Below are 72,089 nucleotides of genomic sequence, written 5' to 3' on the forward strand. Positions count from 1 at the left end.
GGTTGGTTTGGAGTGAATCTAGCTAATGATTCTTCTCCTGTTGTGAAGATGATGAGGAGTTTGTGTCATGACTTAACAAGGCCTTTTTATTTTGATACTTTCACAGTGCACTGAGAGTTTGGTTTGATAATCTCTGTTATTTTTTATTTTTCATTTTTGAACAAGCACTGATTTTGCTTGTGAATTTCTTTTCTTTGAGCAGATCTGCAAGTCGGGAATTAAAAGCGTTACACATCGTCAAGAAAATTGTTGCAAGTGAGTTTCTCCACATTTAAAATGGGTTCAGGAGAAAGCCACTTATTTGGGACAATTAGGAAATGAGAGTCCCCCCCAAAAAGGATTCAACGAGGAAATCCAGTCTAAATTATTTTTCTTTTTGAAATAACGTTGTTTTGCTGAGCGTGGAAACGAATGCGATGATAATTTCCACAATTAGCAAAAGAAGGAACCACTGACTGAATGAGTAAGAATTTTAAAATAACTGACTGACTGACTGACTGAACATGATTGTGTGAAGTTAACCCCCACCTGACAAAGGTGCAGATGAACCCATGTGTTTCCTTTTACAGGAGCAGAAAGATGACAGCAACACTCGAGGTTGCATGATGATTTAACCTTTTAAATGCCATTTTCTGTGTCTGTGCATTTATCAGGTGTGTTATTCATAGGCTTGTGTTGCTCACAGAGGGAGCTGTGACAAAGTATGCATACGCCTGCGCAAGCGCTAATATTTGCATTTTCTTTTCTTACAGCATGCCAGTTCTTCATTTGAATTGATGATGCGATTTATACCAGGACAACTGGTTGATGTTTTTTCCTACTACAGGATTTCTGGGTTTATGTGTGAGGAAAACTGTGTTTACCGGTTATGAGTGGTGATGCTGTTACATTGTGTTTTTGGGAAAATGTGACGGTTACTTTGATGATATGAATAACATATTTTCCACAGCAATGGATGGTTGATTTTATGGTGTTTTTATGGCACCTCTGGAATGTGGTTGGCCGACGCCTGCCCACCAGGATAATCAATGTGTGTTGCTAATGTTTGTTTTTTGAGACTGCATGTACAAGATTCAGCAGAAGCGGACAAGTGACATGAGACAAACAAATAAGAGATGCGGTGTTATGTTCTTTTTTTTTAAACAGAATTTGATTTTTTGGGCGTGTAATATGTGGGACAGAGATTTTGCACTATAAAAGACAAATCAATACAATGTAGACAACTTTTTGGTATCTGTATATAAAGTAAGAGGGATAATACATATCTGGAGACTAAAGCATAGTGGAAGGTGGAAGCAGGTAAAACGTTGTGTAATCCACATTTTGAACACAATAGAGTTTCCTGTCTACAAACATGTAGAGATAATTCAGATGCAAAACAGAAGTAATGTTGCATTTCACAGAGCATTGAGTTTTCCATGTGCAAGCTACTGTCTATTGAAATTAGAAAATAAAATACATTGTGTGTGTTTAATGCAAAAGTGTGTCCATGATGTAAGATATGATGGGCTCATATCTACAGACTTAATTTAAGATGTTGGACAGTTCTGAACAAAAACGGCAGATTTGAGCCAGGCGTGAATAATGTACAGTGCCAACGGTACAATATATCCACAATCATTCTTTAAAAACCTCTTAGCCTCTAACCTCTAAAAAATAGTTAAGGAATTTTTCACATAGGGCTTGAGAGGTCTCAGTCTGAATGATGGAGAGTGGACTTATCAACGAGTTAAAAATCCTAAATAGAACCTGTGGCTTATGACTATTAGTCGCAATGATCTCCGATAGAAAAGAGGCTTTTGCGGTTTTAACAGCCTTCTGGTATTTCTTCAGGCAATTATGAAGAATGTCCAAGGAGATCTGAAGTTTGTCTTTCTTCCATCTCCTCTCAGCTTGGCGACATTCACGTCTGAGAGTACGGGTGCAGTCATTCAGCCATGGTTGACGGGACGGTTCAAGGCGTTTAGTCTTTAAGGGGGCCACAGTGTCTAAGATAAAAGTACAAGTGGCGATAAAAGAGTTAACGAGTTCGTTAACCGGTGTAGCTGTATTACAGTTAGCATCGTAGAAGGCAGAGTTGGTCAGGGCCATAGAGAACTGGGCAATAGTCTCCGAATTGATCATACGCACATTTTGCACAGGACTAGGGCTGCCACGATTAGTCGACTAGTCACGATTATGTCGACTATTAAAATCGTCGACGACTAATTTAATAGTCGACACGTCGTTTGAAGCTTTGTAAGATCCCAAGACACAAGAATAAGTAGTAGTGTTTAAGAGTGTAATAACGGACTGAAACAGAAGATGGCAGCACTGCATGTACAAGGATGCCAGCTGCCGTTAAACCCTGAAAAAGAAGAAGCTGTGTCCCAGAATTCATAGCACGGCCCAGCTCAGTTGTCAACAATGGCGGCAGCTAGTTAGTTTTAATATTACTCTTATTATTCTTTTTGGGTCACAAAATAAACGTTTAACATATTTTCAGGCGAGAATGTAGCTGTGTAAACCTCAAATATCTGCTCAGTTTATCAAGACACCACATATTCTCAAAAGCGCTCCGAAGTTTTCGGAGATGTCTGTTACCCACCAGCTCGATAGTTAGCCGGGTTCAAGGCTCATTAGAGCCGGTGAGAACACCGGTCTCCCGGCAAATCGTTTTCAAAGCCACCACTTTTTTTCGCTACTCAGGTTAAACATGTAATATAAGTCACGTAGATAAAAATGTTATTATTTTGCTTTTTTTTTAGTATTTTATTTGTTCCTGAGTAAATCGGTTTGCCTGAGAAATAAATTTATAGTTTTTACACAGCTGAATAAACGTCAAGCAGACAACTGATTATCAGAAGTGTGAGATACTCGAGAATATACTCCGGTGTCCTGTTATATTTTAGATAGCAAGGAGCAGATGAGACTGAGTTTATTAAACTCCACCGAAACAATCTGCAGATTTCATTAAACTTTAATAAACTATCATCTTGTCCTTATTTTTAGTTAGCACATACCTTAAACACTTCAAGCTGTAAGCTAATGATAGTTATATAAGAGCAGATGCTGCTGGTGCAATAACCTGTACGTTTTACATTCAATGGATGCATGATCTGATTAGTCGACTAATCGCAAAAATAATCGGTGACTAGTCGATTATCAAAATAATCGTTTGTGGCAGCCCTACACAGGACCCGCACATTTCAGCTCCATATTACACGTTTTGACATTGAACGAAACTGGGAAATGGTCAGAAATCCCAGGGTTGTAAATGTCCGTGATGCAAATGTCAAGGCCGTAGGACAGTACCAAGTCAAGTGTGTGGCCCTAAATATGAGTTGGTTTGCTGACCCACTGAGTAAGGTTAAAAGAGTCTATAAAGGCAAGAAAGTCCTTGACCAGCGGGTCCAACTCACAACAAACATGGATATTAAAATCACCAGTGATGAGAATACAGTCACAACTTACAAAGAGGTTTCCTAGACAGTCAGCGAACTCACAGATCCTTATTGAATTTCGGTGGATGATACACCAGGACGAAGGACTTGTTCGCCAGCGATCTGATATTAAGCACAGCCATCTGGATCGTAGTCATCTCATTGTTGTTCAAGGTTCAAGGTTCAAGGTACTTTATTTGTCACATGCATAGTTATACAAGTATAACACACAGTGAAATGTAACCTGACACACTCCTCGACATGTGCAAAAATGGGGGGGGGGGCTGTAGAGGAAGAACATTATATATATATATATATATAGTATGTACATTGGGTGAATGTGCAGTAGTAGCAGCAAGCAGGTGAATTCTGTACATTAATATGAATAAACATCTGACTATTTTACAGGATAGACAATATAAACATATTTAAAATTAAAGGAATTTGAAATGAACATTGTGCCTGGGTTTAGAGTGTTTGGAAGAGAGTCCTGTCTCAGTCAATTATAGATGATGTGAGATGATGTGAGAGGGCAGGTGTGTGTGTTTAGGGCACGGATGGCTTGGGGATAGAAGCTCCTCTTGAGTCTCTCTGTCCTTGCCCGGATGATGCGGAACCTTCTGCTCGCAGCAGCCCTTGAAATGGCGACTCTCATAGAGGAGCACTGGCTGAACATGATCCTCAGCCTGCCTCAGCTACTACACTGCTGTCAGACAGGAAACCTGATGTTGCTGATATCTGACTTTTTTAGGAGAACTGATTGATCTAGATTAGATTAGATTAGATTAGATTAGATTAGATTAGATTAGATTAGATTAGATTAGATTAGATTAGATTAAAGTTTATTAATCCCTTTAGTGGGTTCCTCTGGGAAATTCAGTTTCCAGTAGCACAGCACCGACAGAAGTTGCATGTTACAGATACAATAAGGGGAATGAGGGTAAGGATATAAGCATAAATACACCATATATACACATATACACATATATAAATACAGAATATATAATATGGATAAATAGGATTTCACATTTGAGTGAGTAGGAAGGAACTGCAGGAAAAGTTACTTTGGCAATATCCCAGTTAAGAAGTGATCAAAACTTCACAGCGTAGAAAAGCCAGATTAATCCTGAATTCATCTGGATAACATGAAGTCCTGCATCATTACGACACCTGGTCAGAATCCTTTAACACTGACATTCTATGGATGGTAAACATGGTGTAAAACCCTTTATTTATTTGCAGTCTGAGTCTCTGTGCTCTATGTTTCTTTGTGTTTGCTATAGGGCAGAAAATATGAAGAACTTTTCTATCGTCAGGGCCTCAAAAATCACTTCACTTTCAGGGGGAGAGGAGTTAAATGATTCACACAAATGTAAACTACACACTGCACAAGTATATGACACACAATTTACTGCATACTGTATGAAATCTGAACCTGAAGAAGTCAGTCTTCTTCCTGTTGTGGTCGTGATAGAAAGAGGAACAGAAAAACTGATTATGGCCTCACTTCTCGTTTCAGCACCAACACAGACATTTGTCATGGTCCTGGGTCATGGGACCCAGTATTTCTGAGTTCACGTTATCCTGTTATTTCATCTATATTCTAGTTTTTTCTTCAATCTAGATAAATTTGGTCATGCCTAGTTTACAGTTTTAGTTCATGGTTTATCAGGTTCACCTTGTGTGATCACGCCTGTGTCAAAGTTCCCCTGGTTGTTACGTGTGTCTTATCTGTCATGTTTTAGGTCTGTGTGTTCTCATTGTCAAGTTTGTGTCATGTCTACATCTCCATGTTTCCTGTTTTATTTTGAAAGAGTCCGGTGTTTTTTGGTTCATCATATTTAGTTTCATTTTCCCTATCCTGTCATTATGTTCATTGTTGTCAGGTGTTTTCCCATGTGATTGCACTTCCCTTGATCACTCCTTATGTGTATTTAGTCTGTGTGTTTCCGTTCAGTTAGTGTCAGGTTATCATCATCATTGTTACAGTCATTGTGTTTCACAGTTTACTCTGTGTTCACAGTTTCTTCGTGGTGTTTTCACTAAGTGTCGTAGTCTTTTACTCAGTCTGAGTGTTTTCAGTCTTCTTCGTTTTCTTAGGTTCATTTTTGCTATTGCTTACAGCCAAATAAAGGTTCACCTTTTGTTAACACCTGCAAGCCCTCTGCGTCTGCTTCTGGGTCATATAAACGAACACACTTGCGCACCCCGCCGTGACAACATTTACACTTGGTTTGTCTGGAAAGGGAAACTCACTGCGCCTTGTGTTTTATCTATATGCAACTTTTAAAGTGGAATATTTTCTCCATGTTACATAGCGAACAATTTAAATGTCAGTGTGACCATCAGTGTATTTTCACTGGCTTAAAAAACTGCTTGAGTTTTCCTGATATTCAACAAAGTGAACTCATTTAAGATTTGAGAACAACAGTGCAGCGAAAGCAAGTCAAACTACATCAAATGCCTCTAACATTTTATAGATATTTCTAAAGATAAAATAGAAAATACTCTCCTAATCGACCAGTTCCCGATTAGCTGATTCTGAACTTTCTCAAAAACATGTCTGGGAGTGTTTCACTTCTCTTTCCTGAAATCGGTGTCAGATGATCGTCTCCGTGTGAAGCTGCATGTGAAGGTAATGTTTTTCAGTCTGTAATATTTTCATGGTTAACATCAGCTGTGTGCAACGTAGTTCGAGCACAAACAGCATAAATCTTCCCTTCTGTAGTTCACGCTAACAGACTCACAGCTGTACCAACGAGAGTTAAACCTTCTTCCATCTGTTAGTGTGTGAGTATAATTCTGGAATCAGCAGAGCTGTTTTTGAATTCATGTTTTCATGAAATGTTAGAAACAGGTTGTTTTGAAAGGTTTGACCTGCTTTTGTAACTTAAAGCACTAAAAGTTGATTTTCTTCTCTGCTCTCTTGAAGCACGTCTGCTTTATTGAAATATTTCCCCTTTTCCTTACACAATCGAAGTATTGCATCACATATTTATGTGCTGAACATGACAGTAAACCAGAAACAGCTGACGTTATTAATGAAGAGCATTTTTATTTTTATATTTTATTAATATTTTATTAATTAATGAGATGATCACATGCTCTATTGTTTTGTGTTGTTTTCTATATGTACTCTCATGAAACAGTGATTGCTAAGATGTTAGTATCTGAAGAGGAACTTAATCAAGGGACTTCCTGGTCATCTGATATCCATAACACTGTTTATTACATATTTACTTTTTCTTCTTCTTTTTTTTTTTACACCAGTTTGTATATTTGTACATTTTATATATTGTTCTCTGTTAATGCTGTTCATATGTATATTGTGCTGCAGAACTGAGAGTCAGGGGAGGATGGTTGGAAATTTGTGATCATTGTTTGGTCATGCCTCCCCTGTTTAAGCAGCACAGGATTCTTTTTATAGCAGAGGGACATATAACTGTGTGTCATCTAACTGTGAAGGAATTATGTAAATCAAAAATAAAAGACGCATTGGCTGCCAGAGAAGTAAGCATTCAGCCACAGAGAAAGTTTTGTTTGTTTGATGAATCAAAGAGATGAAAACAAGATCATGAATCCTAATAAAAGGTCTGTAGACAGTGTAGGAGCATTCTGGCTGCATTCTTAAATACTTTTAAAAAATTTAAACACACAGAACTGAGCAGTCATATCAGCTGTTAGTCATGATGACCTTGATGAGGACACTTTCTGTGTTATGGCGAGCTCTAACACCTGGGTGAAAACTATCAAATATATTATTCACACAATAGTTTAACTGAAATGACAGTTTAGAAATGTTTAAGGCTTTTTCTTTCATAATTCACTGATTGAGTCGGTGCAACATTTAAAGGAAAAAAAGGAACTTCATCTTAACCAGTTTGGAAACTGAAACCTAATTACTGACTAAATGCAACTCCTGACTCTTGGTGGCACTGTCACTTGGTGTTTGCTATCACGTCCTGTTCCTGCTCAAACACAGTGGTGTTTTTGAGTAGCTTATCTGCTTAGCAATTTAATTAAAAACTGTTTTCATAAACAGTTCAAAACTTTTTTCATAGTACAGGGCTCTAGACTAACCTTTTACCATGGGCGTACCGGTATGCCCAACTTTAAAGAGTTAGGCGTACCGGCACAAAAGTTAGGCGCACACAAATTATATAATAATTTATATAACATGTGTTTTTCTGGATACACTGTGCTTTTTCAGCATTCAAAGATTGATGACACCGTGTCAGCCCTCTGGCTATGAATTTCAGAAGGATCAGGCCTTAACTTAACAGAAAAGTTAGCAATAGTTCTTTTCCTATTACAGCTACATCCACTTCTGTCGTGCCTAGGCTGCTCACAAGGGCTGGGTATCATCACTGATTTCTATAATCCATTTGATTCCGGTTTTCAAAGTCCCGATTCGATTCAACTTAGCCTCAGACAGTCAGAAATATTATAATTCTGATCATTTATCAGTACTGACTTCATCAGAATTGTGAACATCACAGCAGATGCCTTTGTGTGAAAGTAACTGAGAATAAAACACAGAAAAACATGAAGGAGATTTTCCTGGTCTGGCTTTTTATAGCAGATAACCTTAAAAATATTCTACAATGTTCTGCATATAAAGTTTAAATTTCTTCAGTATTGAACAACAGAAAAAATAGGCTTTCTTGTCCGAAGTCATTTAAGTGAAAAAAAGAAAAGAAAAAGACAGCAGCCACAGCGCTGTAAACAACGGTAGACTGGTGGGTAATAAGCGAATGAATAATACAGAAAACAGAGATTGGAGACGGGAAGCTGTTCTTGAAGTACAGAGAGAGATAGAGAGAGAGCTAGCTGTGCATGAAGTGTGATTTTAATAGTCGTGGAAGCAAAACAGCAAAATTCATGACGACATTGATCAAATGTGAAGCGCAGTTTGCTGCTTGTTTTGCTGCTGGCTCAGTGAATTTTGGTTGGAGAGACAAAACCTGCAGCTCAGAATCAACGCAAAAAGACGTAATCACAGCGCAGACCGGACGCATCAGAACCGCTAAGCTCCAACAGCGTGTCCGTCTGCGGGCCGTCGGGTGAGAAAGTCGAGAAAGACAAAGTTGAATCTGATGCGTCGGGTCCGTTCTGTGTTTACGTCTTTGTGTGGAATCCGTGTACCTGCTCTCATTTGCTGTTTGGTTGTTGTTGAAATGGTTTTGTGAGCTTTAATCTGGCAAAACACAGTTATATTTAAAAGTTGATTCAGGATTTAATGAATTGATATCGCTTTATTCAACCTACTCACCTCCCACTTCCACCTGCACTTTCAACTGGACTACGGCCAATCAGAGAGGTCCCGCCCCTGACTATCTCTGATTGGTTTAGTCCACGATAAGGGCAAAATGTGTGTCTGTTGTTGACCACAGGGAAGGTTGCAGATTTCTCTTCACCTGTCCCTCCTGCACTTTCCTGCTCATTGTGTCAGATGTTTAGCTACTCCTTGGCCTCCTTTAGCAGTAATGATACCTGTAACACATGTAGCATATTTGCAGCTCTGGAGGCCAGGATTACTGAATTAAAGACTCGGCTTCGCACCCTTGATTTATCCGTAGCTAGCCAGGCCCCTGTAGCTGGTGCAGCCGAAGATAGTGTAGCCCAAGCAGCTGAGGAAAGAGGGCGGCTGGCTGATGATGAGGAGGAAGCATAGTCCTAAACAGAAGCCCCAGGTACACCACCAACCTGTTCATGTGTCTAACCGTTTTTCCCCACTCTGCGATACACCCGACCACTCTGTGACACTCTGGTAATTGGTGATTCTGTTCTCAGACATGTGAAGCTAGAGACACCGGCAACCATAGTCAATTGTCTTCCAGGGGCCAGAGCAGGCGACATTGAGGGAAATTTAAAACTGCTGGCTAAGGGTAAACGTAGATTCAGTAAAATCATAATTCACGTCGCAGTAATGACACCTGGTTACACCAATCAGAGGTCACTAAAATCAATATTGAATCCGTGTGTAACTTTGCCAAAACAATGTCGGACTCTGTAGTTTTCTCTGGTCCCCACCCCAAGCAGACCAGGAGTGACATGTTTAGCCGCATGTTCTCCTTAAATTGCTGGCTGTCTGAGTGGTATCCAAAAAACAGTGTGGGCTTCAAAGATAATTGGCAAACCTTCTGGAGGAAACCTGGTCTTGTTAGGAGAGACGGCATCCATCCCACTTTGGATGGAGCAGCTCTCATTATTGTACGATCTGCTGTACCATATAAAGCACCTTGAGGCAACTGCTGTTGTGATTTGGCGCTATATAAATAAAATTGAATTGAATTTAAAAGAATATTTTACTTGTTTTTTAAATGAAAATATTTTGTGTAATATTCTCATCTTTATTTTGGTCTTAAGTATGGGCTGTAAAATAATCAAATTCAACTCAATTTTATTTATATAGCATCAAATCACAGCAAGAGTCGCCTCAAGGTGCTTTATATTGTAAGGTAGACCCTACAACAATACATACAGAGAAAAACCCAACAATCAAATGACCCCCTATGAGCAAACACTTCGGTGACAGTAGGAAGGAAAAACTCCCTTTTAACAGGAAGAAACCTCTGGCAGAACCAGGCTCAGGGAGGGACAGCCATCTGCTGCGACAGGTTGGGGTGAGATAAGGAAGACGGGATAAAGACATGCTGTGGAAGAGAGACAGAGATTAATAACAGGTATGATCCAATGCAATGTCTATTAATACATAGTGAGTGAGAAAAGGGACTGGAAAGGAAAAACTCAATGCATCATGGGAATCCCCCGGCAGCCTACGCCTATTGCAACATAACTAAGGGAGGATTCAGGGTCACCTGATCCAGTCCTAACTATATGCTTTAGCAAATGCAACATTTTCAATTTTGTCCACATGATGGACAGAATGTAACTGTGTGCTTTTTGCAGATGTACTTCTTGCATTTCTTACAAAAAGTGCTTGTTTTAATGTCTTCTCGTGAGGGACAGACCTGGCATCTTTTCCATTTCTTTACACCCGTATCCACTGGATCCACTACAGATTGGTTGGATGGTGCACACTTAACCTTTTCAATGACAGCTGATGCTGCTGGGGATTGAGCTGGTCTGACTCGCATCTGGATCTTGGGAGTGACAAGACTTTTTCCCAGTTCTTCCAGGAAAAGCCGACGTCAGAACAATTTACCCGCATTCCAATATTGGTGGATTTCACTCCACAGGACATAGGCATTGTAAGCAGACACATCCAAAATGTGGAAAATTTCCAAGGGCCAAAGACCTGTCTTGCACTGGCAGCTGTATGTTGCTGTGACTTTGTCAAGATTGTCTACTCCTCCTTTGGTGGAGTTGTAGTCTAGGATCATTTGTGGTTTTTTGTCTTCTCTTGTGCTCAGACATGCATCTGTGTGCATTGTGCTCATGACAAGAACATTGTTATTTATCTTTGGGCAGTATGAAACAACTGTTGCTTTCTCAGTGAAAAGAAATATTGAGTAATGCAGAGATCTTCCCTGCATCTTCAAAATTTCACTGGGAAGTTCTGGCTTTTTTCTTCTGATTTTTCCCAACATAGTCAGCTTTCTCTTCAGAAGTTCCTCTCCAAGCCAGTAGGATGTAAAGAAATTGTCACAGGTGATGTTATCCCCTTGCAGCCCTTCACTCATCTGCAGCACCACACACATCCCCTGATTCTTCTCAGATGCTCCTCCAGGTAGCTTTCCAGTGTACACTTTCATATTCCATGCATAGCTAGATTTTGCATCACAAGGCTACCCATATTTTGATGCAATACTTGGCTGGCTTGTTGGGCATATACTGTCAGAAAGGACAGCGACCCCTGAATGGGACAAGGCGCTCATCAACAGTAACGTGGGAACCAGGGTTGTACAACAAAGGTAGAATTTCCACCCATTTATCCCATTTATTTATCATCTGTGATTGCAGCAAGTTTGTCTCTTACACATCAACCAGCTCTGGTTTCGTGGTTGTCAAATCTGATCACATGAGATATCTTGAGAAATGACATTTGTTGCTTGAAAGATTGGCCTTCCATTCTCTTCATTCCATAGACTTGCAGTTGCTTCTCCCTTGGACCTGTATACTCCAGCTAATATCAGATATTCCAATATAAGCATGCAAGTCAGTCTGATCCAGTGGCTTCCATTTCTCTTGAAATACACGCCTCCCCTCCAAGTTAGTCATGTCCAGTATAATTCTTTCTATTGGAGGGGATGTGAAGAGTTGAAATGCTGATTGAATATCATCAACTCGTGTGATGGCAAATCTTGTAGGACCAGGAGTCATTTTGATGATATTAGAAGATGACAGCCTACCTTGACTTCGGTGTGGTGATAATGACCATTTTATATTACTATCTTTAGATGTCCATGTCTCCTCTGTGGATGATGATTGCTGCATTCCTTGGTTTTCATTTGATGTGGAGATAGCGGTACAGTCCCTCTCAGAATCATCCTCCTCGTCTGAAAACTGGCAGTCTGGACCATCAATAACATTGTCCTCGGCCTCTGAAAGATCCTCAGTCTCTGAAACATCTTCTTCTTCATCACTATCCCAGTTGAAGAGCAATGATAAAGCTTCTTCAGCCTTCAACCTTCTGGAGCTCATTTTTAGTCTGTTGAAATGACATGAGAACAGTGACAGGAATAGGCGAGAAAGGGCAGGAATTTCTTGCATACACACCTGCGTCTGAATGTATATTCAGTGGCAGTCAAAACAAAGTACTTCAAAGAGAAATGTTTATTTTTGATCTAAACAACTTTTCACTTACATAAAAGTGTGTGTGTCAAATTGACCCACAACATCATCTTTGTATACAAACATTGCAGAGACATTCCGGGACACATCAAAGTGTCCATATTTTACACACCAGTTCATGACCCCAGATGAGAAAAGGTCATAAACTTTCATGAAGAAAAAGAAAGGAGGACCAGTACTTTGGTCAACACAAAAACTGGAATGGGTCAAATTGACCCTTAACATAATAAAACATCATTTCTCACGTTTTTACTGAAAAATTGCTTATTTACTCCTGACTGAAAGTCATTTGTTCCTCTAATCACTCCATCAGTTTTTTGTTAATCTTCAATATTTCCTGATGAGTGTTGTCACATTATCAGGAGTCAACAGTCTCAGGCTGCAGTCGCACACACTAAACCCAGTCCTAATAAGGACTCACTGACTGCTCTTGACTGGACTTGTTGGTATGACGCTGAAGTTCAGTGAGGAGCTCAGACTTGTGAGAACAAGAGGACTCACTTGTAGAACTTTACTTCTCAATGCACTCTGGGTAGTGACGTCACACGGTCGCACCGCATCGAGTTCACAGTTAGCAGCAGCTTCTGTTCAACCTTTCCAGTTTGAACCACAGCAATCCGAGAGAGAGAATGAAAATAGTCAACCAGTACTTAGTTTAGATGAAGATGAAAGCAATCCATCACACGAGGACACGAGAGTGAGGGAAAACTACTGGTCTCCATGCGGCTACTGCTTGCCAGTGGCGTGCCAGATTATGTCTCCCCGACAGAATTTGTTTACCCTGCGTTGGGACCTTGGTAAAACATCGGATGGGATCATTTAAATAAACCAATGACATTTTGACTGATCATTATTTGTATCCTTCTGTAACTGTACAGAACTGTACTGAGATAAAACCTCCAAAATTTCAGGAGCAATACGTCTTTGGACAGGGGGAGCAAATTGTGGTAGAATCACCCTGATATTATTTGCATCCCACTGTAACTTTACTGTATAAAGAGCTAACATCTCCAAAATTTCTGAAGTAGTTAGTAAGAAGTGTTTATGAACTACAAATCACGAACGTGGGATACTGTTAGTCCATGATTTCGAAAGGCCAGTGTTTGCACCCGACGCAGGGGAAACAAATTCTGTCGGGGATACCTAGTTTGGCACGATGGCTTCAAAGTTTTGGTGCACTGGTGTTGCATGGAGAATCTGTAAAAATAACGATATCATAATTTCACTGTATAATAAAAATTTGAATTCTATTAATGTTTTTATCTTGCGGTTATGTAATACCATGGATAGCTACTGCCATAAAACTGAGTTCTTTACAACAAACACTCTCAGTCGCCGCTGCCATTGGCAAGCAGTAGCCACATAGACACCAGTAGTTTTCCCTCACTCTCGCATCCTGGTGTGACGGATTGTTTTCATCTTCATCTAAACTAAGTACTGGTTGACTGTTTTCATTCTCTCTCCCGGATTGTTCTTGTTCAAACTGGAAAGGTTGAACAGAAACCATTTCTAGTGCTGAGCAGCATCTGCTGGGTCCATTTTGTGTCAAGTCGTTCACCGGGGTTCACCAGTGTGCAATTATTTCAGGACCCAGATGCAGATGCTGACACAGGAGTGCAGTTTGAACAAAAAGCGATCCTTTATTTGCATGATTTCAGGAGTTAAACATAAAACACTAAGCAAACTAAGAAACACTGTGAAACTATGACAAGGACTATGACTTTGACTAAGACTACGGTGGAAACAACAGAAGACCTGACAATGACATACAGAAAACAGAGGTCTTAAATACACCAGAGGTAATCAGGTGAAGTGGAAACACAAGGGGAAACAGCTGACACACATGAAACCAATGACAGGACAGGGGAAGTGAAACTAATTACAAAGACAGAGAACAAAAGACTCCTTCAAAATAAAACAGGAAACATGGAGAAAAAGTACAACAATCAGTGAAATAAAACTAAAATGCACACAACACTGGGTCGCAGACCCAGTACCATGACAGGTGTTCCTGCTGCTCCAGCACGGTATAGGTGACGGCGCTAAACGGTGTTAAAAAAGTTAAAAAAAATTTAAAAAACAGCTGCCATGTCTCTCTGCTCGCTCAGGAGTCACCAACAAACAAAGAGCCCCACACCCAAACAATAAAATCTTGTTATGTGGGATAAACCAGACACTTAGGTGATTAGTCCAAACAGTTTAGGGTGGCTCATGTTTATTCTGTAACTTTCTGGGCTTCTCCTATTTGGAGATGATCCTTCTGCTGGCAATGCTCCCATTACCATGACAACCATTTTCTGCATTATTCGCTTCTACCGTTGTTTACAGCTCTGTCGGCCGCTGTTTTTTTCCCTTTTACTTACTTCCGAAAAGAAAACCTAATTTCTGCTGTTCAATAGGCTTCTGAACAAATTTAAACTTTTTAAAATTGTGCAAAATGCAAAACGCTTAGCTGTGTCTCTAATAAAACCGTTGTAACGTCAGAGGTAATGTTCATATGTTGATTAATGGTTTTCTTTAGTTTTTGATGTACTGCAGAATATTTTTATAAAATCCCAGGCCAGGAAAACCACCTTCATGTTTTTTTCACTTTATCACTTTATCTTCAGCTACTTTGACACAAAGGCATCTGCTGTGATGCTCACACCTTTGATAAAGTCTGGAAAGTGTCAGCTTCCTTTTTATAGATACAAAAATATGTAAATGTACTGATCTGAATTATAATATTTCTGACTGTCTGAGGCAAAATTTCCCAGATTTAAATCGAATCGAATTTAATCGAATCGTGGATTGAATCGATTCGGGACCTTGTGAATCGGCATCGAATCGATTCTAGAAATCAGTGACGATACCCAGCCCTAGTTAAAAAGGGGGTATAGTGCATAGTATGAATGAGGCCACATTGCTGTGAAGGGCCTTCCCCAAACCACAGCTCAGTTCATGTCCAAGCACTCACCATTAGCTACTAAAACTCCTTCAATGCTAAGATGACGATGTGGGCCCACTTAGTGAATAACATATTAGCCGTACAGATAAACATAAATAGAAAAACAACATAAACAGTTGTCAGGTGAGAGTAGCAGATAATAAGGATTGAATATAATGCTGAATAACTAAATGCTGCTAATCTGTGACGTACCTCCAAGCAGCATCACATCATTTCTTTACTTTGAAATTTAACACTAGTTAGCTTAGCTAGCAGAGCAGCTAGCAGTTAAAGTTGAACTCTATAAGCAGTCAGCTTGGTCCTAGTAGTTAACTGGATTTTATGTTAATTGGTCTAGATTTGTTTACATATCCCAGTCTCTGAGTTCCAGATGTTGCGGATTCATTAATTTATGTGAGACTCTGACATAATTTGATCAGATGAAAGACTTTACAGATAAACAACAACAGCTGCCGTCTAGCTTGACTTGAACATGTGTGTTTGCTGCGATTTAAATCACAAGCTGACATCTTCCTTCTGAAAGCACCGAGCAGCTAAATGGATGTTTGAGTTTACCTGCATACATGGTGTTCACCTGTTCACCTGTTTAACACCTGCCTGCTCAGTAACATGGTCTCAAACAGAGAAACAAAGAACATGTTTATTTGTGAGATTGCTGTCGTGGAGTCACCAGTTTATTTCTGAATCACTGACTTTTATTCTCGGTCAGCTCATTTATTGAGTTAAAGAGATAAACCCACACAACACTGACAGACTGTGTGTGTGTTCTTCATAACACCTTATTCATCCATCCATCCATTCACTTCCGCTTATCATTTCCAGGGTCGCGGGGGGCACACGAGCCTATCCCAGCTGTCATAGGGCGAGCGGCAGGGTATAGTGACAACTGTGATGAACAGGTCGCCAGTCCGTCGCAGGGCCAACACACAGACAACCATTCACACTCACATATTCACACCTATGCGCAATTTAGATTAACCAATTAACCTATCCCCACTACTACATGTCTTTGGACTGTGGGAGGAATCCTGAGTACCCAGGGAGAACCCTGGCAAACATGGAAACACATGCAAACTCCACAGAGAAAGACCCCGGCCTGATGATGGAATTGAACTCAGGACCTTCTTGCTGTGCGGCAACAGTGCTAACCACCGTGCCACCATGCTGCCCCATAACACCTTATTCAATAATGTAATTGTCCTCAGTCTCACACCATTACCGGGAATCATGGGCATGTGTTCTGAATCTGCAGTAGGTGTTAAACAGCGGACAGAGTTAACACCATGTTTGCCAGTATACTCAAAGCTCAGGCGATCTGCTCGATGGTGTCAGACGGAAAAACCCAACTTGTAAATTTATGTCACAGAGACTCAAAGGTTTGACTCCAGCCAGAGGGCTGCTTTACTATTTTAACTAATGTAAAAATAATTTTAATCAAAAAAAATTGGTATTGAAGGATAATACTGACATTTATGCACATATACATGTTAACCTGAGAGAGCTTTTTTTCTGTGAGGTCTTTAATCTGGTTAAATCATGTAACATAATCAGTTTCGGGAAGGTTACTTTTAAAATGTATTCCACTACAGATTACAGAATACATGCTCCAAAATGTATTTTGTAACGTATTCCGTTACTCAATGAGAGTAACATATTCTGAATACTTTGGATTACTTAATATATTATCATGCTTTTTACAACTACGTGAATGTACTATTGCTGTGTGATTTATTACTATTACTGAAGGTCACCTGCCATACCAATACCAACTATATTTTTAAATCTTAATGACTAACAGTAGGGTGAACATTAGGTAAGGCTGCACTTTTTGCAGCGATCTCGTGTAGAAAACTATCCTGCACGCATATAAAACAGGTTCGCGGCTCCGAACCGTAGTAAAGGGACCTCTGACTAATATGTTGGGTTCCGTGTCGGGCTCGTAGTCGAGGAAAACACAAACAAAGTGTACAGTCAAGTTTTAATAGCTTACTTACAACTGGGCTTATCAGGTACTCTTTTTGACTGCAGTGGTTATTATTATATTTACATGCTTCCAGCTCCCGTTTCTGGTCGGTGACAACTTGTAGTTTTCCCTTTTTTCCCTCCCTGGCGCTCACAGACACATAACGGGTATATGCATCCATTCTCCCTGCAGCATGGACTACACTGCCCATGAGGCTACATTCTTTAGGGCGATGCCTGTAACACTCTGCCTATTACCTTCATATTAAATAATTTTTCAAAATATGTCTTCAGGTCATAATGTATTATGCAAGTAGAGGTGACATGGGCCACAAAGATAAAGACATACAGGCATTAGAGCCTCTTAATGCGTGTTTTGTTTGGGTTTCCACTGGCATGAAATTACCAAAAATAGAGAGGGAATAGCCTAGCACATAAAACAGGAAAAGACCACTGTGTAATCCATTTATTTCAACAAAGTAACTGTATTCTGAACACCACCTTTTAAAATGTTAACTGTAACAGAATACAGTTCATATTTTCTATTTTAAATACATAGCACCGGTAAATATATTCCGTTACTCCCCAACACTGACCATAATCTACTCGGAGAAACCAAGAAATCTGTAGATGCAACATCTGGAACACATTAAAGGATCTAGCAAGTTTACATTAAAACCAGTTAACCTGGGACACTGGGCAGTGTTGCTTTCTGGCATTTCTACAGCCATGACTGACCTGCTGCTTTGTAGGACTACAGTAATGGAGGGATTTGGAGGCTGAACTGGGCTCTGTGACACTTTTTGTAGTAAACTGATGAAAGCTGTGTCTCAGATTGATGTTAGTCCAACACATCAGACATAACCTCTGCAGCTCTCAGTTGATTTGGACATGAATGCTTTGTGTTTCCTCCGCAGGTGAAGTTAGAAAGTGTGTGTGAGCTCATGTGGATGTGAATTCAGCGGCATGGATCAGTGTGAGGACGGAGAGGAGGGAGTCCCTCCCTCTAAAACCACTCTGTGTGGGGAACATGAGAGCCAGGCCAAAGCTCAGAGGTGAGATTACCATCCCTAACTCTCCCTGACTCTTCTCCATGTCACAGCTCAGCACTCACATCACTGCTACATCATTGTTCACAGGAACCAACCTGGCCCTCCACCCAGCTCTGTATCCGTAAAGAGCAACCGGGTGAAGGATTTCTTTCATAATTCAGGGGGGGCAAGGACATCTGAGAGAAGGTAGGTTCTTGTCAATATTAGAATGTCTAAAATTATATCTGCTTTTTATATACAGTGAGGCACATTGTATATTATACATGTTTAATGTTCACTTATTTTTAGGATCCCCCAGAGACTCAAACCTGAACCCAGCTGTTTGTCATTAAAGAGTGACTGGTCTAAAGCTGACCCCATTAATTTTACAATCCAGTCTCTGTCTCCTGCAGAGAGGTGAGCTGTTAGCAAAATGAACTCTTTGATGTCAGTTTGGGGTCTGACTTAAATGATGGTGATGCTTCATTAATTGTTTTTATGTTTCATGGTTTCTAATATGTATCCCCATAGGAGACAAATGGCTCAAAGGACATACAGGAAAAAACAAGGAACTAAACATGAACCTGAACCCAGCTGTGTGTCCTTAAAGAGTGACTGGTCTAAAGCTGACCCCATTAATTTTAAAACCCAGTCTCTGTCTGCTGCAGAGAGGTGAGCTGTTAGTAACATGAACTCTTTGATTTAACTGCTTGATGTTGTTAGAAATCCACTTCAGCAAAAAGGAAGTGATGCTCGTGCTCATGTTTTCTTCCATCAGTCACGTTGTGCTGTATGTTGGAGGAAGTTAGAGGAGGTAACACTAACTTTGCTGCACAGATTTCACTTTTACTCATAAAACTCAGAGCATCAAAAATGACTCAAATACTGTCCCCAAAGTTTGATTCTGTCTGTCTGGACGTGGCGTTTTCAGTGGGAGAAACATTTCGTCGCTCATCCAATTAACTTCTTCAGTCTCAGCTGACTGCAGGTTTCCTCAATCTTATAAACAGTACATTTGCAGAAATTGTGCAAATGTACTGTTTGCATCAAGAGACTTCAACACTGATTATTATTTTTAACTTCTAAAAACAAAAGTCACTTTTATGAAAATCCATCAAATAAAAATCTAACTCTATTCTGCTAAAATGTAGAAAAGAAAGTTTACTCTCTAACTTTGTGCCTTTTGGAAATCACTTCATCTTCTGCTCATTGAACTGTTGACAGAAAAGAAACAAAGCTTCCCCATGCAAATGTGTGCCAAGAAATTTAAAATGTAAAGCAAAAGGAATTCAAATATTTTCTAAATCAACACCTGACCATGAGTTTGCATGTACCTATTACAGCTGCACCATACAGCTTGAAATTCCCTGGCTTAGTCTTTTAAAGTAAAACTACATTAAACACACACAGACAACAGAAAGGCAGAAGGTGAAGAGATTGTCCCTTGAGCTGGATCATTATCTGTTCTTGGAAGTACTTTGGATTTAGGATAAGTGGTGTTAACCATAAAGAAATCAAATGTGACATGAATTATTTGCCTGCAAAGCAAAGAAACATGACTAACTTATTGAATTACCTAAAAATACAACACAAACTATAGGATAATTAATGAATAGGGGCCAAGAAATGACAAGCGATTCAACTGAAACACAAATACAGCTCTCATGCACACACACTGAAATCGCCAATGCGTTTCATTCCATCTGGCCAAAAACTAAACACAGAAAGTAAAAAAGAGTTCAGAAAAAAAAATTCTATTCATCACAGATATTAATCAAACTTTATGGTCAGTTTAACCATTCAGACATTTTAGCTCTGTAAAATGTAATGTAAATCAAACTATTCCCACCAATCATCCCTTTATTGATTTCAGTCTAATCAAATAAATATAAATAAATAAAGATGAATAACTTAAGAAAATAAATACTCAAGAGGCAGCATTGTTGCATAGCGGTTAGCACTGTTCTGTGCTAAAGTTCACCATCTGGCCTTTCTGTGTGGAGTTTGCATGTTCATCTAGTGTTTGCATTGGTTCTGGCAAGGTAATTTAGTTAATCATTAATTAGTCAATAATTTTAAATTTCAGTCCAGTTGTTGCTGGACACTTTCTGAGAAAATTTTCAGCTAGTTTATTTGTTAAGCTGCATTACACTATGCTATGAATCATTACACCATAAAAAGGCTCAGGTAAAAATAAATAGTGTGTATGGAGGAGGTCCAGGGGAGGTACAACAGTCCACCTATCTGTCAAAAATGGCTGAGGTGTTCTGGTTTGGGGCTGCATTTCAGCCAGTGGTGTCGGAGATCTTGTCAAATATGATGAATTATGGACACAGAGTTTGATCCACAATGCAATAGCACAAGGAAAAGCATCTGACTGACAACAGCTTTCTTTTTCAATGATTCCAAACATACCTAGACATGCCTGGACAGAAAAAGTGTGCAGCAGAAGACATTAGTCATGTATTTCCATTTATGTTTGCACCTACTTCCCATTTTTCAATCAATATGTATGTCCATATATGTGGTTGTTTGTGCATGTCCATGGGTATATGAATCAATTGTGTTAAGATGTAAGACACTTCACCCGTTGCCTGCTGGTGGTGGTCAGAGGGCCCGGTGGCGCCAGTGTCCGGCAGCCTCACCTCTGTCAGTGCGCCCCAGGGTGGCTGTGGCTACAATGTAGCTTGCCATCACCAGTGTGTGAATGTGTGTGTGAATGGGTGGATGACTGGATATGTAAAGCGCTTTGGGGTCCTTAGGGACTAGTAAAGCGCTATATAAATACAGGCCATTTACCATTTACCATTTAAGATGTATTACTAATTAGTTATTACTACTTACTAATTGCTTTAATAATTTCTTGATTACTATTATTATTTGATTTTCTAATTCTAATTGTTTTTTAATTCATTAGGTTATCCCAAGAAGGTATGCAACAAGTCTATCTCATGACTTCCTTTCAGAACATATAAATATAGTTATGACTACCAATTAGAAAGGCTCCCTCCTCGGTGTCTGCAGACTGGTTTTTCATGGTGGTTATGCTCCAAGTTACCCCCTGACCTCTGATAAGGTCAGAGGGGAACTCAGAGCTAGCTGATCGCAGTCTAAAAAAAATAAAGATAGTGTCTGTAAAGACGGACACCACACACTGTTATAGTGTTCGTGTTTATGTCCTGGTCCTGAGTCTGACGAGTCAGTGTTTTGTATTTCTTTATAATATTTTATGTTCGTGTTTGTTCTGGTTATTTCTTCTTTTAAGATTTGCCATTTGTTAGATTTCTGTTCTGTGCCTGCCCTGGTCATCAACAGTGCCTGTATCTTGGGTCCTTACTCATAACCCCACACGTCTGCCGTCACAGCTGTAACAGTTTATGAGCTTTTATTGGAGTTTTTCACAGACGGTGACTCTCAGTTCGCAACTGGGCTCAGCGCACACAGGTCTCACTCCGGTTTCTGGCTTCTCTATAAGAAAGGAGATCCTTTTTTACCAGATGGTGACAGTGGCAGAGAAGAGGACATTAAAGAAACTACTGGACATTATGGACAATGCTGGGCATCCTCTGCACAAGGTCATAAACAACCTGAGGAGTCTGTTCAGTGACAGGTTGCTTTTCCCAAAGTCAAGAACCAACAGACTTAAAAATTCTTTTGTCCCACACGCCAGCAAACTGTTTGACCCTTTAAAACCGGTCGGAGTGGGCATGCTCTGCGTTGCGTAACTATTTTTAAATCTCTGTAGAACCGGAACCACATAAGCTAGAGCAATAACTTTTTTTGCATCTGAAACCAAAGGAGTTGTACTTACATCTTATGCCATTAGCTTGTCCTAGGTCACAGTGTCCTTCCAGATATAGCTTTGCAAAAATTGCATAAAAAGCACTTGCAGCAACAAAAATATAATATTCCAGAAATACGCTTTGCCGATCCGATCAGCTGTTCGCAACATTTCCTAGGTTGGAATAGACATCAGCGTGAACAATCGCATGTCCGCCATTACCTGGCCGAACTTGAAATGCTCCCAAAAATGGCACTACAGCATGTAAAAAAATAAAGATAAGCTTTGGCAGATTTGGTTCTATGGTAGGTCTTAAAACGTTAACTCCTCGTTGGAGGGGAGAGGGAGACGAAACAGGGGGACAAAGGAGGGCGGGAACAACTGAACAGTAGTGCTTTCTTTAACTGTGCAATATTTGCAATTTTTTTTTATATTTGACTGTGCAATAGACTCACTCAAATGTGCAATCCACTGGTATTCCTATTTATCTCTATTATATATTCTGTATTTATATATGTGTATATGTGTATATACAGTATATTTATGCTCATAGCCTTACTCTTATTCCCCTTTTTTTGGTATTCCAACTCTGTAACATGCAACTTCTGTCCATGCTGTGTGGAAACTGAATTCCCCGGAGGAACCCACCTGAGAGATTAATAAAGTTTAATCTAATATAATCTAAACACTCCCCTGAGCTGGAGAGGAAATCAGGCACAGCCATCTGTCCCCCTGGCCTATGGACCACCTTGACTTTAAACTACTATAAAGCCAGATACCACTGGGTGATCCGGGCATTGGCATCTTAACATGGCATCCCAAAGTTAACAAGTTGGCCAGACAGATTCCAGACAGGATGCACTCCAAGGGCACACTTATCAGCGTAGATGGCAGACCAATAAAATCGGGCCAATTATTTGCTCCAGAGTCTTGCCAGTCTGCCATGGAGTTAAAGTGTGTCACCTGGAAAATAATTTCCTGTCATCTTTGCGGCCCCAACAACTGGGTGTCTCTCTCCTCTGTGCCAGTGTCACAACTAACTCAATATAACCCATCTTTTAATAATTTTGGATCTTTAATTCTGTGCTTGAACTAATTCTTCATTGTTCCTCCACAGAGTGGACCAGGAGAGCTCAGAGGTTCCCAGTGGTCAGTCTGTCCAGCAGCATCAAACGCAACTGGACTCCATATTTATGGTCTGTACATGTACAACAATTACTTTTACATCTATTCTGTTCACAGTCATCTCCATGCTGCTCATTGTAGACCAGTGGATTGTCAGTGTGTCCAACATGGATCTGATGTTTGGCTCTGATTGGGTCATTCTTAAAGTATTCTGTTCCAGCTCCTGGAGGACAACATCATCACTTTTGTGAAGAATGAGCTGAAGAAGATCCAAAAGTTTATGAGTTCAAATTACCCAGAAGACAGTCAGAGAGAGGTTGGGGAGCTATTGGAGAGTGAAGATGAAGAGCAGAGGAGCAGCAGAGAGGCATTTGTAAAGATCACAGTGTACTTCCTGAGGAGAATGAAGCAGGAGGAGCTGGCTGACCGTCTGTATTACAGTAAGAGGATGTCTATAAAAAATCCTATTGTCTTAAGAGATGGAGCAACATGTAGCCAAATATCCATATTTTGGGGAGATGTTTGCGAAACATAATGTTCTGCATTCTTTTTTGCATAAAAATTTCATGTAGTTTGTCAACGCAAGCTTAAATCTGCACTGAAGAAGAAGTTCCAGTGTGTGTTTGAGGGAATTGCTAAAGCAGGAAACCCAACCCTTCTGAATCAGATCTACACAGAGCTCTACATCACAGAGGGAGGGACTGCAGAGGTCAATGATGAACATGAGGTCAGGCAGATTGAAGCATCATCCAGGAAACCACACAGACCAGAAAAAATAATCAGACAAGAAGACATCTTTAAACCTTTACCTGGAAGAGATAAACCAATCAGAACAGTGCTGACAAAGGGAGTGGCTGGGATTGGGAAAACAGTCTTAACACAGAAATACACCCTGGACTGGGCTGAAGACAAAGCCAACCAGGACATCCAGTTCATATTTCCATTCACTTTCAGAGAACTGAATGTACTGAAAGAGGAAAAGTTCAGCTTGGTGGAACTTGTTCATCACTTCTTTACTGGAACCAGAGAAGCAGGAATCTGCAGCTTTGAAGACTTCCAGGTTGTGCTCATCTTTGATGGTCTGGATGAGTGTCGACTTCCTCTGGATTTCCACAAAACTACAATCCTCACTGACCCTAGAAAGTCCACCTCAGTGTATGTCCTGGTGATAAACCTCATCAGGGGTACCTGCTTCCCTCTGCTCACGTCTGGATAACAACACGACCTGCAGCAGCCAATCAAATTCCTCCTTGGTGTGTTGATATTGAGACAGAGATCAGAGGGTTCACTGACCCACAGAAGGAGGAGTATTTCAGGAAGAGATTCAGAGATGAGGAGCAGGCCAGCAAGATCATCTCCCACATCAAGACATCACGAAGCTTCCACATCATGTGCCACATCCCAGTCTTCTGCTGGATCACTGCAACAGTTCTGGAGGATGTGTTGAAAACCAGAGACGGAGGAGAGCTCCCCAAGACCCTGACTGACATGTACATCCAGTTCCTAGTTGTTCAGGCCAGTGAAGTGAAGAAGGTCAAGTATGATGGAGGAGCTAAGACAGATCCACACTGGAGTCCAGAGAGCAGGAGGATGATTGAGTCTCTGGGAAAACTGGCTTTTGATCAGCTGCAGAAAGGAAACCTGATCTTCTATGAATCAGAGCTGACAGAGTGTGGCATCGATATCAAAGCTGCCTCAGTGTACTCAGGAGTGTTCACACAGATCTTTAAAGAGGAGAGAGGACTGTACCAGGACAAGGTGTTCTGCTTCATCCATCTGAGTGTTCAGGAGTTTCTGGCTGCTCTTCATGTCCATCTGACCTTCATCAACTCTGGACTCAATCTGCTGCAAGAACAAGAAGCAATGTCCTGGTGGTTTAAACCATCTCTCCACCAGAGCGCTGTGGACAAGGCCTTACAGAGTCCAAATGGACACTTAGACTTGTTCCTCCGCTTTCTCCTGGGTCTTTCACTGCAGACCAATCAGACTCTCCTTCGAGGCCTGCTGATACAGACAGGAAAAAGTTCTCAGACCAATCAGGAAACAGTCCAGTACATCCAGAAGAAGCTCAATGAGAATCTTTCTGCAGAGAAAAGCATCAATCTACTCCACTGTCTAAATGAACTGAATGATCGTTCTCTAGTGGAGGAGATCCACCTGTCCCTGAGATCAGGAAGGCTCTCCACAGATAAGCTGTCTCCTGCTCAGTGGTCAGCTCTGGTCTTCATCTTACTGTCATCAGAAAAAGATCTGGCTGTGTTTGACCTGAAGAAATACTCTGCTTCAGAGGAGGCTCTTCTGAGGCTGCTGCCAGTGGTCAAAGCCTCCAGCAAAGCTCTGTAAGTAAATTGTGGTGATATCGTCATGCTTAACCCTGGAGAACCCATGGGGTCAGAAAACCAATGGGGTCAGCTCTGACCCCATGGGTTCTCCAGGGTTAAAATGTTGATTATACTTAACAAAAAAGCAGGAATGAAAAAAACAAACAAACTGTGTAGCAGGAAATCTGAATTCAGTATCCTTAGCTAAAAAAATATTTAAGAAACACACAAAAAAGTAATCTGAGAAATTAGCAATTTATAGTTTATAGCAGGTTTACAGTTTTTTTTTTCACAAGTTCTACATTAGAAGCCAGAGGAGATGACGCAGTGAAGCTTTAATGCTTCAAAAAAAAAGTTATCTTTCTGGGAAAGGATAAGGGGAAAAGAGGTGAAATTACTTATTTCTGATGTAGAATGAAGGGCCTACAAACAAGGTCCAGAAAGGGATTATTTGAACTGTACGTAATCACAGACATTGGAATATGGAAAGTGACCAACAGTACTTTACGCCTGTGTCAGCAGGTACAGAGGTAGTACAACTAATTTTCTTCTTCACAGTTTTCCATTTACATTAAGAGGTATAATTATTTTTCCAAAGCAAATTCCACATTTAAATTCTGTTTATAATGAATTTAATTGTAATTTATTTATTTTAAATGAATACTATTGTAAACCAACATTTTTCTTTTGCCTGTCTTCCTTCAACACAGAAAGTGATTTCATGTGAGTGTAAATTATTTTTTCAGACTGAGTGACTGTAACCTCTCAAAGAGAAGCTTTGAATCTCTGTCCTCAGTTCTCAGCTCCAATTATTCTAGTCTCAGAGAGCTGGACCTGAGTAACAATGACCTGGAGGGTCCAGGAGTTAATCACCTATCTTCAGGACTGAATACTACACACTGTACACTGGAAACTCTGAGGTAATCCCCCCATCCCCATTGGACAGCTGTGCTAAAGGTCTTTACAAAACGCATCAGAAGAGTACAAAGAATGTTTTACTGGGTAGTTACCATAAACAACACCTTTTTATAGCTACTCTGTTTCATATGGTCACTGTTTGAAAGACTGTTTCAAATCAAGCAGATTATGAGTGTAATATTCAACAGATAGTGATGTCCTGCTTTAATCTTTGTTGAGATTATGTTCCAAGTCATAAGGCAGAAATTATGTTTATAGTAACATAGTTTGTTTTCATAACCTTTACATCAGAAGACAGAGGAGGTGGAGCAGCATGGTTCCTGAAACTGGCCAATGAAAAATAAAGTAGTCTTTCTGAGGAAAGATAAACTGAAAGCGAAAGGAAGTAAGAAGACTTATTTCAGATGCAGAATTGGGGGACTACATACAGGGTTCAGAATGTAAAAAATAGGGATTAATTTGAAATGTATTTAATCGAAGCCATTAAAATTAGGAAAGTGACCCATAGTACTTTATGCCTCTGCCAACAGGTATGGAGGTATAACCACTAACAGCTTCTCATAGGCTTCTAATTACATAAATGTACAATTGTTTTTACTATGCAAATTCCACATATTAATTCTATTTTAACCCTTTGTGGTCCATCGGAGCGGGCACGCTACCTTTCAGGTAACTATTTTTAAAGCCTGGTAGAATTACATCCAAGCTAGTGCAATTTTTTTTTCATATGAATGAGTGACTGAGTACAACTCACATTCAGCTTCTCCTAGGTCACAGTTTCTTTCTGCATATGGCTTTACAAATATTGCATAAAAAGCATTTGCAGAAACAAAAACATAATATTGCCAATCTGATCAGCTGTTTATAGCACTCCTGTGTTGAAATAAACATCAGCATGATCTATCTGATGTGCGCCATTACCTGCCCGAAACTGGAGGTGACATTTTCACAGAAAATTTTTGGTTTTTTTCCTATAGGGCATTTACAAAGATATGCTGGTGTTTTTAAAATTGATATTTGAGCTCGTGCCTTTCTGTATAAATTCTGGGATGCTTAGAACGCATATTGCACTGTTGGAAATAGTTTATTTTGATGCACATTCTGTTGTTGTTATTTTTTTTAAAAATTTGCATTATATTGTATTTAATATATTTATATATTATATTATATTATATTATATTATATTATATGTTCAACATGCAAAGTGTTTTCATGAGAGTACAAATTGTTTTTTAGACTGAGTGGCTGTAACCTCTCAAAGAGAAGCTGTGAGGCTCTGTCTTCAGTTCTCAGCTCCCAGTCCTCTAGTCTGAGAGAGCTGGACTTGAAGAACAATGACCTGAAAGATCAAGGAGTAAAGCTTCTGTTCTCAGGTCTGACAAATCCACATTGTACACTGGAAACTCTGAGGTAATTTATTTCCCCGTTGAGACAGCTGGGCCAAAAGTTGTTTGAAACTGCAGCAGAGTAGTAAGAAAGAATATTTTACTGGGACGTTGCCATAAACAACACCTTTTAATAGCCACTCTGTTTTATATGGCCACTGTTTGATAGACTATTCAAAACTAGATTTTGAGTGTAATATTTACCACACAGTGATGTCCTGCTGTCATGTCTTTTTAGATTATGTTTAAAGTGATCAGCAAGAAATTGTGTTTATAGTAGCTTTAAAGTTAATTTTCACAACCTCTACCTCACAAACTGGCCAATCAAAATAAAGCAATCTTTCCAAGGAAGGATAAACTGAAAGTGAAAGGAGGTAAAATGACTTATTTCAGTTGAAGAATAAAGGGACTACAAGCAAGGTCCAACATGTCATAAATAAGTATAAATTTGAAATTTATGAAAACACTGACACTAGAATTAGGAAAAGGATCAGCAGTATTTTATGCCCGTGCAGAGGTATTACCACTGACTCCAGCTCCTCACCTGTTTACCCTCACACACAAATATTATTTTTACATTCACATACACACATACACATTCCATGTTTGAATTCTTTTTTTTTATAAAATACATTAATTATGATTTATTTCATTATTGTAATTGAATAATATTGCACACCAACATATTTTTTGTTGTCTTGGTTGAGCATAGCATTTGATTTCATTTGATTGTTTTTCAGACTGAATTGCTGCAAACTCTCAGAAAGAAGTTGTGAAACTCTGTCCTCAGTTCTCAGCTACCAGTCCTCTCATCTGAGAGATCTGGACTTGAGTAACAATGACCTGAAGGATAGAGGAGTTAAGCTTTTGTCGGAAGAACTGAAAACTCCACATTGTACACTGGAAACTCTGAAGTGAGATTATTTTCCTACTCTTTTTTCCCTGCTTTGGACAGCTGGGCTAAAAGTTGTCAGAAACTTTAGCAGAGCAGTACACAGCCTGTTCTACTGGAAGGTCGGCATGAACAATACTGAATGGGGTTTTATATACTATATATGGTCAATTTAGGGTTTTCCTTTGTGCCTTTGGGCCAAGGAATGGGTCTCTACTGCTTTTGGTCACTGTACTGAGAGATGAGCTTAAAAGTGAGGCTTAGCACTAAAAGCTGATTTACTGGTCAGTTTACCTTTCTAATTGCTTGGTGTAACACCCGGATATGGAGTAGAAATAGATCCACGGATTAATTATTTAATTAACAATTTTAGCTTTAAAAAAAGTTAACTGTATTTCTTTATTTGTTATTTCATTGTTGTTGAATTTTTTTTCTTTCTTTCTTTTTTATAATTTAAATTGTGAATTTTCTAATCATAAATGTAATAAGCTATTGCTAAATGTAGTAGCTCCAATCTACACAATGATTACATTTTTAAAACAGTGTCCTTCTCTTGTTCTTGTTTTAACTTTAAGTCTAAGCCTCTGTAGCCTCTCAGAGATAAGCTGTGAAGCTCTGTCCTCAGTTATCAGCTCCATGCCATCTAGTCTGAGAGGGCTGGACCTGAGTAACAATGACCTGTTGGATTCAGGAGTGAAGCTTCTGTCTCTTGGAATGAAGAGTCCACACTGCAAACTGGAAGTTCTCTGGTAAGGATTCAGACTTTTCCTCTGATGACTTAAAATCTGATTCATATAACTGTGCAAAAAAATCAAACTTTATACTGAGTTTTATTTACCTTTGGGAGAATTATTAAAAATTGAATTGCAGTCTAAAGATTTTTCATAGTATTTTTTAAATTCAAATGTTCTAAGAAAATCGCTTCATACACTGTTTAATTAAGTAATTTGTGATATTTTACATCGATATGAGATGTTTGACAATAAAATGTGTCTATTGGGTATTAATGAAAATCATTGCATGAGAGCCTTGGAAGCCTAGTCTCATGGGCGAGTAAGGTATACTGAGCTTGAAGTCGGCATTTTCAGTGTCATTATAGTGGTGCTCTTTTTACCTGGCTAGATCACCACGGTGACTGATGCTGAACCTGTAATTTGATAGGCAGAATAAAATGAATGGGAATGAATAAATGTTATTGTTTGTGGTAAATAGAAAATTATTGTTCCCTGATGGATTGTTGTTTTGTGTGTCTGCAGTCTATCAGGCTGTCTGATCACAGAAGACGGCTGTCGTTCTCTGGCCTTAGATCTGAGCTCAAACCCCTCTCACCTGAGAGAGCTCGACCTGAGCTACAATCATCCAGGAGACTCAGGAAGAAAGCTGCTGTTGGCTGGAGTGAAGGATCCATGCTGGAGACTGGACACTCTCAGGTATGGAGAGAATGTCCGATAGAGGAGGAAGAGCTGGAAAAACTTCCCGTGTCCATCAGTCACTTCCTTTTTTTTCATGCAGATATGAAATAAACTGATCAATAAAAATTGGTAGACATCTCAGCATATGCAAAAGAACAGATTAGATGAATCTGTGTATTGGGATGCCATTGACATATTTATCCTAAATTAAAACCAGTAGAAACTTTAAGCCTAATTTTGACATAAAAGAAAAAAATCCTCATTTCTAAATTAGAGCTGTGGAAGAAGATGACAACTACAGGGAGATGTTTTCTATAGATATTGTCACAGGTAATGGGAAAATACGGACTCAGTCGCAGAGCTCTGGATGCGAAGCAAACAGTGCGTTTATTTACAGTGCCCAAAAACAGTCTCAAAACACAAAGCGAAGTGCAAAATCCAACAGTGATCCTCTCCAAACTCCCAGTGGTGCGCAGGTGAATTTCCAAAGTGATTATCCAAGTGTGTGTTCTCCTCCGAGAGCTTAATTCCGTGGGTTCCTCCTCTCCAACCTCCTGCTCCATGTCTCTTCCTTCTATAAACGAGCGACAACAACAGGTGAGAAGGCTAGCCGGCTAAAGCTAAGTTGCAAGTAACAAACACTTTTAACTACCGAGCTTCAAGTACAATCCAGCGTCGACTGCCGTCTGGACACACAGTGCCTCAGCCCACGACGAAGGATGATTAGTGACAGCTGGGTGGCAAATTAGGTGCAGGTGTGTCAGCCGCTGCGTGGAGACAACAAGGGTGGGGAGGAGGAGAGAGAGAGAAACACACACACAGGCAGGTCGCCCGGGAAGGACCGTCCGACCATGACTGATATAAACTCAAGCAGCACTGTAGAAATGCATTTATTTATTAATTTATTTATTTTATTTTTTTCAGAGGAAGAAAAAAAAAGAAAAAAAAAGAAATGCATTTATTAAGTGTGCCTATGCCAAGAGGCACACTTATTGCTATTCCTCAGATATATTATTCTTATTCCACAGTTTCTGCCTGAAATTTTGTGGCATAACTCACCCCGCAGTTTTGAGACAAGCTTCAAATATGTTATATCATTTTGTGCGGCTGGATCAAGAATGGTGCGCTATGACTTTTGGTGTTTATTACTTTCTATTTTTTTAAATATTAATATTTTAATACAGGTTTTTGCCCATTGAAATGAATGGGAAAGTTTTTGCCCACTTCATTTGTGGTGTGTTGGCGCTCTCTAGTGGTATGCTGGGAGTGGTACGGCCTGTCTACCCTTATTTGGATTACCGTAATGACGAAAATATCATCGTCGCTGCTTTCAGGAACCATTGGAATTTTTAAGGTTGCGCGAACCATTGAATAGTTACTGTAACCGCAAGGGTGTATGCTTGGTGGAAAACTCCATATCCCACAATTCATAGCACACGAGTCAAACAATGGCGGCCACCTCTTCGTTTTATATATTGCTTTTATTAGTGTTTCTAGGTCACAAAATAAACTTTTAAGATATTTTCAGGTGAGAATGTAGCTGTGTAAACTTCAAATATCTGCTCGTTTTATCAAGACATCCCATATTAGCAACAGTTCTCTTACGATGTTGCTGCCTGTGGAATGCTGCATGGCATGGCTAGTATTAACCCCGATTCTTTTTTCCCCGTGATAGAACAGAGAAAACCGACTCATAGTGTGTTAAAAGATTTATGTTTCTTTTTATTCAATCATCTTCCGGAAGAGAGAGACCCCTGCACAGCTCAAACGCCAGTTGCAAGAGCTCTAACATTTTTAGCTCAACATGTGTCTTATATGGTGTTATTCCTGTTTTTCTTCTCTCACCCCAACCTGTCGCAGCAGATGGCCGCCCCTCCCTGAGCCTGGTTCGGCCGGAGGCTTCTTCCTGTTAAAAGGGAGTTTTTCCTTCCCACTGTCGCCAAAGTGCTTGCTCATAGGGGGTCATATGACTGTTGGGTTTTTCTCTGTATCTATTATTGTACGATCTACTGTACAATATAAAGCGCCTCGAGGCAACTGTTGCTGTGATTTGGCGCTATGTAAATAAAATTGAATTTAATTGAAATTGAATTGAAAAGTAAATGTAAGCGCACCGCAGGTGTATGCACACTTTCTCACAGTGACCTCTGCATTGTGAGCAATACAAGGTCATGAATAACACATAATAAATTCACAGACACAGAAAGTGGCTGTTAAGAGGTTAAATCGGCATGGCCCAAAGCTCATGCAACCTAGGATGTTGCTGTCATCTTTCTGCTCCTGTAAAAACAGAGAAACACACATAGATACCTCCATCCACCCCTTTGTCATTTCTGGGTGGAGGCATATGCAATCTTACATGTTGGTGTCAAGTCAGTCAAGTCAGTTAACTCCTATCAGTCCAGTCAGGTCCCCTTTTTATGATTTATTCATGGCTCATAGTGAAAACTGTCGTTGCATTGAGTTTCTCACTGTCAGCAATATGACGAAAATTCAAAAAGAAAAAGAATTTAGATCAGATTACCACGGTGAATTCTTTAAGACCGGGAGTCGCTTTCTGATTGTGTCCCAAATAAGTGGCTTTCTCCAGAACCCATTTCAATATGGAAAAGCTCAATTGCAACCATTTCCCGACAACATATTGTATAGTGCTTACCTTTCTAATCGTGCAGATCTGCTCAAACGACAGAGATTATCAAACAAAACTTGCAGGACACTGTTTAAGTAACAAAATAAGAAATAAAAAGGCCTAGTTAAGTCATGACACATGCTCCTCATCTCCGGAGGGTAAATCATACCAAACCTAATTGACAGGTTCAACTTTGCAACAAAAGAAAAATCATCAGCTAGATTAATCCCAAAACATTCATCCATCAGCCACACACCTCACACCGCACACGTTCAGAAACAAACAACACACGCACGTAACACGCCCCCACCATAAGAATTAAACAATTCCTTGTTTGTTTAATTCCTGTCCGGTTACACTGCTCTGGATAGGGCATCGGCAATGACATTATCGAGGCCCTTTTTATGGCTAATTTGTAAGTTGAAGTCTTGTAAAAGGAGGGAAGCAAGCCTCGCTGATTGGAGTTTTGCATCCGCGAAAGAAACACAAGTGGGTTATGATCTGTGTTATGTGTCTGTGTTGGTTTTTTTGTTTTTTTTCTGAATGTGTGTATGCCAGTTCACCTGTGCAGGGGCTCGGCTGTGATTGGTGGACGGAAGGAACAGCCTGAACTAACTGGCTCCCCCTGTGGACTTAATCTATAAAAGGAGGACGGAAGAGCCGCGGTGTGTGGGGTGTGGAAATCTTCCCGTGCACTTGTCTTACGCTGTGTCCCAATTCAGGGTCTACACGCTTGAAGTACGCATTTTAAGTGCGGTTACGTCACCGCCATGCGACGACGGCTGTCCCAATTCAAAGTGTACTTCAAATGCATACTCCAAATGCGCCGTCGATTTCCCCAAATATCAAGCGTGGTCCAGTGCACGCTTCGTGGTCCCATATATTCGTGGTCCCATATATCCCACAATTCATAGCGCGGCGGTGGGTGTGGATAATTTTGCCGCAAAATACGGCAGAAGGGAGCGGCCGAAGAGGTTGTTTTTTTTTTTCTTTCAAAACTTTATTGAAATTATAAAGCGAACAGTCAGTCATTCCAGTTCAATTTGTAGAGTAGACATACAAGGCAAATAAGAGTAACAATATACAGTACAATGAAATAAGAAGGATAAATAAATAAAGGATAATAAAGAAAAAAGAAAAAAAAAAGGGGGGGGGAATGTGACAGACTTCATAACAACTTTGTACTTGAAAGTTGTGACAGCTCATTCCTTGAACATTTCTGAATGAATTTCAATCAATGACAGACCATTTTTTATTGGAAGTTAATTTAACTCATTCACTGCCATTGACGTCTATAGCCGTCAATTGCAGTGAATGAGTCAATGGGTTTAACTCATTCACTGCCAATGGCTGGCAGTGAATGAGTTAAGAGAGTTTAAGTAATATTCAATTTCAATCAAAAACAAATTAAATGATGGGGTTGAGTTTTGAAATTTACATTTATGTATATGGAATTTCCCTAATAAGATGGAGCGGCCGAAGAGTGAACTGTCAAAAGTACTGAATATGACGTCACTTATTTATGTGCGAATGTTTAATAATTAAAGTCAATCATATTTCCACAAACACAACAAGCTGAAAGTCAGTGATTATATGTATATATGTATGTATATATATATATATATATATATATATATATATATATATATATATATATATATATATATATATATATATCATAGTTCAAGGCTCAAGGTTCTTTATTTGTCACATGCATAGTTATACAAGTATAACACACAGTGAAGTGTAGCCTGACACACTCCTCGACATGTGCCAAAATTTGGGGGGGGGGGGGGGGCTGTGGAGGAAGAACATTTTATTTATATATATATATATATATATATAAAAACACCCAGCACGCCCCTGCGGGCGGTTTATCCTTCAAGCTCGGGTCCTCTACCAGAGGCCTGGGAGCTTGAGGGCCCTGCGCAGTATCTTAGCTGTTCCCAGGACTGCGCTCTTCTGGACAGAGATCTCCGATGTTATTCCCGGGATCTGCTGGAGCCACTCGCCTAGCTTGGGAGTCACCGCACCTAGTGCTCCGATTACCACGGGGACCACCGTTACCTTCACCCTCCACATCCTCTCGAGCTCTTCTCTGAGCCCTTGGTATTTCTCCAGCTTCTCGTGTTCCTTCTTCCTGATATTGCTGTCATTCGGAACCGCTACATCGATCACTACGGCCGTCTTCTTCTGTTTGTCTACCACCACTATGTCCGGTTGGTTAGCCACCACCATTTTGTCCGTCTGTATCTGGAAGTCCCACAGGATCTTAGCTCGGTCATTCTCCACCACCCTTGGGGGCATCTCCCATTTTGACCTCGGGACTTCCAGGTTATACTCCGCACAGATGTTCCTGTACACTATGCCGGCCACTTGGTTATGGCGTTCCATGTATGCCTTGCCTGCTAGCATCTTGCACCCTGCTGTTATGTGCTGGATTGTCTCTGGGGCATCTTTACACAGCCTGCACCTGGGGTCTTGCCTGGTGTGATAGACCCCAGCCTCTATGGATCTTGTACTCAGAGCTTGTTCTTGTGCTGCCATGATTAGTGCCTCTGTGCTGTCTTTCAGTCCAGCTTTGTCCAGCCACTGGTAGGATTTCTGGATATCAGCCACCTCCTCTATCTGCCGGTGGTACATACCGTGCAGGGGCCTGTCCTTCCATGATGGTTCCTCGTCTCCCTCCTCTTTCTTGGGTTTCTGCTGCCTGAGGTATTCACTGAGCACTCGGTCAGTTGGGGCCATCTTCCCAATGTATTCTTGGATGTTCCTTGTCTCATCCTGGACTGTGGTGCTGACACTCACCAGTCCCCGGCCCCCTTCCTTCCGCTTAGCGTACAGCCTCAGGGTGCTGGACTTGGGGTGAAACCCTCCATGCATGGTCAGGAGCTTTCTTGTCTTTATGTCAGTGGCTTCTATCTCCTCCTTTGGCCAGCCTATTACCCCAGCAGGGTACCTGATCACGGGCAGGGCGTATGTGTTGATGGCCCGGATCTTGTTCTTACCATTCAGCTGACTCCTCAGGACTTGCCTGACCCTCTGCAGGTACTTGGTGGTTGCAGCCTTTCTAGCGGCCTCTTCATGGTTCCCATTTGCCTGCGGGATCCCCAGGTACTTGTAACTGTCCTCTATGTCTGCAATGTTGCCTTCTGGTAGTTCAATCCCCTCAGTTCTGACTACCTTCCCTCTCTTTGTTACCATCCGACTACACTTCTCCAGTCCGAACGACATTCCAATGTCATTGCTGTATAGCCTGGTAGTGTGGATCAGTGAATCGATGTCTCGTTCACTCTTGGCATACAGCTTGATGTCATCCATGTACAGGAGGTGGCTGACAACTGCTCCGTTCCGTAGTCGGTATCCGTAGCCAGTCTTGTTAATGATCAGAACAGCAGTTGGGACAGAGCATCTCCTTGGTAGATCCCGCACTTGATGGTGACTTGTGCTATGGGCTTGGAGTTGGCCTCTAGTTATATATATATATATATATATATATATATATATATATATATATATATATATATATATATATATATATATACATACATACATACATACAGTGGGGCAAAAAAGTATTTAGTCAGCCACCGATTGTGCAAGTTCCCCCACCTAAAATGATGACAAAGGTCAGTAATTTGCACCAGAGGTACACTTCAACTGTGAGAGACAGAATGTGAAAAAAAAATCCATGAATCCACATGGTAGGATTTGTAAAGAATTTATTCGTAAATTAGGGTGGAAAATAAGTATTTGGTCAATAACAAAAATACAACTCAATACTTTGTAACATAACCTTTGTTGGGAATAACAGAGGTCAAACGTTTACTATAGGTCTTTACCAGGTTTGCACACACAGTAGCTGGTATTTTGGCCCATTCCTCCATGCAGATCTTCTCGAGAGCAGTGATGTTTTGGGGCTGTCGCCGAGCAACACGGGCTTTCAACTCCCGCCACAGATTTTCTATGGGGTTGAGGTCTGGAGACTGGCTAGGCCACTCCAGGACTTTCAAATGCTTCTTACGGAGCCACTCCTTTGTTGCCCGGGCGGTGTGTTTTGGATCATTGTCATGTTGGAAGACCCAGCCTCGTTTCATCTTCAAAGTTCTCACTGATGGAAGGAGGTTTTGGCTCAAAATCTCACGATGCATGGCCCCATTCATTCTGTCCTTAACACGGATCAGTCATCCTGTCCCCTTGGCAGAAAAACAGCCCCATAGCATGATGTTTACACCCCCATGCTTCACAGTAGGTATGGTGTTCTTGGGATGCAACTCAGTATTCTTCTTCCTCCAAACACGACGAGTTGAGTTTATACCAAAAAGTTCTACTTTGGTTTCATCTGACCACATGACATTCTCCCAATCCTCTGCTGTATCATCAATGTGCTCTCTGGCAAACTTCAGACGGGCCTGGACATGCACTGGCTTCAGCAGCGGAACACGTCTGGCACTGCGGGATTTGATTCCCTGCCGTTGTAGTGTGTTACTGATGGTGAACTTTGTTACTTTGGTCCCAGCTCTCTGCAGGTCATTCACCAGGTCCCCCCGTGTGGTTCTGGGATCTTTGCTCACCGTTCTCATGATCATTTTGACCCCACGGGATGAGATCTTGCGTGGAGCCCCAGATCGAGGGAGATTATCAGTGGTCTTGTATGTCTTCCATTTTCTGATGATTGCTCCCACAGTTGATTTTTTCACACCAAGCTGCTTGCCTATTGTAGATTCACTCTTCCCAGTCTGGTGCAGGTCTACAATACTTTTCCTGGTGTCCTTCGAAAGCTCTTTGGTCTTGGCCATGGCGGAGTTTGGAGTCTGACTGTTTGAGGCTGTGGACAGGTGTCTTTTATACAGATGATGAGTTCAAACAGGCGCCATTCATACAGGTAACGAGTGGGGGACAGAAAAGCTTCTTACAGAAGACGTTACAGGTCTGTGAGAGCCAGAGATTTTCCTTGTTTGAGGTGACCAAATACTTATTTCCCACCCTAATTTACGAATAAATTCTTTACAAATCCTACCATGTGAATTCATGGATTTTTTTTCACATTCTGTCTCTCACAGTTGAAGTGTACCTCTGGTGCAAATTACTGACCTCTGTCATCATTTTAGGTGGGGGAACTTGCACAATCGGTGGCTGACTAAATACTTTTTTGCCCCACTGTATATTATAATAATATAATAATCTGACAATACTATAATATTGGCCATATTATATTTACATTACCACAGTGAGTTGACTTTAGTCTCATGAACAACATTAACTAATTGTTATTTACTAACTAATCCTAAATGACTGTTCAGTACAGAAATGAAGCCCAACAATCATGTTTTACAGTCCTCTGGTCTCAGCCTCAGATACTCAACTAATCAAAGTGATGTCATGACGAAAATGAATGACCAACAAAACATTTTTCTCCTTCATTTCTGTCAAACAATGCTGTATGTAACGTGTCTCGCGGTTAGTATCATGGTTGCTAGGCAACCTGAACAGCGCGATGAAGCGTATACCGTCCCATTTCACAAGACTCTCACTTCCGCACTTCTCGTACTTATAGTGCGCACCGTACGTAGTACGCCTAGTGCGCGTACTTCAAGCATGCAGACCCTGAATTGGGACACAGCCTTAGATCCAGATGGAGCAGCCGCAGCTATAGCTACTTAGTTAAATTCGGGCATGTGTGTGAAGTGCAGAGCAAGTAGGGGTGAGCTGCCAATTATTTTGGAAAGCTTTGTTTTCTCCTGTTTGTTAGACCAGGGAGGTCAGACTGTTTCATTTCTTTTGTTTCTTTTCTTGAAGAAGTCAAAGGGGAACCAAATTCTAGGTTGGGTTTTGTTTGTTGTGTTGGCCTTAGCTGAAATCATACACTCCCACTATCGTTGTACTGAGTGCCATTGCCGTAAATAAATTATTGTTAAAAGCCCAATGCTGTGGCTGTGTCTGTTTGGGCAAGGGAAGTCGCGGGACACCCCACTCTTGTTGCGGTCATTCCGAGCCGGGTAATAACATGATTTGGGGGCTCGTCTGTTTTGTCTCATATGGATTTTAGGCCATATTACCCAGCCCTAGCAGGGAGGTGTCATTTCCAGCTAAACAGAAGAGGAATATAAATATAATTATGGTAACAGTTTGAATCCGTCATATTTCATTCAATTACAGTGGTGTACTGACGGATCCAGGATCAGTCCAAATCATCAGCAGTTTGATCACAAATGGATTGAAGTGTATTTGTGAAAATGTTGGCCTGTTCCTTTACTAGTGTCTAACAGTATGTGTATGAGAGCCATGTAATGTCCATGTGAAAGAGACTGTGCTGGTCTGACCCCCCTCCTCCTTTCAGGGTGGAGCCTGCTGGAGTCCGATGGTTGAGACCAGGTCTGAGGAAGTGTAAGTGTTTTTTAATGTGATTAATGAAAACAAAGCAGCACACACTCAACCATCTTCAATCTGTCACATCACTCATTCACATCTCTAAAGTCAGGAGTCATCATCAAAGTGTTAATCAATGAACAGGTGATGGATCAATAACTGCTGTTGGATTGTGTTTGTTCCCTCCATCAGATTCCTGTCAACTCACAATCGACACAAACACAGTACACACAAACCTCCAGCTGTCTGACAACAACAAGAAGGTGACACATGTGAAGGAAGTTCAGTCATATCCTGATCATCCAGACAGATTTGATGTTTATCCTCAGCTGCTGTGTAGAAATGGTCTGTCTGGTCGCTGGTACTGGGAGGTTGAGTGGAGAGGATACATTTACATATCAGTGAGTTACAGAAGAATCAGAAGGAAAGGAGAGGGCAAAGACTGTTGGTTTGGATGGAATGATCAGTCGTGGAGTCTGTACTGCTCTGGTGATGGTCCTCGTCATGTCAAGCACAATAAAAGAGAAATATCCATCTCCTCCTCTGTCTCTAACAGAGTAGCAGTGTATGTGGATTGCCCTGCTGGCACTCTGTCCTTCTATAAAGTCTCCTCTGACACTCGGATCCACCTCCACACCTTCAACACCACATTCACTGAAACTCTTTATGCTGGGTTTTGGGTCTGGTCTGGTTCCTCAGTCACTCTGTGCTGAGTGTAAAGAGTGTCCTCCTGTTAGAGAAACACTCTGACCGTTGAACAGTCTGTACATGTCTGTTTCTTTCACTCAGAAACATGTTTTCAAATTCTTGGATTCAATCAGTTGATGTTTGAAACTGTTCTAAATGATTCCTTGTAAACTTCTTCCTCTTCAGTCCTTTAAAGATGGAAGCTCCCATTATTCCAGGATACACATGTCTGTATTTTTCCACTCAAAGCTTCACAGTGAATATCAGTATGTTGTGTTTCTCTGAAGCTCAGCTCACAACCAGCTTTTAAGGTATTTCGTTTCATGTTTTTTATGCCTGTTTTTATTTGCTTATTTTATTTGTCCTTGGGTGTTTTGAAAGATGCTTTTAAATAAATAAAATGTATTATTATTATGAGCTCCTCTGCATTTTCAACAAGTCTGAGCTCATTAAAATGAATCCAAATGTTTGATTTCTCTTTCTTAATGGGATTTTCCCAAACTCTCCACAAGATCTTACTGTTTCACTCATTGTTGGAAGCTCATGATTTGAAAAGATTTCCACCATATAAGCTGAAAATATTGACTCAATAGTTTTGAATGCACTTCTAACCAGAATATAATTGTATTGAGGTATCATAATGCATGTGGTTTATCTAATAAACAGCAAATCCTCATTTGAAACTAGTCTTGTGTTTTTCCCATGTTGAACAAGAGCATGTTGGTAACAGCTTGGTTATCAAACTCTTAGAAACATGAAAATATGTGTGTATAGCACTGCATATGTTGTGTATCACTTTAGTTTATATGAAACATGAAAACTATCACAAAGGGTCCTGGTGAAGATTCTGCTGGAATTTGGTGACAGAGATTTGCTTTGATCTCAAACTTTTAGAAGCTGTTTCATTGTTTTTCATGCAACTCTAATTTGATAAAACGCTGCATCAAAAACAAAGAGGAAGTGATGTCTATTTTTTCTGTGTTTATTTCCACATTCCACATTGTTCTTGACAATGACAATAAATAAATAAATACTAAATACTAAATACACAAAGCAGAATGAGCTCTATTGCTGACAATAAGTGATATGCAAGCAGAGTGAGCATTTCTGAGGCCCAAAATAAATTGAGTAGTAGTTCACTGAATAAAAATTGGAGTGTGAGCTCAGTTCCTTCATCAGTATGTATTATACATGTATATATGTATGTGTATTATATTAGTATAATGAGCGATGTATTCTTCCAAAAGAACTGACTGAAAAAAAAAACATGCAAAATTGCACTAAAGAAATCTGTGAAATGACGAGACCGCGAAAGGTGAAGCACGTTATAGCAAGGGACCACTGTATACATAAAAATATGCATTACATGATACTGCTGATTTCATTTTGACGCAACTAAATGATTGAGATCAAACACAGCATAATATCTAGACTGTTCTTGCTTCAGCTGTTCATCTGGATTACACAGCAGTTGACTGATTTCTTATGGCTCACACATTACGATATTTAAAGCATGACCAGCTGCAATAAACATCAAAAAAGGAAAAGAGCACATGCTGCACACAGTCACAGTAAAGAGAAGCTATAACGTTCTTAAATCAAAGGCTGGAAAACAACTTTTACATCCTTTCATTATAAATCAATTATACTTAATTATAAATCACTACAAAAGTAATGTAGAGCACTCTGCATCTGTGCCCCATTCAGTACAGTTGACTTACTATATAAGATGGAGAAATATTGTTTTTCCACTAAATATTACTGACACTGTACTTAAAACTATTTACACATGACTGAAATGTACTTAAAGAATACTTATTTTTGGTTTCATGTAAATATCTAACTTTTCCATAATTCTATTGTAGCCAACTTTAAGTACTTGTACATACAATTATATTGTTGTATATTTTTATTGTTATATTGTTGTTGAGCTAAACATACATATCATGTATGTTTAGCATTTATGGATGGCTGTTTGATCCTCTACATGTTTAAAGGTGTCCAGTCCTGAGACACTGGGGGTGGAAACAGCTGTGATGTCATTCGACTGTCACAAAGAAGGAAGTGCATGAAGTGAGCAGCAAGGAGCCGCTGATGTTTTGGATTCAACAGTTCAGCATTTTAAAGATTGACACATACACATTTACACATATAAAGCTGAATTTGTCATATGCCACAGTTAACTCACTGTTCAGTGTTTTTTAGGAAGCTTCTTAACTGCCTCAGCTGCCAAACAACCAGCTGATGTCCTTGAGAAGAAGCTGAAAAAGTCTTCAACAACAAATACAGTAAGTGTACTTTAAAATACTAGATTCACTTTAGACTCACACAAGAAATTACTAAAGTAGTTGTGTTTCATTGACTACGTTTACTATATGAAAGGTAAGTTCAGTGTGTGTCTCTGCACAGACTGTTATGTTGTACTATTATTCAGTTGTCTGCTGTGTGTTGAACTGTGAATGTTTTTATGTTGAAATGTCTGCATCTCAGTGTAGATGAGGCTGGGGGTCATGGGGGGCTGCCATAGCAGTCTCTTCAAAATCATGACATCATCATAAATGCTGCTGGACTGCCTGATGGCTTGATGGTGAAAAAGCCATCCACCTCTGGAAGAAAGCAGAAGACATTTCAGAGGCTGCAGGCAGATTTCTTTTCAAACAGGTATTTTTTATTTTTGGCCTTTTTCATCTTTATTGGACAGAGCAGTGAAGATAAGTGACAGCAAAGCAGAGGGAGAGAGAAAGGGGATGTGGCCCAGGTCAGAATCAAACCCAGGCCAGCTGCTCTCCACCTCGTGGCACATGGTCACCTGCTCAGCCTCGTGAGCTACACCAGCAGCCCTTTCACACACTTTACACTGTCAAACACTGTATGTGAACCTCATCTAACAATAGGCTACATTTAAGTCTGTACTAGATGGTTTTATATTAGGGGACATTTTTCAGTACTTGTGTGTTTTATTCCATTAGCAGCTCAACATCATGAGCAGTGGTTTGCCGTAAAGAAATCAAACACAAGCTGACTTTAAATTGGATCTACTTTAAATACAGGGGATCAAAAACAACTAACATCTTTATTTTATATCAGTACAGAAAGACATTTCATCTCAAATGTAAAATAGGTTTATTTTGAATAACTGATGATCAGCACTATTAACAGTTTCATGTCTTTACAGCTTCTCCAAAAGGTTCCTGTATGTTTGTCTTTATTAGTTTGATTTATTATTCAGTCACAACCTGCTGTCATCTAATGAACAAAATGTTTATATTAGTCAAAAAAATTCAAAAAGAAAAAAAAAAGCTTACTAGCTTAAACACAAAGTGTTTGGAGCCAAAATGTTAACTAGCTGCCCTTTTTTAAATGGCAGAGGTACAGTGGTGTCTAACAGCACATTGTGGAAGGCAAATATGTTATTCTTTGATGAAAATTCTTGAATACTTTGTAGATTTGATGTTACTTTTCTCTTCAGTTGTACAGAGTGCTGAGGAGGCAGGTGAAACAGGTGGCACTGTTGTAATGCAGGCAAGGGGTGTGTCTTAGTCATTCTGTTCGGTATAACTGGATACAACATTGTGGATGTGTTGATGTTAGAGCCATTAAGATTCTCTGCCCACACTGTAGGATTTCCCTTTTATTCACTGCGAGGGCATTTTTGAGTCTGTCAATGAAACACTTCATATTTTGTGTTTTACATATGTGCAATACATATGCATTACAATATGTGTTATATATATATATATTTGTTCATTGGTTGAACTTTTTGTAAGGAGAGATATTGAAAACCATGTTAATAAGATATTGTTGTTTTGTGTTTCATGTGGCTTAGACACAGAGAGTGGACGAAGGAAGTTTCTGTATGTTTGCTGATTAGTATCTTACATGTGGAAAATCAACACGCGATATTTTTTTAAGTTATAATTGTTCTAACAGCATTTTGAGTGGGAAAAGTTCAAAATGAGAGTAATCAGTTATTTGATATTTAAACAAGCTGAGTGTTTCTGTGCACGATGAAGAAGATCATCATCACCAGCTCAGCTGATGAATTTATATGTATCAGACATTTCATGAGATGAAGTCATCAGTAGACATTTGTTATAACTTTGTGATAAATGTCATAACGTTAGGGCTCTGGTTTTGCTCACTACTTAACAAGATGATCATTGGCTCATTGTTGAATACAGTGGCCCAGGTGGAGTCTGACCTCTGACCCTTTCTGAGTTCTCTCTCTCCACTTTCATGTCTGATCTTCTGCTGTATTGTCCAAAATAGACATATGAATCATTTCATCATTTAGAACACTTAAGCAGATCTTTAGTTTGGGCAGTACAGTACAAAATAACACATATTGTACTATACTGCCCACTTCCTTATCTTATTGGATCTCTGTGTTAGGTTGGTGAAGGAAACACAACACTAGTTGTAGTTGTGTTAGGAACTAGTTTTTCATATCACAACCTAGAAACCTAGTGATCAAAATCCCAGTTATACTCAAGAGCTTTACTGCAACTCTCAAAAGGGGATCTATTTTTACTTTAGCACTGCCTGCTTTACTTTTGATGCCTGTGGATGAAATTTCAATTTTGATTAATTTAATGGTGGAAATGTGACGATCGCAAGTTTGAGTGGCTGCATCCTAGTGGTGCAACGGATCAAAAATCTCGCGGTTCGGATCGGATCACAGTTTTAAGTCACGGATCAGATAAATTTTCGGATCAGCAAAAATAGAAAAAAAAGGCAAAAATTCGACTCGCCATTTAGTTATTTAAGTATTTTTTGCCTATTAAAAACATTCAACTGAAGACTCATTCCACGCACTTATATAAAACCAAATTAAGGTGCAATATGGACATTATGGACCATGCTGGGCATCCTCTGCACATGGCCGAGTCTGTTCAGTGACAGGTTGCTTCTCCCAAAGACAAGAACCAGCAGACTTAAAAACTCCTTTGTCCCACACGCCATCAAACTGTTTAACTCCTCGCTGGAGGGGAGAGGGAGGGGAAACGGGGACAAAGGAGGGGGGAACAAGTAGCTGTAGTGCCTTTTCACTGTGCAATAGTTTTTGTTAATAACCAACGGTGTAATAGACTCAGAATACTTGAAATGTGCCGTTCCCTTGTATTCTTATTCCTATTTATTCTATTTATCCCTTTTGTATTCTCTGTATTTATATATGTGTATATGTGGTATATTTCTGCTCACATTCGGCAACTTCTGTCGGTGCTGTGCTATTGGAAACTGAATTTCCCGGAGGAACCCACCCGAGGGATAAATAAAGTTTCATCTAATCCAATGTAATCTATAGGGCAGTGCAGGGCTTTGTACCACTCCGCTCTGATATAACGAGCGGTCATGGTCACGTGGCTTTCCGTTGCCCTGGAGGTCCACCCATTTGTAGTTATAGCAACAGAAGATGCCTGGGACAGTTCAGCCATAACTTTAAACTTCTCCTGCTCATACATGCTTGGAACGATCTTGTCACACTGAAGTGGACGCGCAACGGGATATCATAGCGTGGCTCAAGCACGTTCATCATAGTTTAAACCCCTTGTTTTGCACAACGGAATACGGCCTTCAGTCTGCAGCTAAACACCCCAATAGCTTTTGTAATAGCTTTAGCCTTGATGGATTGGGCAGCAAAGGGCTGCTTAAATGCCGCAAACTCCTCTGCTCCTCCACTTGGACCACTAGCGCTGACCATAACTACCGCTTGACAGACTGACCACGCGCACCATACACATACCTTCTTTTTCTTTTTCGAATCTTCGGATCACGTGCATGATCACTGCTTGATTTGGCAGTTTTACTTCCTGACAAAACCCCAAAGGAGATTCATAGAATTGGACCAGCAAGTGTTTAAACCAGTACACAATGGAGCCACACGGCTGCTGCCTGTTCAAATCTAAAAAATATCCAGAGGTCAGTACACAAAGTAAAGGAATTTCTAAGAAGCTAGGTTAAACACCTAAAGGAGCTCTGTGACTTAGGCTAATAAAGTCTAAAAAGTGGCTGTCATTTTATAAATCTTACTAGTATTACTATACAAATTTATTTTATGTCACAGGGTGACAGCCTTAAAAGCACTGCACATGCTCTGTTGTAAGTGCAGCAACACTGAAAGTTACACAATACACGACAGATTGTAGCAAAGGTTTTATTAGAGATGTCTCATAGGGGTAATACATGTACAGGTTTATTACTGAAAAAAGTAAAACAACAATAAATAAAGCTTAAGGCAAATAAGTTAATTTTCACTGTTCTGTTTAAACAGCCTGTGATAGGCTAATGAGCTGTCCAGGATGTACCCTTCCTCTCACTCTACGGGAGCTGGGATAGGCTCCAGCCCCCTTGCAACCCCTGAATTTGATAAGCTGAAGAGAGAATGGACGCGTGGATGTTTAAAAACAAAAAAACAAACCAGAACTTTAAGTGTTACGTTGCAGATCCTGGCGCCTGGTGGCTCTTCATGTGTGTTTTTTAGACAATGACTCTGAGTAAAAGCTTTGTCACAGAGGGTACACTTGTATGGTCTCTCTCCATTGTGGGTCCTCATGTGAACAGTCAAGTATTCTTTTCGTGCGCAAGCTTTCCCACAAATACCGCACACAAATGGCTTGATGCCCGAGTGAAGCACTAAGTGGTTGTCTAGGTTGGTCTTGCGTTTGAAGGACCAGCCGCAGTCTGGGCAGTGGTAGGGCGTCTCCCCGCTGTGGACCCGCTTGTGAACGGTCAACGGGCCCTTGGTGCTGAATCCCTTGCCACACTCGCTGCAATGATACGGCTTTTCGTTGGTGTGAATCCTCATGTGGATCTCCAGCTGCGCACTAGTCAGGAACATTTTGCAGCAAATGTCACAGAGGTATGACCTCTCTCTGTTTGTGTGAATCTTCTCGTGTTGCCTCAGAGTCCCAGGAAGTTTAAAACGCCTCCCGCAGATCTTACAGCTGTGGGGTCTTTCCCCAGAATGGGTCATTTTGTGGCGGGACAACGATCTGTAGTCGCAGAGGGATTTACCGCACACACCGCAGAGGTGTGTCTTCCTGTTGGTGTGAGTCCTGTGATGAGCCTTTAACTGCTCTTTGAGTTCAAACACTTTATGACAGGTGTGACATTTGTGGCGCTTCCCCTCCTCGTGAAGTTTTCGATGATCCTCCAGGGAAGCCTTTAGTGCAAATTCATTATGGCAAACATCACATTTGTATGGTTTCTCCCCCGAGTGGCAGGCTACGTGCTCGTCGAGGCTGAGAGCACTAAGGAAAGACTCTCCACAGATGTGACAGTCATCAGTTTTGTGTCGACTTTGAAGATGATCCTTTAAGACCTCCACAGACTCTGAGCGCTCTCCGCATGCTCCGCAAACACTTCCTGGATCGTTTCCGTGACTCCAGGCATGTTTAACAAGCATAACTTCTGACATGTGCAGAGCTCCACAGACCAAGCAGGAAAGGTTAGCAAACACTTTTCTCAGTCTTAGTCCGAGTGACGCCAGGATGTCTGATCTTTTGCTTTTTTGACACCCTGGACTGCATTTTGGAATCACATCTCTTCAGTTCATTTTTGGACTTATCATTCCTTTCTACTTTTTCTTCTTTCCTTTTTGTTGCAGTTCCTGAAAGTTTCTTTCCCCTCAGCTGCAGAGCCGGCTATAAGATCTGCAGCCGGTTCTTCACTATCAGCTTCTCCCATTTCTATCTCATTTTCTTCTCTGCCAGACGCAATCTCTGATTTGCTGCCGTCAACCTCTTGGGCAAGGCTGCTGCAGAAACCAGAAGCAAAAATTAACTGGGTTTAAAGTCTACATTACAATAGAGTACAGTATGATAAGACAGTGCTACACTGCCAAACGTGAAACCTGAAGATGTTTTGAAATTTTTAAGTACAAAATCTAATTTTGCTGGGAACAAATATTTAAAGCCAAAGTAAAAGCCTTTCTTCAATGTTCTTGCACTCCTTGGCACTCTAGGCTGAGGCATATTCTGCCCACTCCTCTCGAAGAAGACAGACTAAACAATCTGCTAACCGAGGCACTGAAAAACGCACGAGAGTCACAACAAGCTGGATATATGCCATTATCCATGCATTTTCTTCAAGATTGTGGTTGAGTTTGCAGTCCGAGTGGGGCGAGAGGCAAAGTTCACTGTGGAGAGTTTCACCAATGTTATCTCAAGTCTAATTACTGCCCTTAACCAAAGTTAGAAAGAGTTTAAGGCACAAAAGCTCCAGAACTTTAAGTGGCTGCCAAGTCCACTTTTGACTGACAGAATGAAAGATGTTCGCTTTAAGTACCTTTTCTGCACTTACATGGACTAATTTGAGGCAAGCTTAATTTGTAACTTGGCTACAGTTAAAAGACATGCTGCTCTCAGCTGAGCCTAAATTTTGATTGGACTAAATAATCACTAAACACCAGTGTTGGGACTAACGCGTTATTAAGTAACGCGTTACAGTAACTACGTTATTATTGTGGTAACGAGCACGGTAACTAGTTATTATGCCAAAACCAGGAACGCGTTACTCGTTACTGGGATTTAGATAGGGTCGTTACTCGTTACTTCGTGTGGTGGCTATCGCGGAGTTTCCACAGATTCAGTAACATTAGCAAGTGGTGGAGGGCAGCAGGTGGATGAAGGAAAAGGGACGCAGAAGGAAAAGAGACCTGAGGCGGCCGCCGGTCCAAGTGTGAACTGAACTTTAGGTAAGAAGTTATGACCTGCAGTCCATCTGGGTCAGATATGAACCAAGTTTAGGTGGAGTTTATTTTCGTTATGCTGACTTTTTCCGTACTGCGTGCTAGCTAGCATGACGGAGTTTCTATACAGCTGGGTGGTGCTATGGTGTTACTGATGTAGAATTTTATTTTGTTCATAAGTTATAGGAGTTGCCAACCGTCCCGTCTGGTATTCAGAGCAGAAATATTCCGCGTTTCTTATTGAGGTGAAAAGGAACAGTTTGTCCCGTAATTCAGCTACAATGAAAAAGATACAAAGCTGGAGTTATTCTGTGTCTTTGCTGCACAGCTGCCTCTTCTCTCATTCTCCCCCTCCCTCTCCCGTTTCTACTTCAATCATGAAACTGATCAATGATCAGCTGATCGGCTTTTCTCTCTTGTTTGTTTATCGCCCACTTTGCGCCGAAAGAGGGAACCAGCAGATGTCGCGCTAAACAACAGCAGCACGTTTAAGCTTGATCAGCTGTTGTTAGAATTTATTTAATATTAATTTCTACTATCAGCTGATGTTTGCTGGAGCCACAGCTGCAAAAAAGCTGCTGGTCATGATGTTGGTTTGGTTATCTGGTGAGAGGGAAACATGAAGATGAAACCAGGAGATGTCCTTACTGAATCATCAGAGCTGAACAGGTGATGGAGAAACATGTTTACCTTTTAGGTGACATGAATGAGTTGAAGGGAAGTTATGAACTGTTTCTGAGAGACAAATAACACCAGGATCCTTTTTCAGGTAGCTGACGCTGGTAACTGTGCAGGTGCGGATCTAGCAAAGTGTTGCCAGGGGGCCAGGTAGGGCATTAACAGGGAAGGGGGCACAAAGAAATACTTTTCTATCTTATTCTCATTTAAAATGTCTAGCTTTTAAAAAATAATTATCTGAATCTTACAACAAACAATTGATAGATTAATGCATATATACCATCAAAACAGTGAACATCACTGTGTTTATTTTCATTCAAAGGCTTTATGATTTTTCCTATAATAGTGGGCTGGTCTCTAGTCAAAATGCCCAGGACGATTTTTCTGTCCCAGTCCAGCCCTGTATGCAGCTCATCTGCAGTCTGGTGTTACCTACATCTTCCTATTCAGAAGGCAGAATTTCCGAGTTCTGAGTACAATCGAAAGCACCACGACTGCAGTTTTTGTGTTGGATGTAAAAGGCGCACATGACGCTGTGACGTAGGCTAGAATCATGGCAGCAGTCAATGACGGTCCAGGCGTGGGATTTCTCTCGTGGAAATATGCACATTATCTTTTTCTTTCTATTGGTAGGTGGCACAGTGCACTGTGGCAAGTAAGCAAGCTAGAAGACTGGCAAATTATGGAAGCAACACATTAACAAGAGAATTCTGAGTAAAACCAAAGTTACTTTCCCTAGTAACTAGTTACTTTGAAAGTAACGAGTAACTTGAAGTAACTGAGTTACTTTTGAGAGAAGTAACTAGTAATGTAACTAAGTTACTATTTTAAAGTAACTTACCCAACACTGCTAAACACAAAGGGTCACCAAAAGCCCCTAATGGTCATCAGCTGACAATGACTTTGTGCTTGTAAAGGCTGGCTGGTGAACAAAACAGGAAGCCCTAGCTTGGATATCTGCCGGCTATTCAATGATACCCCCAAAAATTGACACTTGCTCCAGTGACTAAGTCAGCACACTAGAAAATGGGTTCCAGATGACTGGATTTTAGCATCCAAGAAACCTTCAAATTCACCAATTTGTTACTCCATTCGCATTTCTTTGGTTATATTTCATGCCTCACTACTCACATAACGCCTCACTGACACATGTTTGGACGTCTCACTTTCCAGATTGAAACATGATAATCTCCAAATTTACAAAACCAGAACCTTAATAAAATATTTTTCCAGTTTGGTGTGGCTGTGTCGTAAACTCAACCTAATCCAACACGAATGGGATGAACTGGAGCAACAATCACGAGCCGATCCGTAACATCCAAAACATGTGTTGACTAGAGATGGCACGATACCACTTAAAGGAACAATGGACAGGCAAAAACAGTGGCGAATCTATGGAGAACAACGACATGTGACTAGACAGCACACAAGACATGAACATTGATGAGGGAGGGGAAGTTTTTAACATAGAACAATTGCTATTAGGGTCAGAATACAAACCAACGCTGCTAATCCATGTGAACGGGCAACCAATCCAAATGTTATGCGACACAGGAGCATGTAAAACGGTTTTGAGGCAGGCACCTAAGAACTTACAGTACTCAAAAGACACATTAGTTGTGAAGTCAGCCACAGGCCACACCACTGTACAACAACTAACTGCCCCCTTAGAACTAATACATACAGAAAGTGGCCGCAGGTGCTTCATTAAATGCATATATGACCCGTCATGCCCAGTAAACCTTCTAGGAAGAGACGCTCTGACAAAACTCAAGATAGGCGTGATACCGGAAGAGAATGGCATGATTGCTGAATGCATGCTAAATGACAACACTCCAGAGCCAGATAGCATTAACACGGCACACAGCAGCAACGTGTGTCTCTCTCAAGGCCACGGTGTCCCACATTATTACTGGGACTCTCGAATTGCCAGAGCTCACAAAACTACACAATGTGGCCCGCAAATATACATCCGCCACATCCTCTTTTCAGAAACCCACCGAGTATCACAAACACGTTGAGATTTAAACAAACTCCAGGCCCAGACCCCACTTTATGATCAGCAAGTGTGGAAGCTAGGGCAACAGAGTTTGACCTTACAGCACCTGTATGTCACAAAGTCGGGAGATGCAGTGTGTTCTGTAATCCAATCAGCAGCCGTGAGGGCTTTGAACCGCATGCCTAAGCCACACGTGTCTGTAGCGCATAACATTGACTCAGAGTGGAAGGATTTAGGAAAAGTATTAGCCAGGGTTGAAGCAGACACTTATGAAAAAACGGAAGACACTCATGAAGGCTGGCTTCAAGGCCGCCAGACGGGTTGTTTCCGACACACACTGGGGTTGGCTGGTCGCAGTCAGGCCCGCTGTACACCTAGCCGATGCCGCTGAAACACATGCACAATTAACTGAATGACATCAGGCAGCACTAGCTCAGCTGCCTAAAACTCTCTGGTCTACAGGCCCTGCTGATGTAGGCCTTATAAAAAATGCAGATGAAGTAAGAGTAAAACCTCTCTCAAAACACAGACCACTGATATCTCAATACCCACTCACTACTGAGGCTAGACATGGCATTCGCCCAGTGATAGCAGACATGGAAAAGGCAGGAATTTTAATAAAAACAAAGACAGCCACCTGTAACACTCCTATCTTTCCTGTTAAAAAAGCGACCGCGGGTGCATACCGTCTAGTACATGACCTGAGAGCTATAAACGAAGTGACTGAACAAATCCCACCTGTGGTTGCTAATCCACACACTATTTTAAATCAGGTCACACCGAACGAACAGTGGTTCTCAGTAATCGACCTTTCAAACGCTTTTTTCTCAGTTCCACTACATCCAGACTCACAGCCATTGTTTGGCTTCACCTATGAGGGTCAGAGGTACACATACACTCGTTTGCCCCAGGGTTTCCAGAATAGCCCAACCCTCTATGCAGAAGCACTGAAGAAGTCAATGTCTAGCTGTAAGCTCCCACAGCTAGGTCAATACTTGCTGTATGTAGATGACATTTTAATAACCGGTCACACACAGCAGGCGTGCAAGACAACACACTTGCTGTGCTACAGCATTTGGCTGAACAGGGCCACAAAGTCTCAAACACAAACTGCAGCTGTGGAGTGATAACGTTACATATCTCGGACACACATTCACAGGCCAGGGCAAAACACTGCTGGGAACCAGAAAGCTGGCAGTGCAAAACACACCCAAACCTAAAACAAAACAACAGATGATGAGTTTTTTAGGTTTGTGTAATTTCTGTAGAGCTTGGATTCCAGAGTATGCACTAACAGTTCAGCCACTCCAAGACATGATTTATGGCAAAAACCTCGCTTTGCGCGACACAATAACGTGGACGGTAGAGGCAGACACAGCATTTACTAACCTAAAGGTGGCTTTACAAACAAATGTAGTCCTGGCCCTGCCTGATTATGACAAGCCTTTCGTGCTGCATGTTGATGGGGGGGCCGGCTACATGAAGGCAGTTCTGACACAGGCTTTTGGTGACAAACAGCGCCCTCTGGCATTCTACTCGTGTAAGTTAGACGCTGTAGTTTCGGGCCTGCCGACTTGCATCCAAAGCTGTGCAGCGGCCACAGAAGCAGTAAAGAAGTCAGCAGACATTGTCTTAGGGCACAAACTAGTTGTCAAGGTCCCGCATGCTGTCACATCTATACTGCTGCAAGCCAATCTCTCTTACCTGACTCATGCCAGACAGCTATCGTATGTAGGCATTTTACTATCACAGTCTCACATCACACTGGAAAAATGTGGCACACTGAATCCAGGGACTCTAGTGAGCACACCAGCTGATGGAGATGTGCACAACTGCCATGCAGAATTAGACAAAGACACCAAACCCCGCCCTGACATCCATGCTGAGCCACAAGCTGGTTTTACTGATGTCTTTGTGGACGGATCGGCCTCTAAAGACAACACAGGCCGAAATTGTGTAGGTTACGCAGTAACCACAGACAGTAGAATAATAGAAGCAAAACCACTTTCTTCTTCATATTCTGCACAGAGCGCTGAGCTGATAGCTGTTATTCGTGCATGTGAAATACACAAAGATAAACAAATAAACGTTTATACAGACAGCCAGTATGTTTTCTCTGCTGTGCATCATTTTGCAAAGCTCTGGCAAAACAGAGGAATGATTACATCAACCGGTAAACCAGTCCAGCATGGCAGCCTCTTACAACGACTGCTGACTGTAATAAATTTACCACAACAACTCGCATTGTGTAAATGTGCAGCACACAAAACTGATAGCTCTTTTATTACTACAGGCAACAATTTGCTGACAGTGCCGCAAAACAGGCGGCACAAAAGACAAACATGACACTGATGGCAGTAAACACGCATCAGATTCCACTGGATGTGTTGCAAAGTGAACAAAAAGCAGCAAGCACAGCAGAGCAGGCAAAATGGCTAAAACACGGTGCAGTTCTGACAAACGATTTAATGATGTGTTATGGCAAGCCAGTGTTGCCAAAATCGCTCCACAAGATGGCGGCATTAGTGACTCATGGCTGTACGCATTTGTCATCGGGGGGAATGACCTGTATTGTCAACTCTCATTTCTACACTGTAAATTTTGAAACTTCAGCAAAACAATTTGTCAGAACGTGCATGACGTGTCAAAAATATAATGCTCAGGGTAACCTGCGACCAAAAAGAGGCCGTTTTCCAACTCCGCCTCATCCTTTTCACACAATTCATATGGATTTTATTGAACTAAGCGAATGTCAAGGGTCAAAATACGCCCTAGTGGTTATAGACGTGTTCTCAAAGTGGCCGGAAATCTATCCAGTGAAAAAGGCAGATGCAATTTCAGTAGCAAAGTGCCTGTGCAATCACTTCATACCCACATATGGCATCCCAGCTTTGATACGATCAGACAACGGCACTCATTTTGTAAATGATGTCATCACTAAGGTCTCTGAAGCACTCGGTTTCAGCATAAAACACCACTGTGCTTATCACCCTCAGAGCGCAGGCCTTGTAGAGAGAACTAACGGCACTATAAAACAAAGGCTCAGGAAATGCATGGCAGAAACAGGAAGGCCTGAATGTTTGGGTTTAGTGAAGATGTGGATGCGCTTAACACAAGGCTCCCATAAACTAACTCCATTTGAAATCATTCATGGCAAGCCGTTTCCACTGCCTATTACCAGTCAACCAATAGACAAAGCAATCAGAGAAAACACATTAGCAGAGTGGATGTCTAAGCTGTTAGAAAACAAAGAGATCATTGTAAATAATCAACAACCTGATGATGTTTCTCCAGTGTCTTGCAGACTAAAGCCCGGTGACTGGGTTCTGATCAAGGTGCTCCAAAGGAAAAACTGGAGCACACCCAGGTGGGAGGGGCCATACCAAGTCCTCCTCACTACACCGACCGCTTGCAAAATTGCGGAACGACCATCCTGGATCCATCAGAGTCACTGCAGGCGAGTCAGTGAAGCCATCTAAACACAGCTGACGGCAGGCTTGCCCACTTGTTGTGATCTCGCCCGGTGGAGGGGTCAGCTTTCCTGGCCGGGGGGTCTACTCGCGACAGGAGGGTGTGTTCCGTCGTCATGAGGTGGTGGCTCTTATCAACTGCAGCGGCCCTGACCATGGCCGGGCTCCTCACCTTTGCTTCCGTGAGGGACAACAAGTCACCCTATATGGAGAAAAGGCAGACACTGTATGACAAAGGAAAGTACACCAAGTTTCCCCATGGCTACGCCACTAACTTCTGGTGGCAGTTTATGAACACTACAGCTCATTTGAATAACAAAACTGACTGCTATGCATGTACCCATATGCCCCTATCCTCGCAGACGTCTGGTCTGTGGCCATACAGCATACCTGAAGATCGCAGTTGGTGTCTGTTGGGCCTGGCAACACATCCAGGCTACGGTACTCTTTGGTCCAAAGCCAACTACAGCATCCCAGCAAAAGCAACCTGGAGGTCATCATCACTCACAAATGTGAACTGTTCCGGACAGACCTACCTACTGACCTGGCCCCAAGTCTCAGACCTGCCTGATGTAATTCTACTGAACAAATTGAACGCATCACAACTGCCAGTATGTGTGATGAACAATGGATCGCGGGCAGTGGGGGAGCTGCCTACACACCTATGTAAGTCCATATACACTTTCTGCCCACCAAGGAACGAGAGGAAGTGTATGACCTGTTCAATCAACGCCACCTGTGCCAGTAACACGACGCTGATGGGCCTAAACTGTCGCTCCGACTACAGCTACCGAATGCCACTACAAACAAAGACTCAGTACCAGACAGGATGTGCACGGACGGCACCCAGCAGCAGAGGAACCAGAGTTTTGGCTGACTGGTACTTCCTATGTGGCAACAAGGCTTATCTGTCACTCCCTGAAGGTTGGGGAGGTCTGTGCGCCCTGGTGGAATTATCAGATCACGTTTTCTTCATGCAAAGTGTTGCACATCACCCAAGCAGCCGGCAGAGACGCGAAGTGGACATCGCCTCCCCCAATTCTTTCGACATTACAGTGGACACTGGAATGCCGGGAGAGTTTCGCATCTGGGGAGGAGGAGTGAAATTCTTACAGAGCTTGATCCCCGGCATTGGAGTTGCCGAGGTGCGGGATCATGTGGAAATCAACCGATATGCTCTGCTACGACACATCAACTTGACTAAGACCCTGGGAACCGCCTTAGCAGGAGAACAGCAGGCCATCAGAACGATGGTGCTGCAGAACAGACTGACACTAGACCTGCTAACAGCATCACAAGGAGGAGTTTGCAAGCTGATCGGGGAAACATGTTGCACTTTTATCCCTGATGGATACGAAACTGGAGGAGACATTTATGAAGCTTTGCAGAATTTGACCGCTCTGCAAAAATATGTCACTGACCACACACCTGGAGCAGCTACAGCACAAAGCTGGCTGGACTGGCTGTTCAGCGGTTCATGGCTGGCTGCTGTAGCAAAGCCATTTTTCCTTCTAGGTCTCATCATGATAGCACTGCTCATATTAGTGTTGTGTGTGTTGCCATGCCTAAGAGTAATGATTTCACAGATGATAACAACTACAATGACTGCTTATGTTGCCGTGCCTGAAGAAGAACAACATCCCGTTGCAATTCTGTTAGAGGAGAACTTGTACTAGCTGCTAATAAATGACGTGGTGATTAAAAATGACTTGTCAAGTGATCATGCACTGATTAAAACATTAGTAGGTTATGCAAGTTTTCATGCTTTTATTTTTTTTGAAGTCTTGAGTTTTAAACATAAAGTTTTTCATTTTAAATATAACGTTTTCATACTTTTATTTTTTTGAAGTCTTCAGTTTTAAAAATAAAGTTTTTCATTTTAAATATAAAGTTTTCATCCTTTTATTTTTTTGAAGTTCTCATCCTTGTATTTTTTGAAGTTTTCATTTTACATATTAGGTTTTCATTATTTTACATATAAAGTTTTCAATTTAAGGTTTGCATCATTTTAAGTATAAGGTTTCATGCTTGTATTTTTTGAAGTTTTCATTTTAAAATATAAGGTTTTCATCCTTGTATTTTTTGAAGTTTTCATTTTACATATTAGGTTTTCATCATTTTTAAATATAAAGTTTTCATTTTACTTTTCATCCTTTTATTTTTTGTAAGTTTTCGTTTTAAAATATAAGGTTTTTATCCTTTATTTTTTGTAGTTTTAGTTTTATTATTTTTTCTTGTTTATTCCACTTGTTATTTCATTTACTGTGATTTTCATTTACTATGTTTTTCTTTTTATTATTTTCTTTTGTTTTATTCTTTAGACCAAATGACTTCCATTTCTGCTATGCTGACATTTTGAAAATTTAAAAATTGCTTAAGATACTTAATAAATAACCTTCACAGACAATTGTTGTATACATTTAAAATAAGTTAAAACAGGAGGGAATGTTACAGGAAAAATGTTTCTATGTTTCTTTACCTTCTTTTAAATGTACAAAGATGCCTTTTGTCTGCCCTTTGCCTATGGTTAGATTAGTTTAGAATTATCTTTTTAGACTTTCCCAGCAAAGACATACTGTTTTGGGACATATTGTTTTAGATTGTTTTATCTCTCACAGCCTTCTCCCAGCTCCCTGCTGACGAGACTAGCGCCACATATGGAGTTGTTTATTTTATTTGTTTTGTATTTTCTTATCCTGTTCTCACTGTCTTTCCTATAAAAATTACCAAGCCACTGTGCATGGTGTGAGTTGTTCTTAGCAGCTCACCCGTGATAAAGAAAGTAACTTTGTCTCATTGTGTCTTTATTTCTCCTGGGTCTTTTACAGAGTTTTCCCCCAACAGTTGTCCTATTCACTAACATGAATCTTTCAGCTCAAAGCTACTTCTGGTTCAGCAGCCAGCTTATCAATCTATTTTTCTGGTTTTCTGTACCATTGTAGTTTTAATGACAACACGATCTTTTAACTTTTTAGTATTTACTTAAATATTGGTTACACAAAGTTATTATATTTTTATACTATATTATCAGAGTTATTATATTTTCTAAATTTTCCAATTAGTTATAATTTTTTATTTCATTTGGATATTTTTAATTCGACTCACCAGTTTAGCTTTTGTCTAAAAATATAAAATTTAGTCCAATTTTTAATTTTCAGTGTTAATTGTAGTCATTTTCATTTGTAATTGTTTGGACAGTATGTCAGAGATTCAAGATTTAAGGAAATAAGTATTTCAATATAATAAATAAGTATTTACTATTACAATAAAATCACATAACTTTAAAAAAAAATAGTCAACTAACATTTTTCTCTCAATATAAACATCCATCAATGCCTCATGAGACAAGCTGTTATAAGGTTTTTACCAAACTAACACATATTAAACTAAGCATATTTTTTCACATTTTTTCTATTTTAGTTTCTTAAATTACAAAAAAATATTAGAGAGTTTTGTTTTTCGAAAGTCAATTTTTTATTTTTATTTTAGAAAGAATGTTTTTCACATTAACAATTATAACTTCATCCAATGGAACGCCTTTGTTATCGTTTCTCTCCATCCTGGGGTCCGTTCTTCGTACCTCGCTAAGTAAGTTAGCTGGATTTGATTGTTGACGATTTCGCGTGATCTTGGATCGTTCGGTTCTCCGAAGCTCATCCGGGACTTGCTGTCATAGCAACAGAGCCGTAAGCGTAAACCTGCTCCCGAGCAGGTTTACTTTATGTAAACAGGATTAGATCGCGGCCACGCAGGTATGTCCGCTTCATTTATACGAAAGCAACAGCGATATTTTTCCACCGTTTTACCATAAATAAATATTATCAATGTAACTAAAGATAATGCAGTATTTGATCTTTTTATTGATTCCATACAGATAAATACAGGTCATTTCCTAAAAAAAAGGGAAATGTACTATTAATCATTCTATTACATGTATGTGATTATTACAGATGTAATTCATATTTCAGAGTAGTAATTGCAAATTACTTTGTGTAATCAAGATGAGAGACCACGGCTATAAAAGTGAAGGTGGATTTGGGAAGCCTGTCGCAGCCATGTCCTGTCCGTATACGCGAGCCACCCATTGCGAAGGTGCAAGATTGATAAGGAGAGTTCTCAGAATTCAGCGTATATTGCGGGACAGACAGGATCCTTTAGCTCAGCGCGACATTGAGAGATATCGATATTCCCGTGAGGGTATTATTTACTTAACCAACTTGTTGACGAGGAGGTGCAGGACCACCACCTGTCTTTTTTTGCTCTGCCCTTTTCTTGGTTGCTGTTATAAACAAACAAACAGATTATTTCAGGGTCTCATTCCAAGAGACTAAAAGCAATATAAGTGATAAATATTACCATTCTATAGAATATTCTTATATTTCACTTTTACTTGTTCCCATGTTCTAGTGGGTCCTGTTGTGGCTCTAATGTGAAAGGGGATATAATATAACATAATACAATATAATGTAATATAATATTGGATAATATAGTGTGATATGATAAATCTACCCTACCGCCTACTGGTGTTGGCCAGAGGGGCCGATGGCGCAATATGGCAGCCTGGCTTCTGTCAGTCTGTCCCAGGGCAGCTGTGGCTACAACCGTAGCTGCCTCCACCAGTGTGTGAATGTGAGAGTGAATGAATAGTGGTATTGTAAAGCGCTTTGGGTGCCTTGAACAGCGCTATATAAATCCACTCCATTATTATTGTTATTATTAAATTACTTACGAGTTTAATTTGTCAGCAACTTTCTGCCAGCCCTCTCTCCTTGCTTTTGCAGCCTTTGCAGTGTTCCCTTGCGTTCTGATTAAACTCTGAAACTCCTGAAATCCCACAATCAAGAGTTTTTGCTCTGCTGCCGAAAAATACTGAGCGCGCTCCTTCGACATTTTCGCCGACTAATCAGAGGGTTGCCGATCAATGTTTCTACTATCGATGCGTAGCCCCTGTTAAGCCACTCAGTGATCTCACATTACTTCATCCAGCTGTACTAATCGTCAACAACAGATGTGTTCGGAGAACCGGAATAGCGAGCTCAAAGTTAGCGCGATGATTTGATCTTGGATGTAGTAAGCGAGGTACGAAGAACGGACCCCAGGTTTGATCTGCTTGGGTGTTACCTTTGTTGTTTGTTCACCATGCAGAAAAACAAGACACGTTGATGAAGACTTTGAATGTTTTTTTTTTAAAGTACCTCTAAGTCATAATGAAAATTTCAAACAGTGACGTGCAAAACATTTGTATATATTTTTGCATAAAAACTACTAACACTGCATCTCCGGACATGTTAGGCAGTAATGCAAAGTTATTGTAATGAGTAGTGAAACAGATGACTTAATTCAAGAAGAAATTTTGTAGTATATTTAAAAGTGTAGCTTTTACTTTTTATGACTTATTTTACCTACATATTTTGTTTAAAAACACCATTTCTGGTGGAAAATCTTGGTGGATGGTGGAAATGTAGTACAAATCATTAGTCGCATGGAAAAATACAGCCATGTGCACATGTGCACTGGGCTGTGACTACATCCACACCTTTTCACTTACGAGCCATTTGAATACTTCCACATTTTCAGAATAATCGACTGACCAAATGATCCACACAAATTCAGCATTATTCACAACGATGGAAATTGTTAATGACTGATGATGTAAGACTTATTCAATAATTTTGGGAAATTATTTTATTGACACAAGTCCTGATATGCATGTTTTATTCATACATTCACCATTCTTATTATAGTTTACACCGTGTGTTTGTTATTCACTTTCATGATGCTTTGTTTTTGTAAATGCTCAGTAGAGGTGATTGATGTTTTATTCAAACAGTGGTTCTCCTGACCCTGCAATTTGAATCCGTAGGCATGAAAGAATACATCTGACTGTCTGATTTGCCAAAAAAAACCCAACAAATACCAGCCAAAAAAGGAACCAAAAAGCAACACACACCTATCTTAGAGATTAATATTTGATCAGACAGCAGTGAACAGGCGTCTGGTTGTTTGCAGACACTGAAACAGGATGACTGGGAAGACATTTTGGTGAGGTACTTGATTAGGTAGATGATTTATTTAGTTCTTAATTAAGTTTTAATTGAGTTGTGCACAAGTTTTATTCTACAGTACATTTACTATTTAGATTTAATATTTAGAAACCGTTAATCTTGCAAAAAACAATTCTTCTGGGTTAAAACTTTCTAAACTGTCTAGTTCTATAAACTGGGTTCTTATACATTAGGACTATGTAGGATGTAGTCTTAACACATTGGATAATATTTTATAAGACAGGCAAATGGGATCAGGATCAGAAACATCAGCACTGGAAACGTTTGCATCCTATACTTGCTTAATTTTATTGTATATTATCTGGTTAGCTCTGAAATGATTATGTTCTTTTGTATCATAGGCTTCACCCTAACTGTCATGTCTTTCTACAGCATTTCAGTTCTCTGTGCCCTCCCAGGGCCAGAGGAATTGAGTAGAAACAGGGAGCGGGTTGACCAATCAAAACAGAGGGCTTTTTACACCATCATCGCTATATCGGCAGTGCTGTTGATAAGGTTTGGGTGCTATATGTGTTAGATTTGTATTGTTGATTGTCATTTATGCTTAGAAATATTTAACCATATATGCTTAGAGGTGTATAATCATTTGTAGATTGAAAGAATGTCTCATCCTAGGAGGTCTGTAACAGCTCTGTGTAGCATGAAGGGGGAGTGCGTTCACTCCCTCTACAGAGTGTTCCGGCGTAGATCACACCTCCTAGGAGAGGTCGTATCTTTTCTTATTGATTTATGGTATAGCAAGCACACGTATATCTGTTTAAGTATAAGAGCCTTTTGTTCAGATGGACCGCTAGACTCCTGGCACCAGCTTTGGGGAGTCTTCACAGGGTCACATCTGGATCTCACACACACACACACACACACACACACACACACACACACACACACACACACACACACACACACACACAGGCAAGGTACTCTTTGTGTGTATGTAGACGTCATATGTTAATGAACCTATGCATATTCATGTAACCACAATAAAAGGAGTGCTATGGGGAGCCTGGCTGAGAGTCTGACGGAGGTCAAGTGGTGGAACGACACTCGGCTCCAGCCAGCTTTCCCTCATGCATGAGTAAAACCAGCCTGCTTGTGTCTTGCTTTGCAGTGTAACTATATTGTCTTCAACGTTCCAGCGGATAGGTACAAGCTACAAACCTATCATTAATTGGTCCTTCGATGCCGGAGCCCTGGAATCGCATTCACCGAGGGGAGGAGAGGCACGCTGAAAGACTGACGTCAGCCAGGAAGTTCCTGTGGATTCGCTGTCTGTCTTTTCTCCTCGATGAATGGCGATCGGCGGGATTCGAGGCTATACTACACGCTAAGCAACACCGAGTAAGTTTAGAGTCCAACTCTATAACTGTACGTCTTCGCCGCTCAGTGGGGCGTTGTCCGTGGCCGCTCAGTGGGGCTAAAATTCGCCGTCTAAGTGGGGCGATGTACAAAGCCGCTCAGTGGGGTTTTTTGTACAGAAGCATTAAGTCGCAGAGTTGCGCAGTTCGAACTTTTTTTTGTTCGCCGTCTTAGTGGGGCGAAATACAGACCGCTGTGTGGGGTACTGTAGTGAGTTCTCCACCGCTCAGTGGGGTGTTGAGAAGTTCCGCGGGGTCCAGATTGTGCTGGACAATAGGCCTATTTTGTGTTGTTGTCATTGTTGTCATCGTCGTTTTTGTTGTTGTTGTTGTGTGAGTGTGTGCGGAGCAGAACATGTGGTCTGTGACACCGACTGTTGTTGTTATCATGGGTTTCTAAGCAACCAAGAGTGAGTCGGAGGGAGACAGACGTTTGTGCTGGACTTTGCTCCTGGCAGCACAAAGTATTTATGTAAAAAAGAGAGAGAGCGACGGCTCCACAGCTGCGCGGGTTCACGCGAGCGCGGTCACGCGGACCTGAGCCGTGCGGTTAATCGCAGGCTTATAAATGGAAGAGATTCAAATGTTAGAAGTTTTCAGAAAACACACCAGCCTTGGAGAGCTGTGGAGAAGGCCAGCCCACATCAACAGCACTTAAGATATGCTCTGGTGAATGGCTTTCCCCCCACCCCTTGCTGAAACAATGTTTATTCTTTAGCTTGCCCTGATCGACAGCAGCCTGTGTGCCAGACCATAGATTTAATTGAGGTGGATAGTTGTTAAAAGTAATCTACATTAAGCTTGTGGTTGCTTAAATTCAGTACAATGACATGTGAGGTGAAGTGATATAGGTAAATATTTAAACTAATGAAGTGCATAGAGGCACTTGACCTGTGTGAAAGACTGTCGTCTTGTTATGAGCCATTGTTGAGATATGGAGCACACCTGTGAAAACAACTAATATGCTGAACCCTGTATGAAACATCTAAAAGTACATGATGGAGGAGCTGTGTTGGATATGAAAGTGTAAGACTTTGCCGCTGTGGGCAGAGCATGCAACTACTGTGTGATGTTGCGTTGCAGTTTTTTTTCTGAGCTGATGAGCAAGCTACACATTATCAGATCAAGAGCTGTCTGGGAACTACTCAAAGAGAGGGAAACAGGGAGTGTGCAGCGTTTCCGTGAGCAGTTTTCCTGCATCTTGACTTGTGTGTAGAGTGTTCATAACATCAGCATTATGTTTTTGTTTATTTGTTTTGTTGGGTTGAAAATAATTAAATAAATGTGTGATCATGCCTATGGATCACCATGGCACATATCTCCAGCCATATGATTTATTTATGCAGATGACAAAGTGAGTGTGAATGTGTCTGACATCACAGTGTTTTTGTGCACTGTGCAAAAGTAATTGCCTTTGATTGTGAGTGATGTTACGGCCCGGCTCTGCTAGGCGGCAGCGGACGTAACATAAACGAGCCCAGAGACCAAGGAGTTAGGTAGGACGACAAACATAAGGTTTATTAACACAACTGAAATCCGTTAGTGAAACAACTCACTAGGCAGCAGAGAAACTTTAAGCAAACACCACGATTAATAACACCAGTAGAGCACTGCTCTACTAAACGTCTCGCAGGAGGCAACACAAAACACAGGCAGAAGGCAAAAGGCAAAAGGGAGGGACTCTCTGTACAGTCTGTTCAAATCAACAAGTCCCTCGACGAATGAAGACTCCTCAGCCTTTTATACTATCAGGTAACTGCAGTCAGCTGTGTCACTTGTCATAACTGCAGACAGCTGTGTCACTTGTCCGTCGTACTCCAGGCTCCTGCGGCAGCCAATGGTGTGCGTAGTCTGACAGGCTCGGATCCGCATGAAGTTGGGGCGGGCATATGTCCGGGCCAGCCAATCCCCCGTGAGTCCTGGAGCACTGTAGCTTCCATGGAGGAAGGCGGGGCCACCTGAGGCCAGCGGCCGTAACACCCCTCCCCTTAAAATACCAACTATGTTGGGCTGAAGCCAACGTTACAGAGCATAAACAACAACAAAAGACAAAAGCAGTAAAACATGTTTACAAACGGGACAGACCGTCAGCTAAAACATTTTCAGTCCCCTTTTTGTGGTGGATACTTAAGTTGTATTCCTGCAACAACAGAGCCCAGCGCATAAGGCGCTGGTTGTGATTAAACATACGCGCCAGGAACACAAGTGGGTTGTGGTCTGTGTACATGACAAGAGGCAACATGCTGGACCCCAGGTACACGTGAAAGTGCTGAAGAGCCAACAACAAAGCCAGGGTCTCCTTTTCAATGGTGGAGTAGTTTAACTGATTTTTATTGAACTTGCGGGAAAAGTAACAAACGGGGTGGTTCAAACCCAGCAAGTCTTCTTGCAACAGCACTGCCCCAGCCCCGACAGCACTGGCATCAACCTCGAGTTTGAATGGTCGCGTCAAATCAGGTGCAGCTAACACAGGAGAATGGCAGAGGAGGGCTTTTGCACTCTCAAAAGCATCCTGACACTCACTTGACCAGCTAAACTCAACCTTTGGGCTGAGCAGGTCAGTCAATGGGCACCTCCCCGTCGAGCCCGCACGAGCGGGCGCGGCTGCCGGTGTTGTTTAGCCAGAGCGTTGGCTTGATTCAAACGCTCACGGAAGTGTTTTACATAACTGCTGACGTTTGTTTTGAAAACGCCTTGTGGGCTCAAAAACGCCTCTTTCAGAGCTTTGAGGGGTCCCCGTGACCTACGGCCAAATATTAGCTCAGAGGGACTAAACCCAAGTGACTCCTGAACGGCGTCACGGGCAGCAAATAACACAAATGGAACACCCTCGTCCCAGCTTTTATCACTCTCCAGGCAGTATTTGCGTAGCATCGTCTTCAAGGTCTGGTGCCACCGCTCTAATGCACCTTGCGATTCAGGATGGTAAGCAGAGGACACAATATGCTTAACACCCAGAGTGCTAACTGCTTGTTTGAATACCTTAGACTGAAAGTTCGAGCCCTGGTCGGTTTGTACGACCTTAGGCAAGCCAAACACTGAAAAGAAGGTTGTCAACGCCTTAACGACAGATCTCGCTGTAATTTTATGTAACGGGACAGCCTCGGGGAAGCGGGTAGCGGCACACATTATCGTGAGTAGATATTGCTTTCCTGATTTTGCTCTAGGTAGTGGACCCACACAGTCTACTATGACATGGTCAAACGGCTGATCTACTACAGGAATGGGACACAACGGAGCCGGGGGTATGACCTGATTGGGTTTACCTGCAATCTGACATACATGGCAACTGTTGCAAAATTTAGAAACATCACGCTTCATACCAGGCCAAAAGAAATGTTTTAATAGTAGCTGGTATGTTTTTGTGATGCCCAAGTGTCCTGACCACTGGCTTTCATGGGCAAGGGCCAGGATCTTCTGCCGGTACGCAGAGGGCACTACAATCTGCTTGACCTTACTCCAATCTGCACCTTCTGCACCTGGTGGAGACCACTGACGCATTAGAACATCATGTTCTATGAAATAGGCTTGTTGCTCCTTTTTGGCTTGCTCAGCACTTACCATACGTTTGAAACAGCTCTTTGTTTCATCAGCTAATTGAGCTGCTGATAGCTGGTCTCTAGTCAAGGGCAGCAAAAAGACCTTAGGAAATGGATCAGGCTCCTCAGGTTTCACAGAGTCTGGGGGTGACAGAACATTGTTTCTGTTAGTGGGCACATCATTCTCCCCAGAAAATGAGGACATCAACACAGAATCAGAGAGGGCAATATCAGTATCTTTCCGAGCTTGTGCTCGAGTTATTGCACAGGCTGGATACAGCCCAGGGTGCATAGACACATCAGAAGTTTTCTGATTCAGGGGGTTGTCTAAAACCTCCAGACGAGGGAGCACTACCCCTCCTGCGATGTCGTTGCCCAACAGCATGGCCACACCCTCTATTGGCAAGGCCGGGCAAACGGCAACAGGGAAAAATCCTGTAGCAAGGCTAGATTTAATAAAAATTCTGTGAACTGGTCTGGGAGCGTAACCCATCTCTATCCCCCGTAGAACAGAATTAAAACCACATTCACTTTTAGCAGAAAATGGTAATACACTTGAGAGGATGACAGTTTGAGAACCTCCAGTGTCCCTTAAAATACGCACAGGTTTTAACTCGGATGGGTTGTCTGTTAGCGATACTAAGCCATCAAAAATGAATGGTTCGAAACAGGGGTCAGGCACCCTACCACCACACTCATGGTCCTCGTGATGGGCCTCAGCTTTTACAAAACCCACCCCTTTGGGTGGCCGAGCATGTGATGTTTTGCGTTTTAATGCTAAACAGTCAGCAATCACATGTCCGGTTTTATGACAGTAAAAACATTCACGGTGTTCCCTGGACCCAGACTCTTTAGCTGTGTGGCGCTGCTGCACAGGGCTAACCCGTGGCTTCTCACTGTCAGTAAATGAGGCTTTGTGAGTGAGTACAAACTCATCAGCAAGAACAGCAGCAGATGTTAGTGACGTCACTTTCTGTTCATTCAAATACAGCACAATACGCTCAGGAATGCATTTCTTAAAGTCCTCTAACAAAACTAGTTCGCGCAGAGCGTCATAGTCAGTCGCTTTTGACGCAACACACCACTTATCAAAGAGAACCCCCTTTTCTCTTGCAAACTCCACATAAGTCTGCGACAGCAATCTCTTTTGCTGGCGAAACCTCTGCCTATAGGCCTCTGGAACTAGCTCATATGCCTTCAAGACAGCTGCTTTAACACACGAGTAATCTAAACTGTCCTTTAAAGAAAGAGCAGCCACCACCTCTTGAGCTTTGCCGGACAGTTTGCACTGTAGCAAAAGAGGCCAAATCTCACTAGGCCACTGCAGCGCACCAGCGATACGTTCAAATGCTGCAAAGTATGTATCAACCTCAGTTTCTCTAAAAGTGGGCACTAAAGAAATGCACTTATCAATTTTAAAAGCAGAAGTGGACGTGGAGGTGGGACCGGAATGAACAGCAGAGACAGATGAGGCTTGAGACTGTGACTCCAGCTCAAGCTGTCGGAGCCTAACGGCCTTGTCCGCCTCTATTTCCAGCCTCCTTATTTCAAGCTGAACCCGCCGGTTCTGAGCCTTCTCCTCAGCCTCCATCTGGAGACGTGCCAGCCGCACCTTCAGCCGAGCTCCTTCTCTCCCTTCGGAACTCCCAGAAGAGAGTGGATCATAGCGAGGAAGCGTGCGCGGCGTTTTTCCCCGCTCATCCCCCTCACCATCCCCACTGGAACCATTCTGGCCCCCTTCAACTACGGCAGCTTGGCTTGGCACACCAGAGACCACAGGCAAAACAGACGCTTGAAGCACCCCAGCACCCACCAACTTGTCCACCACTAAGGCTTTTATTTCACTCTTACGGAGAGTTTTTGAAACCTGCAGCTGAAAGTGATCCACAATTTGCAGCAAATCATTTTTGCGACAGCTATTAATAATCCCTAGAGACGGGGCAGCTATAAAGTGCTGCAAACAAAACGCAGCTGACATAGTGCTTAATCCTTAGCCAACTCAATTTCTCTTTTTTCTTTTTTTTTTTTTTTTTTTTTTTGACCCCCACTCCCAGGAACAAAGACCCCCTATGCGGGATCCCGGACGAGCCCCCACTTATGTTACGCCCCGGCTCTGCTAGGCGGCAGCGGACGTAACATAAACGAGCCCAGAGACCAAGGAGTTAGGTAGGACGACAAACATAAGGTTTATTAACACAACTGAAATCCGTTAGTGAAACAACTCACTAGGCAGCAGAGAAACTTTAAGCAAACACCACGATTAATAACACCAGTAGAGCACTGCTCTACTAAACGTCTCGCAGGAGGCAACACAAAACACAGGCAGAAGGCAAAAGGGAGGGACTCTCTGTACAGTCTGTTCAAATCAACAAGTCCCTCGACGAATGAAGACTCCTCAGCCTTTTATACTATCAGGTAACTGCAGTCAGCTGTGTCACTTGTCATAACTGCAGACAGCTGTGTCACTTGTCCGTCGTACTCCAGGCTCCTGCGGCAGCCAATGGTGTGCGTAGTCTGACAGGCTCGGATCCGCATGAAGTTGGGGCGGGCATATGTCCGGGCCAGCCAATCCCCCGTGAGTCCTGGAGCACTGTAGCTTCCATGGAGGAAGGCGGGGCCACCTGAGGCCAGCGGCCGTAACAGTGAGAGCGGTGATTCTGCAGGTCACCAGCTATTGTAACGAAAAAAAAAAAAAGAGTGAAAAAGAGACAAAAATTACATTGTAGACGAAGAAAAATAATCATGGGAAAAAGGTTTCGTGTTGATCAGCCGAAAAACAACTACAATGTCATTTTATGCTTTTAAGAAAGGATTGTTCACACAAACACAGAGAGAGAGAGAGATGTGTGTTGATTAAGCAGCGATGATAATAATGAAATGTCTTAGTTTGTCACTTTCAGGTGAAAAGCAGACCTGAATCAATTTTCCACATGCAGCGGTCGGAAGAAAGTTATAGTTTAACATCATTGGAAACATGCAGGCCAAGTTTCTGGCTGACTTATTTACAGTGCCATGTGTTTCTCAACCTCACAAGCGAGCTCACTCCTCCCTGAAGATAAGGAATGCAGCTCCATGATAAAGAGACAGCAGCAAGTCCTGAGCACAAAAAGTCCCAGCAAAGCAGCAGCAATGTGGACAAACAGCAGCAGCAGAAGAAAGCAAACCCATCTTCCTGTCTGATTGGATGAATTCCACGGAGGGGCGAGCAAGATGGCGGTGGCAGCATGTTGAAATGCTCAGAAAGGACTGAGTGACTCGGGCAAGCCACTTTAGCCAGCAAGCTAGCATGCTGGCTAGCGACATGAAAGAAATGGACCCTTCACTATGCGTTCAACATGCCAGTGCTGTGGTGGGAAAGGCTCCATCATAAACACGCCCTGCGCCCTGTGCAGAGGTTTCAGGCCAAGAAGAAGAAGACGATGACTTCCAAGCCCAAGAAGGTCGGCCTCAGCGTGGGCGAGCTGATTGTGAAAGCCGTGGCCGCTTCCAAGGAGCGCAACGGCCTGTCCATGGCCGCTCTCAAGAAGGCTCTGGCTGCCGGAGGCTACGATGTGGACAAGAACAAGGCCCGTGTCAAGACCGCCATCAAGAGCCTGGTGGCGAAGGGCACTCTGGTGCAGACCAAGGGCACCGGGGCCTCCGGATCCTTCAAGATGAACAAGGCTACTGAGAGCAAAGCCAAGAAGCCTGCCGCGGCCAAAGCCAAGAAACCGGCAGCAGCTGCTAAGAAGTCGCCCAAGAAGGCAGCGGCAGCACTTCAGACACTAGCACAAAGTCAACCGCATCAGAGGAGGGACAGGACAAAGCTTAAGGAGAAACTGCCTGCTATTGGACTATTGAAGTGGCAGAGGACAATAGTGAGAGTGGTGAGAACACAAATTTTGTTATTAAATGTGGGAAATCAAAATTTGGGTTAGCAAACCTGGGGAAAAAGAAAACTGACTGCTTAAGTTGGAAAATTGTGAAGGAGTCTGAAACATATACAAACATATACAAAATCACACAGAACATGCCTTAACCCTACTAATACAAACACAAAATAACTCATGAAGATTAGACATTTTAAGCGTGAGTCTGTTTATCATCTTGTCCAAGTCACCTCGTGTGATGCAAAGACCAGTGGAACTCATAGCACAGAACATGCTCTGTTGGAGATGCAGCTCCACAGACATGCTTGTTATCTTTCATCAGTGTTAAAATAGTGTCAATTTAGCAGACACTTGTTATCAAATACTGAATTTATCCAATAAAAAAAATTGACTCTCTAGGTTACAGGACAACAGTTTAACTTTTGTGGGAAAAAAGATCCTGGTTTGACCAACCAGTGATCAGACAATAAATTTAGTTGTTAATATAGCTTCCTGCTTGATTGATGCAGCACAAGTAATTTACTGTATGAGGGAAATTGTCTTTTGTGATACTATTTTGAACATGCATTTCTGTCGTCCTGTCAACTTAGCGGGTTAATAGCTGATATGCAAATTAGTTGATCAGTTTTAGATTAATGAAAGGTGACTGAATTCTAGCACGAGTGAATGAGATGTGTTGGAGTTTGTTGTGTGTTGAGTGGAGACTCTAAAACACTGAGTTTCCTGTTTTGATGTGCGAGTGAATCCTGTATTTAGATACACAACTCTGAATACGTCAGAACAAACTTCTTTTGTGAAGTGCATGACAGCATGTCACATGTTTTATGATGAAGGGAAAAGGAAAATGGAATAAAATGGGTGTGTGGCCTAAATGAGTGAAGAGCACAGACCGGGTGATTAAACTCATAGCTAATAAGACATATTAGGCTTATGTTGTGTGTTGTGCAGCTGATGGTTGGTTTGGAGTGAATCTAGCTAATGATTCTTCTCCTGTTGTGAAGATGATGAGGAGTTTGTGTCATGACTTAACAAGGCCTTTTTATTTTGATACTTTCACAGTGCACTGAGAGTTTGGTTTGATAATCTCTGTTATTTTTTATTTTTCATTTTTGAACAAACACTGATTTTGCTTGTGAATTTCTTTTCTTTGAGCAGATCTGCAAGTCGGGAATTAAAAGCGTTACACATCGTCAAGAAAATTGTTGCAAGTGAGTTTCTCCACATTTAAAATGGGTTCAGGAGAAAGCCACTTATTTGGGACAATTAGGAAATGAGAGTCCCCCCCAAAAAGGATTCAACGAGGAAATCCAGTCTAAATTGTTTTTCTTTTTGAAATAACGTCGTTTTGCTGAGCGTGGAAACGAATGCGATGATAATTTCCACAATTAGCAAAAGAAGGAACCACTGACTGAATGAGTAAGAATTTTAAAATAACTGACTGACTGACTGACTGAACATGATTGTGTGAAGTTAATCCCCACCTGACAAAGGTGCAGATGAACCCATGTGTTTCCTTTTACAGGAGCAGAAAGATGACAGCAACACTCGAGGTTGCATGATGATTTAACCTTTTAAATGCCATTTTCTGTGTCTGTGCATTTATCAGGTGTGTTATTCATAGGCTTGTGTTGCTCACAGAGGGAGCTGTGACAAAGTATGCATACGCCTGCGCAAGCGCTAATATTTGCATTTTCTTTTCTTACAGCATGCCAGTTCTTCATTTGAATTGATGATGCGATTTATACCAGGACAACTGGTTGATGTTTTTTCCTACTACAGGATTTCTGGGTTTATGTGTGAGGAAAACTGTGTTTACCGGTTATGAGTGGTGATGCTGTTACATTGTGTTTTTGGGAAAATGTGACGGTTACTTTGATGATATGAATAACATATTTTCCACAGCAATGGATGGTTGATTTTATGGTGTTTTTATGGCACCTCTGGAATGTGGTTGGCCGACGCCTGCCCACCAGGATAATCAATGTGTGTTGCTAATGTTTGTTTTTTGAGACTGCATGTACAAGATTCAGCAGAAGCGAACAAGTGACATGAGACAAACAAATAAGAGATGCGGTGTTATGTTCTTTTTTTTAAACAGAATTTGATTTTTTGGGCGTGTAATATGTGGGAAAGAGATTTTGCACTATAAAAGACAAATCAATACAATGTAGACAACTTTTTGGTATCTGTATATAAAGTAAGAGGGATAATACATATCTGGAGACTAAAGCATAGTGGAAGGTGGAAGCAGGTAAAACGTTGTGTAATCCACATTTTGAACACAATAGAGTTTCCTGTCTACAAACATGTAGAGATAATTCAGATGCAAAACAGAATTCAATTCAATTCAATTCAATTTTATTTATATAGCGCCAAATCACAACAAAAGTCGCCTCAAGGCGCTTCATAGATACAGAGAAAAACCCAACAATCATATGACCCCCTATGAGCAAGCACTTTGGCGACAGTGGGAAGGAAAAACTCCCTTTTAACAGGAAGAAACCTCCGGCAGAACCAGGATCAGGGAGGGGCGGCCATCTGCTGCGACCGGTTGGGGTGAGAGAAGGAAGACAGGATAAAGACATGCTGTGGAAGAGAGACAGAGGTTAATAACAGATATGATTCAATGCAGAGAGGTCTATTAATACATAGAGAGTGAGAAAGGTGACTGGAAAGGAAAAACTCAATGCATCATGGGAATCCCCCGGCAGCCTACATCTATTGCAGCATAACAAAGGGAGGATTCAGGGTCACCTGGTCCAGCCCTAACTATATGCTTTAGAAAAA

At 41.3% G+C, this 72,089-nt stretch overlaps 1 protein-coding gene and 3 pseudogenes across 1 annotated transcript; 2 read left to right on the plus strand and 2 right to left on the minus strand.

Annotated features, from left to right (window-relative positions):
• The first annotated feature begins 6,026 nt into the window (after window positions 1-6,026).
• LOC113019450 (protein NLRC3-like) lies at window positions 6,027-39,726 on the plus strand (annotated as a pseudogene).
• Window positions 10,577-11,336, minus strand: LOC113014506 (piggyBac transposable element-derived protein 4-like; annotated as a pseudogene).
• A 5,599-nt stretch (window positions 39,727-45,325) lies between the features above and the next one.
• On the minus strand, window positions 45,326-54,972 carry LOC113014513 (gastrula zinc finger protein XlCGF46.1-like). Its single transcript, XM_026156101.1, has 5 exons — window positions 54,865-54,972; window positions 54,510-54,676; window positions 46,075-47,161; window positions 45,956-46,009; window positions 45,326-45,448 (listed from the first exon to the last, which is right to left on the minus strand). The coding sequence occupies exons 1-5, from the start codon at window positions 54,970-54,972 to the stop codon at window positions 45,326-45,328; spliced, it is 1,539 nt and encodes a 512-aa protein (XP_026011886.1).
• Window positions 54,973-68,757: 13,785 nt separating this feature from the next.
• Window positions 68,758-69,353, plus strand: LOC113019452 (histone H1-like; annotated as a pseudogene).
• The last annotated feature ends 2,736 nt before the right edge of the window (window positions 69,354-72,089 follow it).

The sequence above is a fragment of the Astatotilapia calliptera genome, chromosome 3, assembly GCF_900246225.1.
Source record: "Astatotilapia calliptera chromosome 3, fAstCal1.2, whole genome shotgun sequence".
NCBI classification, from domain to species: domain Eukaryota; kingdom Metazoa; phylum Chordata; class Actinopteri; order Cichliformes; family Cichlidae; genus Astatotilapia; species Astatotilapia calliptera.

Bases quoted from the DNA above. Each gene is read 5' to 3' on its own strand.
- LOC113014513 (XM_026156101.1), bottom strand. From the start codon at position 54,972: ATGACCTCCAGGTTGCTTTTGCTGGGATGCTGTAGTTGGCTTTGGACC. The intron at 54,677-54,864 runs GTATGCTGTATG...TTCTCCATATAG, and splicing joins ACACCAACTGCGATCTTCAG to GGTGACTTGTTGTCCCTCAC. The intron at 46,010-46,074 runs GTAACACTTAAA...TTCTCTCTTCAG, and splicing joins CAGGCGCCAGGATCTGCAAC to CTTATCAAATTCAGGGGTTG.